The sequence below is a fragment of the Helianthus annuus genome, chromosome 13, assembly GCF_002127325.2.
Source record: "Helianthus annuus cultivar XRQ/B chromosome 13, HanXRQr2.0-SUNRISE, whole genome shotgun sequence".
NCBI lineage: Eukaryota > Viridiplantae > Streptophyta > Magnoliopsida > Asterales > Asteraceae > Helianthus > Helianthus annuus.
In genome coordinates, this window is record NC_035445.2 from 133,521,398 (window position 1) to 133,593,486 (window position 72,089).

General features: G+C 36.1%; 2 protein-coding genes and 1 long non-coding RNA gene across 12 annotated transcripts; all 3 read left to right on the forward strand.

Annotated features, from left to right (window-relative positions):
* Window positions 1-24,353: 24,353 nt before the first annotated feature.
* Window positions 24,354-32,042, forward strand: LOC110903249. Of its 10 annotated transcripts, none has more exons than XR_004877772.1 (12): window positions 24,354-24,577; window positions 24,647-24,752; window positions 24,877-24,982; window positions 25,306-25,435; window positions 25,547-25,591; window positions 26,085-26,214; window positions 26,303-26,552; window positions 26,627-26,844; window positions 27,484-27,885; window positions 28,904-29,080; window positions 29,477-29,580; window positions 31,393-32,042. It is a non-coding gene; the product is annotated as an uncharacterized LOC110903249 (long non-coding RNA). The 10 variants fall into 10 exon arrangements; XR_004877775.1 differs by lacking the exon at window positions 31,393-32,042 and having other exon boundaries at window positions 24,355-24,577; window positions 27,484-27,555; window positions 27,752-27,885; window positions 29,477-29,717; XR_004877777.1 differs by lacking the exon at window positions 31,393-32,042 and having other exon boundaries at window positions 24,355-24,577; window positions 27,513-27,555; window positions 27,752-27,885; window positions 29,477-29,717.
* A 1,571-nt stretch (window positions 32,043-33,613) lies between these two features.
* On the forward strand, window positions 33,614-34,669 carry LOC110901732 (putative F-box protein At3g24700). The gene has a single exon (XM_022148525.1). It carries the CDS (start codon window positions 33,614-33,616, stop codon window positions 34,667-34,669), a length of 1,056 nt encoding a protein of 351 aa, XP_022004217.1.
* A 184-nt stretch (window positions 34,670-34,853) lies between these two features.
* LOC110901731 lies at window positions 34,854-39,767 on the forward strand. Its single transcript, XM_022148524.2, has 4 exons — window positions 34,854-35,262; window positions 35,346-36,037; window positions 36,120-36,357; window positions 36,460-39,767. The coding sequence occupies exons 1-4, from the start codon at window positions 34,854-34,856 to the stop codon at window positions 39,765-39,767; spliced, it is 4,647 nt and encodes a 1,548-aa protein (XP_022004216.2).
* Window positions 39,768-72,089: the final 32,322 nt, after the last annotated feature.

Below are 72,089 nucleotides of genomic sequence, written 5' to 3' on the forward strand. Positions count from 1 at the left end.
AAGAGGTCCACAACTAGAAGAGTTGTGGGAAGTTTTCAAACAAGTAAAAATTAATTTACCTCTTTTGGATGCAATCAAGCAAGTACCGTCTTATGCTAAGTACTTGAAAGAATTGCGTACCCAAAATTGAACTCACAAATTTCCTAAAAAACTAGATTTAACCAAAAATGTGAGTTCGATTCTTTCGGGCGTACTTCCACCAAGGCTCCAAGATCCGGGTGCACCTATCATTTCAATTCAAGTAGGTGATTTTAAAATCAACCGGAAACTTTTAGATCTTGGTGCTAGTGTGCGCATTCTACAGGGTAGTTTATATGACCAATACAAGTTTGGTCCACTTCGATCATCAAACACTACTGTGGTGTTAGCCGCTTTGATACCTAAACTACCCCGTGGAATTATCTCGGAAGTGATAGTAAAAATCGAGGATTTTTACTATCCGGTGGACTTGTTAGAACTCGATTATGTGGCTAAGGACCCAACCAAGCAACCTGCGATGATTTTGGGTCGACCGTTCCTAGCAACGGCAAATTCTCAAATTGATTGCAAAACGGGAACGGTAGACATGACATTTGGAAACCGAAGGTTGAGGTTGCATGTTTTTTCGGGATTGATGACTCCTTCAGTCGACGATGAATGCTATATGGCAGACATTGTTGACACGTGTACACCTCTTTGCGACACAGTCATGGATGCGGAAAATACAATGGAGGATTGCTCTATGTTTGACAGGTCACAGGTGGAGATGAATCGAAGCATAGACGAGGAGGTGAAGAGCATGGAGGTGCTTGCGGTTAAAGAGGGAAAACCGATATGGACGCACCAAGTGGAGAGTTTACCGGAGAACATTGACACCAAATTGAAACCGTCATTGGTCGAGCCTCCGGAGGTCGAATTGAAGGTGTTGCCTAAGCATCTTAAGTATGCTTACGTTGGTAAAGGCAACACACTCTCGGTTATCATTGCATCAAACTTAACCGAGGAGCAAGAGGAGAAGTTGATGTGTGTTTTGGTCACCAATCGGGCGGCGATTGGATGGACCATTGCTGAGTTGAAGGGAATTAGTCCCTCAGTGGTGATGCATAAAATCATCACGGAAGAAGGTGCGACTCCCGTTCGAGATGCACAACGGAGATTGAATCCGAATATGCAGGAGGTGGTAAAGAAAGAAGTATTGAAATGGCTTGACGCGGGCATCATTTATCCGATCTCTGATAGCCAATGGGTGAGCCCGACGCAGACGGTTCCGAAAAAAGCGGGTATAAAAGTCGTCAAAGATGACGCAGGTGAAGAGGTAGCCACTAGACCGGTAACCGGGTGGCGAATTTGTATTAATTATAGGAAGTTGAATACCGCAACTTCCAAAGATCATTTTCCTTTACCGTTTATCAATAAAATTGTTGAGAAATTATCTGGGCAACAATTCTATTGCTTTTTAGATGGCAATTCTGGTTATAATCAAATTGCCATCCATCCGGAAGATCAAGCAAAGACAACGTTTACTTGTCCCTACGGCACATTCGCATTCAGGCGAATGCCGTTTGGACTATGTAACGCCCCCGCTACCTTCCAAAGGTGCATGATGAGTATCTTCTCAGATATGGTGGGGAAGTCTTTGGAAATCTTCATGGATAATTTCTCAATTTTCGGGTCGTCGCTTGAGACTTGTTTGGACCAATTAGAAAAAGTACTAAAAATATGCGTAGAAACTAGTTTGGTCTTAAGCTGGGAAAAGAGCCATTTTATGGTTCAAGAGGGAATCGTGTTGGGCCACGTGGTGTCGAGTCGTGGGATAGAGGTCAATCGTGCAAAGGTACAAGTTATATCCACTTTGCCGTATCCCTCGAGCGTTAAAGGTGTTTGGTCATTTTTAGGTCATGTGGGCTTCTATCGACGGTTTATTAAGGGTTTTAGTGACATAACCAAACCTTTATGTAACTTGCTGTTAAAAGATCAACCGTTTGATTTCAATGAAAACTGTCAAAACGCGTTTAACAATTTAAAAAAAAATTAGTCGAGGCCCTAATCTTGCAATCGCCAAATTGGTCTTTACCATTTGAAATTATGTGCGATGCAAGTGATTATGCGGTGGGGGCCGTGTTGGGACAACGGGTTGACAAGAAACCTGTTGCCATATACTACGCGAGTAAGACTCTTTCGGATGCACAGTTGAATTACCCCACCACCGAAAAAGAGCTACTCGCGGTCTTATATGCATTGGATAAGTTTCGGTCATATATATGGGGTAGTAAAGTGATTATTTATTCTAATCACACTGTTGTTAGGTACCTCATGTCACACCCCAAAAACGTCGCAGCGGAATATAAAACGTAGTGGTGATGGAAGTTGGTGCCCATTTATATCTTGTCGAGCGATGCATTTTATTTTTGGAGATATTGATTTATTTTAAACTTAAGTAATTAAAAATTACGTTTTAAGACATGACACAACTACATAGTTAAGTTGTCTTTGATCCTCGCGGATCTTAATTACAAAATGTCCCAGAAAGTTTAAAAGTTGTCCAACATTTTCAAAATACACAACATGCATCATCAAACACAAGATACGTCATGATTTCCCGAAGCCGAACTCAAGTACCTTTAGAATACGTTAAAATCAAGTGTCAACACAAAGGAAGGTGAGTTCACATATTCATTTACACACAATTTTAATCCAAGGAAAACTTTCTGATTAGGTGTTTATTTGAAAACATCCATATAAATTTTAAAAAGTCTATTTCACCGACAACTGTAATAAATATATTGCCCAGGTTTTGTATATTAAATTATTGCGTCAACTTTCAGACTCGTATGTTAGCTAGACGATACGAACTATATATTAACCATGCAGGGATAATCAAAGCTAGCCAATAAACATAAATTAAATTCGTCGTTTGACTTGACACGGGGCGACCGGTCATGACGGGGTTGTCAACCCGATAGATCTACCAACAATTCATCGCGTGCAATACTTAAATGATTAAACGACATCATGGGCGCAGGGTCCTCTTGAAGGACAATATGATGTCTGCCTCACATACAATATATATCGTACTAATATGACAATTTAATACACGACGTTGTACGAATTCCCCTGACACTCCATTATTTGAGACCCAGTCCAGAATTCGTCCCCAACTGTACGGTCATGTTTCACTTAAGAAATACCGTACTTTCAATATTCATTCATCAAAAACGTTTTACTTTGAAACGTCTGACTTATCAAATCTCATATATTTTCAACAAAAATATATATTTTATATTAAAAGGTATGTTTTATTTCGAAAACATTATTAAACCCTTTTATTGACGTGTTCTACCCCCAAAATATATACAAAGCAGTAAAAAGAGGGGTTTAGTGACACTCACTTTGGGTGCGTATTTTAATAGCGCAATCCCAAAGATTGATTTTTATACACGTCCTAATATAGGAACAATTCTAAATCAATATACATAACACAAAAATCCTAAGTTTCTCCGCTTCTTAGAATTATCACATAACTTTGAGATTTTCTCGAAAAGTTGTCATTTTTTATTATGTTGGCACGTTAATATAATATGAGTCCATATATATATATATGTATATATATATTTTTATGATTTTGTGACTTGAACGATTTTATTGGTGACCATTATTGTGTAAATCCGTTAACTCTCCCGTTTATACGCAATATATCTACGATTTGCGCGTCGTAATATATATACATAAACGTTCACATAATTTAACACCATAACACGCGAATTCTTGTTAACTTATCTATTTTCTTATTTTTAAAGCAAATATACATAAAACATCTCATCATGCTCGACAAACAAGTTACACATTTAACGCAATTCTTACCGTTTCTACCACACAAAACGCACAAGTATACAAGCATAGTCTAAATTTCCCACATTCAAGTTAACACTTAACATATTATCACATTTATATGTTTAAATCACTTAACACATTTTATCACATAAGGTTCATTCATAATTTACCCATACTAGTGTTCATCGAAAAATGCGTATTTTAGCGATTTGGTAACGTTTTCGGGCGTTGGAAGTTACGTATGACCAACCAAACACCAAGTAAACTTAAAATTTGTTAAAATACTTATTTTTAAACAAAAAACATCAATTTATTTACTGATCTAAATCAGTTTTACAATAATCACCCGAAAAGCCGATTTTTGACCGTTTTAACGCATAGTTTTGCGTTAAACGTTACTATAACCATCCCAACTCGAAATGATTTGATATTTTAACATAATACATGTTATTTACTGATTAAAGTAGTGGTTATAATCAGATTAGTGCAGTTTTTGTGTAAGTCACATAAATCATGCGATTTCACGTATTTTACAACTTTTAATGCACCAAGTACAACAAGCAAGGCTAGTAAAAATTATGACAAGGTTATATATCATTAAACACTTCAAAATACTCTTATTTTAGTGTTTATATTCTGATCAAAATTGATTTTTATCAAATCATGCTCAAATGATCATTTCATGCTTTCATATTATCATGCAAGTTCACATATGTGCATCTAATGCACTCATACAACATCATCAACATCATTTCTAATCATACTCAAGAACACATTAGTATCATGTTCTTACAAAACATTTCATGTAATCATCATGATCAGTCAATCATTCATTCATAAATGCAGGTATCCTATATATTTATGAATATATGACAAACTTTTACATGCATGCATACATATATACATACATATATACGAAATACATATACACATATGAACTTCCAAAAGTTCACTTTTCATCAAGTCACTTTCAAATCTTGAATCATCTTTAGAACATTCTTTTATGACACATATTGATTCTTTCATGCATCCTACTTTTCAAGAAATCATGTAACTCAAGAATCCTTTAATAAAAATCAAAAACACAATCATCTACACCCACACACACACACACACTCACGGCCACACATACATATATGTATACATCCATTTTTTATTTCATTCAAAAACCCATTTGTTTTAAGTTTCAAGTTTGTGATTAAACTCAAGAACAAGAGAAACTTCCATCATTATCAAGATCATCAAGAATAAAAAAAAGGTTTATAAAATAAATTTTATACCTTCAAGATTTTAGATGGGTTTTTGAGAATAGATGATGATATGAAGGTTGTTCTTGCTTGAAATCACTTCCAATCACCCTTTTTAGCTTGAAATCACCTTGGAAAGCCCTTGAATCTTCATGGAAAGGTTGGAAATTTTGAATGTGTATGTTTGAAGGGGTGTTCGGCCGTAAGTATGAGGGAGGAAGAGAGAGAGTGATTTTTGAAAGGTTATTCTTGATTCTTGTGAGATTATGGAGTGAAGGTTAAGGCGTAATCATTTGCACAAGTATCTAGTTCTCATAAGTGGCACATTGGAAGTATCAAGAAGGTGTGGGCTGCCCTAGTTGCCGCCACCTATCACATACGTGCACACTACTCACAATTTTTATATATACATACATATATGTATTAGAGTATAAACTGGTATTTTACTGGATACCGGGTATTTTATCTAGCGTTTTAATCCCGTTTTGGTGTGTTTTAAATAATTACCAGTTGCCTTGACTGGCTGCGTTGACAGTATTTTATGTAATTCGCGCAGTACGCGCTCAAACTCGAAAAATAGAGTTTCTTAGCGTTTTAAATTATTTTTCCACACGGATATGATTAAAATTATTATTCTAATCATAATAGATTATTTTTAGGATTTTAACACTGATCGGGTGGTCACCAATGTTCGCATTTTAATCGTTACGCGATAGGCGTTTATCTTACCGTTGCCAACATAATTTTTATCAAAGTTTATTTTTACCAACACATTAAATTTCACATATAAACATCATAACCAGTCAAATATAGCCATGTTACCTATTCACAACATGTGTTACAATTGTACGATACGGCCTGAAAAGTCGGGTGTCACACCTCATGGAGAAAAAAGATGCCAAACCGAGATTGATCCGATGGGTGTTATTGCTCCAAGAGTTTAATTTGGAGATCCGGGACAAAAAGGGTACCGAGAATGTGGTAGCGGACCATTTGTCCTGGTTGATAGTTGAGGAAGATCCTAAATATGTAGAGAATAATGAGTCTTTTCCCGATGAGCACATTATGAAATTAGATAAGTTACCGTGGTATGCTAATATTGTGAATTATCTTGTTACAGGTGACTTACCACCACATTGGGATAAACGGAGGAGACAACACTTTTTGTCTCAGATTAAGTATTACCGGTTGGAGGAACCGCATTTGTGGAAAGAGTGTGCGGACTAAATGATTCGAAGATGCATTGACGATGAGGAGATTCCAAGCGTGTTGAAGCACCTACATTCGTTTGCGTGTGGTGGCCATTTTAGTGGTCACAAAACGGGTCACAAAGTGTTAAACAGTGGTCTTTATTGGCCAACTATTTTTAAAGACACATTTGAGTTTTCTAAGAATTGTCTAGAATGCCAGAAGTTAGGGGGTATTTCAAAAAGGGATGAGATGCCCATGCCACCAATCCTCGTCGTTGACATTTTCGATGTGTGGGGTATTGATTTCATGGGCCTATTCCCCAATTTTTTTGGTAATTTATATATCTTGGTGGCTGTTGATTACGTGTCAAAGTGGGTTGAAGCAATAGCCATCAAGACAAACGACCATTCCGTAGTTTGTAATTTCGTCCAAACCCATATTTTTTCAAGGTTTGGGATTCCTCGTGTCATCATAAGTGACGGAGGATCTCATTTTAAAAATTTTCGGTTTGGAAAACTCTTAAAACGGTATGGTGTTGACCATAGAATTGCTACCCCCTATCACCCGCAAACAAGCGGGCAAGTAGAAGTGTCAAACCGGCAAATCAAAGAAATTTTTCAAAAGACTGTATGGGCGGACCGTAAGGATTGGTCAATCAAGTTGAACGATGCTTTATGGGCCTACCGTACGGCACATAAGACACCCATTGGTACTACACCTTACCGGTTGGTTTATGGTAAAAATTGTCATTTACCGGTTGAACTTGTGCATCGATCATTATGGGCTATTAAAGAGGTCAATGTTAAATATGATGACGCAGGTAAGGAACGGAAGCTTAATCTATGAGATTTGGAGGAGCTAAGGGAAATGGCATATGAATGCGCATCCAAGTACAAGGATGGGATGAAGAGGGCGCATGATGCCAAGTTGAGGAAGAAAGAGTTCGAGATTGGGCAAAAGGTATGGCTCTACAACTCGAAGCTCAAGTTTTTCCCCAGAAAGCTCTGAAGCAAATGGATGGGACACTATGTGATCACCCGGGTCGGACAATTGGGTGATGTTACCATCGAGGACCCGAATGATGGGTCACGGCAAACGGTCAATGGCCATCGGCTAAAACCGTTTCTCGATGGTAATGAAAGAGTGGACGAAAACAAGGAATCGGTGAGTTTGTGGTAAGCATCCTGGTTTATGAGGTCGACTGAAAGGACCGGTAATAATTTGTGTAGAGTTTTGTATAACTTATTTAATTGTTTGAGTATTTTTGGTATAATCGTTTCCATTTCGTACTAACCCCTTTGATTGTGTGAAGTCCGGATATTCTGAACGGGTCATGAAGACGTAAGGTATGTTTTTAGACTTTGTTATGTGCATTGAGGACAATACACGACTTTTCGGGGGGTGGTAGGACCATTAAACGGTTTTGTGTTTCTAAATTTTAACTTATAAAAATTTACAAAAACAATTTTAATAATTTTTAGGATTTTTGTTTGTATATAGTTCATTTACAAAAAAGTTCCTATTTTCTCCTATTTTTTTCAAAAATAAAAATAAAAAATAAAAAAGTGGAAAAACAAGAACCCGTCGGCGACGGGGTATTGCTCGTCCGGGACGGGCTACAGAAACACGCGTCGGGTGAAAAACCCCGTATCCAGTCAATTAGGGCGTCGCCAAAAATCCAAGTTTTTAACTACTCATCGGCGACGGGGTGAGAGCCGTCGGCGACGGGGTGAGAGCCGTCGGCGACGGGCTATAGTTTGCTCGCTGACGCTGGTTCGTTGTTTACACCATATAATCGAACCAAACATCTTATTTGCCCAACTAATCTCAAATCTACACCAATTTTCACCTAATCGGTTCATATCACCAACCATCTGATCTTTTCTCATTCACATCCACAAAATCCCTGCCGTATCTCCTCTCTCACTTCATCTTCTCCATTACTCCACCAAGAACCCTAACCCTTCAATCTTCCATAACTTCATCAATTCTTAACCAAATCGAGCGATTCTTGAGTCCATTGTGTGTAGAATTTCGAGAGTAACAAAACCCCTAACACGGTTTTCACCAATTCGTGCTCGTTTGCAAGATTGTTGAACTTTAAATTTCAGGTTTCTAGGAAGGGTGTTCTTCAAAGTGTTGATTTGCATCTTTTAGCTAGTTTTTGACATTCTACATCAAAAAGGTATGAACTTTACTTAATTTTTAGCTTTATTCTCCTATGGTATGTTGAAATCTTCCGAAATTTTTGAACTTTTGTTTGAAGAATATGTTGTTTAGCATAATGTAGGATGTTATGGTTGAAAATTGTATGTAAACTCTTGATTTGGTTAGATTGAGCATGTAACAACCATAGTGAAGTAATTACACTTGTTATTTGCATGATTGAATATGAATATGATGTTGGAACCTTGTTAAAATCATATGAATTGTGAATAAACATGAAAGCTTGACTACTAGATGATAAAATATGCGACTTTGGAAGTTTAAAAAGACGATTTTGCATTAAGTTGTTAAGTGAAATTCAACGTCATATGTCATGTTCAAAGTTTGAGATTATTGTTGAAGATTGGGTTTATATTGATGGTTCTTTTGTTTTGTGATTGTAGTTATAGTCGGAGGTAGGAAGAAGGCGAAAACTACAGGGCAAGGATCATCATCCGGAGTTAGATCTTCTTTCGGATTGATACCGAAGAAGTGGGAGCAATTAAGCTCAATAGAAGAGGGTGATGCAAGGTTATATAGGTAGGATTGGGCATGGGCGAATTCAAAGATATTCGAAGCGCTAGGGTCTGGGATGAAGAAAAAAATAAAGCTCTCTCGACATTCCAAGATAAAAAGTTGGAAGCTAAATTGTGGAAGTGGAAAATGGTTAATAATGTGACTACTGCAGTGCCGGATAGGGTTGTGTGTTGAAGGGCGGTAAATGTGGAAGAGTTTAGAAAAATTGGGATTGTTCAAATGTTTGAGCGTCTTGGCTGGGAAAGAGTTCTGGATTGGTGCGAAGACAACACTTCACGGGTTTATTTAGCGGAGGTGTGCGAGTGGCTGGCATCGTTGAGGTTTAGAAACAAGGATGGTCCCCCGGACAAGTGGAGATTGGTTGATAATACAAGCCGAGGGAAGATGACAATGTCATTTGAAACAATCAACTACATGGCACGATTCGATTCCTTGGGGGTGCAAGCGTATGATTATCCAACCATCGAAAATGTTATGATTATCCAACCTTGAAGGGAAGATTCTTCAAGGAATTTCCCTAGAAAATGTTATGATTAGGTTTGGTGATCGGGGGGCAGTGAGAGCGTGTGATTGTAGAGTTCTTCATTCCTTGTTGTATGGGACACCGACGTTGTCATGGAGGCATATTATCATGATGAACACATGGTTCACTCGGGAGTCATTCCATAGGAGGATGATTCCGTACGTGCGCCTCATCAGTGCCATGATTCTCCAGTAGAACTGTCTTCCCCCAGAATTGCTTTGGGTATCTAAGCCTTTGGAAGAGTTCAACTTAGCAACGATAAAGAAAAATTGGAAGATTCATGTGAAACTTTCGGGAAGCAAATACTTTGTGACCGACGCATTAGGTCACAAGTATGAATTCGTTGACCCAGATGCACAACAAGGGGCTGAAGAAGATGTGGAGATGGATGATGAGGAGGAAGAAACTGAGCCTGCTGGTCCACGGGGACCAAAGCAGAGGTATATGCGGCCACACCGGGAATTGAATGCAGAGGTGGCGAGTTTTGTGAACTTTAGACGGGTACCCTCGTACAAGGATTTCAACCGGGGTTAACAGGCGGTGTTTGATAACATCTTTGCGGGTATAGGAGAGGGCAGAGAGTATGATAGGAGAAGGCAGAACTAGGAGGAAACACATGGAGCCCAGATGCAGGAACAGTGGGCCTTCCAAGCGGCCTATAGGGAGAGGATGGACAAGTTCATGGAAGAGTAGCAAATGTTCCAAGCTCTGCAAAGGTCGCAGATAGAACATTTGGTACAAATACAGGAGGAAGAGACGGCCCGAAGACGGGCATGGGAGGAAAGGGAAGAGAAACAGCGAAATGAGCGAAATACATTGCAAGATCGCCGCTGGAGTGCTTTATACGTCTCTAATGAAATGGCTATTAACAACGCCAAGGTCCTCCATGATCAGGAGCGACACCAGAGAGACTATGAAGCAGGCCTTCCCTATGTAGAACACGCGGGGTGGACTGACTACTCCGACCTCCGTGTTCCACGAGGCCCATCTGATCCATCACCTCATTGGCCCGAGGCAGTTGGGTCCAATTTCATCCTGATACCATACCAGCCGCCAGCACAAGGAGAGCCGGGTCCCCTCGATAACTACCGGGAGATGTTCGAGGCCCTCACTGGTTACCCATACCAACCGAACCTTCCAGTTGACCCGAACGAGAGATATCAGCGGTGACGGCGAGGTATGCATCTTGTTGTTGTATATTTTGGTTTTCTTTATTTTTATTTCGTTAGTATTTCTTTTTCTTAGATAAATGAACGTTATGGGTGTGTTCCCTATATAACCCTCACGAGACCTACTTGTCCTCCCAAGCTATTGGGGGGTTTAAAATGGCTTGTTGCATAAGCTAAATGCAACCGTGATTCCTACGAAAGTGAGTTAGGACTGTTGTTGTTGTAATTATCTTTTCCACATAAATCAAGGTAAATTAACGCATGGCTTGGTAACACTTTAATAAAAATAGTAGAACTAAGTAGCTAACAAATTTCAATGGTTGTGAGAAGCATGCTTCTACACAAGGATTAAGATTTGTAGGTACATCATGTTCGAGGGACGACCGTTTTTGCGAAGAGAAGAAGAATACATGAGCATTTAGCGATCAAAATCAGGTGCATGCGTTTCCTTCTACCTTGATTCTTAGTTAGCAAATAAGTGGATTGTAAATTGTATTTTATTTTTGGGGTGGAATTTTTGGGAAGTAGCCGTGTCACATCCCTTGTGTGTTTTAAAACTCTAGTTCTTACACATTGAGGACAATGTTTACCTCAAGTGTGGAGATGGGGGAGTAGTAAATGTTTTTCGATTTTGACCCGTTCATTTAAACACTACACATTGAGGACAATGTTTACCTCAAGTGTGGGGATGGGGGAAAATTTCAAAAAATTTTCAAAAATGTCGTGTTTCAAAAGCGATCTTAAAGCACAAGTAACTAAGTCAACGAGGGATGGCACAACCCATGTGGTCTTTTGTCATGGTCAAGTTCAAATTAATAGCATGACGGGTATTTAGCGGGTGGTTATTTGGGAATAATCCGCCTAAGAAACTAGCATATTATGCATGTCACATACCATACCCTTTATATATGTGAGGTTTTGATCCACTTTTACATCATAGAATTACATATGCATGTTTCTTTGTTTGAGTGGACCATTAGTCATGTATTGTAGAACTCGCAACTTTTGATATGTTTGAGACCATTGATCGAATACAAGCACGAGAATGATTATGGCATTAGGTAAACCTTTTCCTTTTTACACCATTTATATATCCTTACCAAAAAAAATTATCCCTTAGTAGCCAATTTTGATCCTAATCCTTTCGTTTAACCACCCTTTAGCCCATAACCTTAAACCTTTTTCTTTTAAACCCGTGTGATAGAAATCCGATTATAGGAGTCAAGTTTGTATAGTTGTGAATTATTTATTTGCATATAAAAAAATCAGAAAATGTTACGAAAAAGAAGAGAAAAATTGTTGAGAAAAATACAAATAATATGTGTTTTAGTTTGTTGAATAAAAGGCGAAAAGTGTTGCCTTCTAGTTTGATAATGGTAGTTAGTTATGCATAGAATAGTTGTTTTGTAATAAAATCGAATTTTCGTCACCTTAGCCACTTTAAAATATCTTATTTCCTACCCTTAGCCTAGCTCTGTTACAACCCTTACTGTTGGGATTGAACCCTACTAGAGGAACAAATAATAAAAGCCAAAACCGGATCACAACAGTGGATTCATAATAAGCAGCTGCTTACATTAAGCTTTCCCCTTGACTGTGACTCCAACATCTGATATGCCCCAAGTACTGCCTTATCAGCAACTGCTGATCCTCAATCTACTATTAAGCCAAAGCACTAATGAAGTTTAAAGGCTGAAGCTCAATCTACTGACGGAATCCAAGCACTGCTGAAGAATTAAAGCACTGCTCATTCAAGGTCTGATCATCCTTTGAAGAAAGCACTGTTGCTCAAACAACAGTGGTTGACTACATCAGTGGAATGAAGAATCAGTGTTTATACATCAGTGGTTAGAATGCAATCAGTGTCTGTATGGTCAGTTGTTATAGAACAGTAGATAGAGTTAGTTAGTTTGTTAGATGTCACTTTCATGGTGACGTCAGCTGAGATGCCTCAGTGGTTTGGTTTGCCTATAAATGGAGCAGTACTCTGTACTGTTACATTTGATTGACTGAGTGAGTTCTTCTCCTCATGTCTAATCCTTTCATCTTGTGTAATCAAACTTGGAGCATCAGGCTGAGGGGGAGTTTAGTTTTGTAAGCATGCTTTGTAAAGTTTAGTTTTATAAGCATGCTTTGTAATTTTTGCTTTAATTTGTAATCTTCCGACTAATGCAAATCATGTGTTTATCAAAACTACTTTCTTCATTGATTGTGTTTACAAAGTTGGTTTTCATTTCCGCTGCACTTAATCTTAATCTATATCCATTGATTTGTCATATTTATAACAACAAGCACAATCATGAGAGCCTCCGATCTTAACAATTGGTATCAGAGCCCGGACAGTCATATTCGATCTAACAATCAATTTGACATAACAGTTCAGCTCAAAAAAACATTGATACTAAGGTTGATTGTATTTAGTTGGAAAACAGAGTAACGAGAAATCATGTTTAAAATGATTATTCAGATACTCTGTAAAACAACCAAGATGTCATAATACACACAAACTTCACATAACAAGTGATATCATGCATAAAACACCTATAGTGCTCAGATCTGAAAATATGTCTGATAACTATGGTATAATCATTTCCTTTACAAAATTGATTTGAACTGTTAATATGAAGTTTGTGTTGTTTCCATCATGTTTAATACTAAGGTATGAACCTCCTGTCAACAAAAGACCTAGTTCATAAAAACAATAGTGTTTTTTGTTAACATAAAAGGAGGGAAATTAAAACTTTAGTTATTACATCTTATGTGTTGAAAAACAGGTTGAGAATCCTGTTAAAAAGGATCAAATCAATTCTGTTAAGAACACATTGAGAAAATCATATGAAAAACAGACTAAATCATACGTGATGTGAGATTTGACATAAGCTTATGCAAAAATGTCCAAGTCTCTCCAAACATTACTGTAAAATGATTCTGGTCTGGATATCTCCTCAATAAAACCTCCCAGTAAGTATTTTTGTACTTATGAATGGGAAGGGCAAAAAGGGAAGAAGAAAATTAACAAAACTCAAAAATGTGTTTATCTCAAAACTTTTGAAGTCAAAAGAAAGGAGTATAAATATAAAACACTTTAGAGTCCAAAGTTGGGTAAACAGTGGTCATCAAGCAATTTTGTGCATTCATTGATTCAAGGAAGTTCAGGTAACAATGGTATCACCAATGATGAAACTGATAAGAGGACTAGGCAAATCTCCTCACATGTTTCCTCTTCTTGCAATCAATTAACAAGGAAATGGTCACACAAAATAGTCATTTCAAATATTGACCATTTTCTTAAAACTTGAGACTGATATGACTATGAGTTTTAATTGGAAAATATACCAGAACTCCTTTTGATGATTGTTTTCAGAATAACCTTTAATTATTTTTTGAAAAGGTTTTTCTCAATAAAACGGGATATATTATTCTTTTTTTTTTTGGGAATAATATATTTTGTATTTTTACTTGTTTTTTATTGTAAAAATATCAATTTCGTGTCAGGATATATAACCTCTATTTTTGTTGGTTATATTATCCTTAAAAACTGATCAAAAGAAAAAGGTTCTAGTGGCAAGGTCATATCAACCTTAAGTTTGTTTTATCACTCATCAAAAATTGGTTGCTACCAGACTTTAAACTATTGAGATACTCATGTTCTAATTCAAATAATTAGACACAAAATGAGTAGTCTTAGTAAAAAAAAAATTTCATCATCTGGGATACTAAACCACTATCAGGAATTTATAAAAGTTTCAAATCTTGTAGAAAACATGTGGAAAAACCGAGAACATAAATTCCTGAAAAACTGCTGACAAATTAAACTTGATAAGTTGCATCTAAAATGTAATTTGTTTAGTATAGCATTTCTGCAGATTGATAGGTGTTGGACATGATATTGTGTTTACACAAGACAAAATCAATTACCACATCTAAACAAGCAGATGCTCAAATTTTAATTGTCAAAAGTTCAAACACTGTTGCACTAACAGTTGCTGAGCTAATGGTCTTTCATTTTCTTACCACTGTCTTTCCCTTAACTACTGTTGTGCCTCAAACATCTGCTTTCTAAAGTCTGTCCACTACTGAAAGTCAACCCCTGCTCTCTCATATTCTTGATAAGCATTGTTGTTCAAAATCAGTGTTCTATTCACTGATGTGCTATCTACTGATAGTAAAAATCATCCACTGTTTCATTTGTTACCATTGTAACTACTGATGGTTGATCCATCAGTGGCTCTCAAAACAACTGTCCTCCATTTTTTAATCTTTCATCAAGGGTTGGCACGTGTTCAGTTTTTAGCCATCAGATCGTTGTAACCGCTGCCACATCAGCATTCACTTTTTCCCTAAATAAAACCCTGATCAAAACCCCAAACAAGGTTTCACTGTCGAATTGAATTCCAAAAATTCTCTTCACAAAGCAGTTTCCCACTCATCATTCCAAAAATCATTCTTCGATCTTCTTCATCAAAAATCATTCCAAAATCAAAACCATCTTCTTCCTCTGCTTCCACAGACGCCACTCAAATGGTCGCTGAATCCATTGAAATCCCATACAAATCCCCTCACAACTACTTGGGTCTACTCACAAAACCCACTTCCACCAACACCTTCGACTCCATCATCGACACCTTATCTGCATCAAAGTACAAAACTTTGCTAACAGCAGATGCTCACATTTACCAACAAACCCAAAGAGAGTTCTGGAAAAATGCTATTCTTGAAAAACAAGATAACATCATCATAGCCATTAACTCCTCTATATAGGGTAAAATGATTCAAATCACTCCACAATCCATTTCAGAAGTCTTTAAACTCGATGATCAGAAAGGTAAAACTTCTTTTTCTAAAAACGAGTTGAAAAATGATTTCTTAAATAGGAGGTATGCAGAACAACCAAAAAGGGATACCTTACAAAAAGGCTATTTCCCTTCTGCACCTAGGTTTTTCTTTCACACTCTTTTGATGTGTGTTTCAAATAAGACAACTGCTTTTAACGAAATACCATTAAAGATCCAATGTCTGGGATATGCTATTCTAAATAATGAAAATTATAATTATTCCCAGGGGATCTTTAATGACTTGGTAAAAAATGTTGATAACAAATCATTTTTGCTTTTTCCAAAGTTTTTAAGCTACTATCTTGAACAAAAATTTGGAAAAGAAAATGAAAATTTGCTCAAACAAGGTACCTATTTTCAAATAAATGGTTTAACACCTGAGACATTCTCAAGAATGTTAACACCTTCAAAAAAAAAGCAGAGGTACCTAAGCAGAATTTAGCAGATGACACTGCTCCTCAGGTATCGGCTGCTGAGCCCACTGCTCCAGGTGATCATAGCAGCACAACCACTGCTTTGAAACCCACACCTGTTGTTACCAAAAAGACCAAAAAGAAAACATCTAGAAAGCCCCCCAAACCCAAAACAAATGCACCTTTGGAAGATGAGATCCCAGAGTCACTGCCAGTGACAACACAAACGTCACCAATAACCACTGTTGCTACTTCCTCACAGCAGATGGAAGAAAGATCTCCACCCTTGCCTCAAACTCCTCCTGCATCCTCACAAAAGGATCAGGTTGTAAACATAGGGACCCCACATTATGAAGCTCTGGACCCACTCGGATCCATCTTCCTCAGTCCTGATCCCAAGGACATGTCTCTTTCAACACCCATATCTTCACCCCTTTCATTACCACAAACAATACTACCATTGTTGCATGCAGTTGATGTAGTTCAGACACAAACCAGTTCCTCTCAATCACCTATCACTGAGAGTACACTCCCACAAGTGACTGGGTCTGACACTTACACCTCTGCTATCCCAGCAACAACTGAGGAGGTTACACTGCAGGAGTTACAAGTAACTCCTGTCAGTAGTTCAAGTGGAGCAGCCACTACAAATGTTGAACCCACTGATTTACATTTGGACAGTGGTTACATTCATAAGACTCCCTTAAAGGCAATTTCTTCAATAGCACCACTGAGAACCACCAGTGAGTTTGTGATGCCCACTGGTAACCTCAAAAGGTTATCAAGTGCTGAAGAAAGAAGTCCCCAGTACCAAGAACAAGGGGCATCAATGAATGACTTTTGGGATTCAGTTCCTAAGTCACACATTGGTACAACCACTGCTGGTGGGGAATCAGATGATCCCATTAACTTGGGTGATGATCCAAAATATCAAGAATTGACGGGCAGAGTTGAAAATCTTGAAACTTCAGTTGCTGAAATAAAGGATATGGTGCAACAGCTGTTAAAAGCTCAAAAAGCACAATCCACTGCTGTTCCAGCTCAAGCACCTGCACAACCTGCACCTGCTGCAAATGAGCTATGGAATGTATTCCAACCACTGCTTGAAAAACAAAAACAAATGGCTGATCAGCAGCATGCAATACATGTACAAATGCTGACAAACATGGTGGAGTCAAGGTTTAAAGATACTCAGTCAGATATCAAAGCTATCAAGGCTCACATCCAAAGTACCACTGGAAAAGTTCCTCCCACTGTCCTTTTCATGAATGAACCCTTTCCAGATAATGCCAAAAAGGGGGAGAAGATCAAGTGGAAGAAAAAGGGAATTGAAGATGGTATCTATATTGAACCTGAAAAAGATAGCCAAACTAAAGCTGCTGTATCAACACACACCACCTCACCACACACAACCACTGCTCTACCACCATCATCATCTATGATCACATCACCACCACCAAAACCAAACTCACCACCAAAAACAGCCACTCCATCATCTCATCCTGCCAAAAAGCAGAAGACAACAGATGTTACAACATCTGTTGTAATGACAACAGTGGTTGAAACACCAGTTGTTTCAACTGCTGTTAGTCAGACACTTTCCACCACTCAAACCACTGCCATTTCAACACCTGCTCAAAAGCAGAAGACACCTACTGACACATCAGTAGTTGTAATGACAACAGAGGTTGAAACACTAGTTGTTCCAACAGCTGTCAGTCAACCATCCACCACTGCTCTCAATATTTCCACATCAAAACCAAAATTCCCTTCTCCAAAAAGGCTTTACACCAGAAAAAGAAAAACTACTCAGGCAAATGAGGACAAATATGATCCTATTGCTGCAAAATATCCACTGGAACTAGAAGTTGTAAGAAATGAGATGAGACAATTCTACACCGAGGACGATCCTTCAAATAGAAGATTTCCTTCTCTCATAGGCTTCATAGTCCCAGATAATATGGATGAATATCTAAAGCTCAAAGCAAGGCAGGCTAAGATAAGAGCCAAGATTGAATGTGAAGGTCAAAGTGACGAAGCCATTTCTGAAAAATTGGAATTCTTGCTCACAAAAGTCAAGCAGATGGAAGATTATGCACAAGATCTAAGCAAAGAAAAAGCAAATCTACGAAAAGAAATGAGAAAAGAATATCTTGCATACATCATGAAAGAGAAATTCTATCCAACTGAAGAAAAATAATTTGAAGAATGGCCAATAGTTGCTTTAAAGCATGAGGCAAACAGAATTGAAAAGATTAAAAATGATCCAAGAAAGAAGAAGAATGCTCCAAATTGGAACAAATACAAAAAGCTCATTGTTAACCTAATGACTGAGTACAAAAGAAAGAAGCAGGAGCTGGTGGATGCTAAGGTGGATACTGCTGAAGCCATAGCAAAATGGACAAAGCAGTATACCGATGAGGCTTATGAAAGGCTCAAGAAAAGGAGGATAACAGTCTCAGACACTCCAAAGAAGCCTGACTACAAAAAGCTAGAACAGCAGATTAATGCTCTTAAACCACTGATCACATCAGTAGGTAACCCTATCCTTGTGAATAAAACCAAGAAAAAGGAAAACTGTTGACCAGTGAAGAAGAGAAAGAAAAGGAAGCTGAGTACTTCACAAAAGCCATCAAGAAAATGGATCTAAAAGAAGACAGATCAGCAAAGCTTCAAGACCTTGCCAAAAAGATTTTGAACAAACCATCATCACCAAACAACTCAGCAGAAATATCAGACATTGATCCAGATCAACAAAAGAGACAAGAGCAGATTGAAAAAGAGACCGCAGAAGATATAGCTGTAGCAAATGATGTCATCGAAATGGCCTTCAAACAAATGTCTGCTGAAAGTTCACAACTTTTCTCAAGGCCAATATCTCCAATCTCATCTGTGAATAAATCTCTCCCAAGAAACCCATTGGATTCAAAAATACTAAAGTGGATATCTGATCAAAAGACCCATGTATTGACCTTGCTCAGATCCAATGGTGAAGTGGAGTACATATCAAGGAAACAAGCACTAAGCCTTGGTGTTGAAGATCTACAGGATCTTGAACTTACACTGTGCAGGGATGAGGATGACTCAAGTTCCAAGGACTTTGAAGAAGAATTTAAAAGACAAGTTAAGGAACTTCTGATGAGAAATAAAAATCCAGAATAATGAAGGGTTTTTACATTATCTGTTCCAGGGGGAGATTGTTGGGAATGAACCCTACCAGAGGAACAAATAATAAAAGCCAAAACCGGATCACAACAGTGGATTCATAATAAGCAGCTGCTTACATTAAGCTTTCCCCTTGACTGTGACTCCAACATCTGATATGCCCCAAGTACTGCCTTATCAGCAACTGCTGATCCTCAATCTACTATTAAGCCAAATCACTGATGAAGTTTAAAGGCTGAAGCTCAATCTACTGACGGAATCCAAGCACTGCTGAAGAATTAAAGCGATACACATTCAAGGTCTGATCATCCTTTGAAGAAAGCACTGTTGCTCAAACAACAGTGGTTGACTACATCAGTGGAATGAAGAATCAGTGTTTATACATCAGTGGTTAGAATGCAATCAGTGTCTGTATGGTCAGTTGTTATAGAACAGTAGATAGAGTTTGTTAGTTTGTTAGATGTCACTTTCATGGTGACGTCAGCTGAGATGCCTCAGTGGTTTGGTTTGCCTATAAATGGAGCCGTACTCTGTACTGTTACATTTGATTGACTGAGTGAGTTCTTCTCCTCATGTCTAATCCTTTCATCTTGTGCAATCAACCTTGGAGCATCAGGCTGAGGGGGAGTTTAGTTTGTAAGCATGCTTTGTAAAGTTTAGTTTTATAAGCATGCTTTGTAATTTTTGCTTTAATTTGTAATCTTCCGACTAATGCAAATCATGTGTTTATCAAAACTACTTTCTTCATTGATTGTGTTTACAAAGTTGGTTTTCATTTCCGTTGCACTTAATCTTAATCTATATCCATTGATTTGTCATATTTATAACAACAAGCACAATCATGAGAGCCTCCGATCTTAACACTTACAAAGACCTTATGACTTATGCTTAGTATTCGTGTTCAGTGGTGAAGAATGATTGAGTTGCAAGCCTATGCGGGTACATGTTCTAATCGGTTTGAGTGATTATTTCAAAAGTGCTAATGCATCAACTATTAGCCAATTTTAAACCGAGTGGAGAGAACATTGTGAGGGATATGCATGATTTGTCAGTTTCACGGGTGGGTTAGTCTTGGACAACCATTTTATATGTGATTATTCACTTTACCATTAAAATATGTGAAAATTGTAAAGAGTTTGAACTTGTGCATGACAATTGACCTTCACCTTCATCTCGGGAATGGGGAGTGTATTTCTTGTTCGACCAACGTAAAAGTGAAAGACAGATTTGCTTGAGGGCAAGCAAAGGACAAGTGTGGGGATGTAATACGTGGTCGAATAACGGTATTTGTAATTGCTAAACTTAATGTTTTTACATGGGTTTTAATTCCGAATAGCCTACTTTTAATTAAATTTGTGTTTTGCAGGTTTAATGGAGTTTAAGGATTTTTTTGGGGTTTTACGGGCCATCGGGATGAAAAACGGACCATCGGGATGCGAACCGGGTCAAACGGGAGCAAGAATTAAGAAAAACGAAGATTATGACATACAAAGCCCATCGCCGACGCCACCCTAGGCAGTCGGCGACGCCCCACAGAAAAGCCCGTCGTCAAAAAGGTCCGTATCCAGGAAAATAGCACGTCGGATGAAATCAGGAAAACCAGACCCCGTCGGCAACGGCTTCAGCTGGTGGGTTTCGCGAAATTGTTGTCTTGGTTGTTGGGGAACGAACTAAAAACGTTTTTTGACCAAGTTTTTGGGGGTTACACTTACCTTGAGTTTGAATAATCATCTTGGAGCCAATACACACCATCTCTTTAATTCCCAATCATCGATTATCACCTTCCATCATCCGAATCAACCCGAATCATCATCATTCATCTTCATCAACCATCCACAAACCCTAACCATTCATCCATCATTCTTTCCGCCATCATCTCACCGAAACCCTAACCATCAACCATTCCTCCATTCTCTAAGCTTCAAGATGATCCAAATCGAGTTCCAATCATCCGGTGATCAAGTTCCTTCAACCATGAGCGGCTAATCAACTTGGTTTCACCCCGGTGTAGGTAGTTGTATTATCTAGCATTTCGATTTGTGTTTAGTTTTGACTTGTGTGACAAATTGTGTTTTGATTTTGAACACCTTTGATAATTGTCGTGTATTTGAATTGGATTTGCAAATTGTCGAACGATGATAAAGTTATGACTTTGTGAAATGAATTTGTGCACTTATGCGTTATCTTGGTTAGGATTTACTTGTGTTGATTACAAAGTGCATTCTTGTCCGTTCTTAGGAATGATGATAGTTATTGGCACCTAAGTCACGGTACACTAAATCCGTTAATCATTTATCCGATTAGGTTAATTCTAAAACTTGTAGGAACCTAGGTTTGCAATTACCGAAACCGGGTGTGAACCCTTTCTCTCATTATTGTTTTCTTTATCTTGTTTACACGATCAAGTACATTTCTTGCATTTGCTAATTCCTAGTAGATAATCAATCCAATTTAGTTAATTTTGTTCAACATCTTTTCAACAAACAAAAACCATAGAAATATTATAGCAAGCTTCATAAATTGTGACATTTTTTTAATCCAATCAAGTCTCACAAACCACATACTCTTCGTGGTTCGACCCATTTACTACCACTAGCTATTTGTTAAGGGTAATTAGGGCTTATAAATCTTATCTTTGACCGGAGCGCGACATTCCGATCAAATCCAAAATAAAAAAAAAACTAAATTTTGAAATAAAATTCTTAAACACATTATTTAAAATGAATAATGTTATGTTTTCTTTAATTTTGTATGTATAGTTCATATTACGGTTATATGTATTCATATCAATATTTATATTTATATTTATTATGTGTGGTCCAAGAAACAATATGAAATATAAAAAATAATTCAAAATTTATTACAATTCTGAATTCTAATGAAGAATTCCACTAAATGGCATGTGCCAATATCTCCTCCACCCTCAATAATATATATATATATATATATATATATATATATATATATATATATATATATATATATATAATAAATGATTGGATTATATATATAGGGTTGAGTTCATTTCAGAACTTTAAATAACTACAGAACTTTCAGAACTCATAATAAACAATCATTTTATATATAAGTTTTTGTATTTAGGATCTTTTTATCATCTATTATATGTATTTCTTTGATTACATACATGTTAAAAGTAGTTTAAATATGTTTAATTGCCAAAAGTATATATATGCGTCATAACTAATTACATATATGTAAAAAGAGTATATAGAGTAGGAGTTGGGTAGAAAGCCTTATTTTCCTAGAAAGTCTAGGAAGCAATCAGAACGTGACATGTGGCATTGAAGGATCTTAACTAAAAGGGCAATTGTGTAATTTGACATTTGATTTTAATTTTGGAATTTATATCTCATTAACTAACTATGCACGATTTTATGGTAACTGATTCTCCATGATTTGCGAATTACTACCAGATGTAAATATCAATCAAATTCTCATTCCTTCCTTTCACAATCTTTATCAACTTTATTCGTAAATCATTTTTTACGTGAGAGATAGTTATGGCTTCAAACACAATTCTTGATTGCGGATATGGCAAATACACTTCTTATTCTTTTTACTATTATCTAGTATGTATCGATTTTTAATTATGTCTGGAAACCACCAGAATGTTCTTGACGTTGTGTTTTAACAGCAAGCAGATTCATACAGTTGTGTTTTAGCATTCAGATTCATACAGTTGTGCTTTAATAACAAGCAGATTCAGACAGTTGTGTTTTAGCATTCAGATTCATACAGTTGTGTTTTAGCATTCAGATTCATATAGTTGTGTTTTAACAACAAGCAGATTCATACAGTTGTGTTTTAACAGCAAGCAGATTCATACAGTTGTGTTTTAGCATTCTGATTCATACAGTTGTGTTTTAACAGCAAGCAGATTCATACAGTTGTGTTTTAGCATTCAGATTCATACAGTTGTGCTTTAACAGCAAGCAGATTCATACGCTGTGTTTTACCATCCATGCTGGTAATGCTGGAGGATTTCTTGACGCTGTGTTTTAACAGCAAGTAGATTAGCAAGCAGATTAATACGATGTGTTTTCTTGATGTGTTTCTTCATGAAGGAGAGAGAGAGAGAGAGAGAGAAAAATCGCAAGAAATGTGGGGCGGTTATGGAATGACAATTATTTCCATATTTAAAACAAGCTAAATGACATATCTACCCCTAATTAATTAAATAATGTTATTTTTAAGAAACACATATTACCAAAATGCCACCAAGATGATCTCAACCATTAAACACACCCATTGGATGGCCCAGATCGCTTCCTAGAATTTCTAGGAAAAACACACTTTCTGTAGGATCCCCACTCTATATAAAAAAAACTAGTTTACATATGTGTAATTATAAAATTACATATAATAAATGATAAAATTACTCTTAACATGTATGTAATCGTAAAAATACACATAATAAATGATAAAATTATCCTAAACATAAAAATATATAAATAAAAAGATTGTTTATTAGGAGTTCTGCGAGTTCTGTAAATATTTATGGTTCTGAAATGATCCTGGCCATATATATATATATATATATATATATATATATATATATATATATATATATATATATATATATATATATATATATATATATATATATATATATATATATATATATATATATATATAGGGGAAGGATGTATAGAAAACCCACTTTAATTTAGAAAACCCGGGAAACTCAAAGCTCCCGATGTTTTTTTTTCTTGAAAAAATTTACACATGTTATATACATGTTTTTAAGGGTTTTGGGCAAAAAAATCAAAAAAGCGCCGAGTAGATATTTTTAAAAAAAAATAAACAAGTTTTGGTGTAACACATGTTACATTCATCTGACATATTTGGAACATGTGTTACACCAAAACTTGTTTATTTTTTTTTTAAATATCTACTCGGCGCTTTTTTGATTTTTTTTGCCCAAAACTCTTAAAAACATGTATATAACATGTGTAAATTTTTTCAACAAAAAAAAACATCAGGAGCTTTGAGTTTCCCGGGTTTTCTAAATTAAAGTGGGTTTTCTATAGATACTTACATATATATATATATATATATCTATACTACTTTATAAAACATATCCAAAGGACTTCTTAATGTCCAGAAAAATTCCATTAAAACACCCTTAAAGCATCATGTACAACCCTCTAAAGCACAATCTAATTTACACTTCCAATTATACCCTTCACTCAAAAAAAAACACACGGTAATACACAAATCGATTTTAGGGTTTCTCTTTCTAATACCATTTTATCCGCCCCCATCCCGAGCTGCTTTCTCTCTCCCAAGGCGATTTCCAGATCTAGGGTTTCAATGACATCGAATCGTTGATTTTCTCTCTATCCCACAGAAGATCCACTGGGGTTGACCTCTAGGTACCGTTTTAAACCATCTTCTCTGAGATCGGCTGCTGCTTATGTTAATCCTCATGGTCTTCTGTTCAGATCTGGTTTTAATACAGGTAATCGTTTAATATAGCTTTAGTTTACTTTGTATATGTTGTTGAATCTGTTGTTTTTGGTTGATCCAGAGAACTAAAGGCTAGGGTTCGACTAACTGGCAGTTAACTTCTCCGAGATCCGTTGCTGCTCGTGTTAATCCTCATCTTCTTCTGTTCAGATCTGGCTTTAATAATGGTAATCGTCTAACTGTATATAGTTTGAGCTAATGATTTTGTGTTTGAACTTTGAATATGTGAATTTGAGTGTTATTCATGTGGATTGTATCTGTTGCTGAATCTGTTGTTTTTGGTTGATCCAGAGAACTAAAGGCTAGGGTTCGACTAACTGGCAGTTAACTTCTCCGAGATCCGTTGCTGCTCGTGTTAATCCTCATCTTCTTCTGTTCAGATCTGGCTTTAATAATGGTAATCGTTTAACTGTATATAGTTTGAGCTAATGATTTTGTGTTTGAACTTTGAATATGTGATTTTGTGTTGCAACTGTACTACAAACTGTTTCGGATATGTTTTTCGTGGATTTGGTGAGTGTTTTAAGTTATTGTGTTTGAATTTGTGAAATTTGACTGTTATGTAAGTGGATTTGTTGTTAATTAATGGTAAAGCAAGTTGAAACTGTACTGAAAACGTTGAGTGTTATGTAAGTGGATTTGTTAATTAACGGTTATGCAAGTTGATTTGGTGAGTATTTTTGGTTAATTTGAGTTTGAATTTTGTGAATTTTGGCTCAGGTGGCTGAACAACAAGTGAGTAGCTTGTGTTTGGAGGCTCATGAGTTCATGATTGCTGGTAGATGGTTGGATTTGGCTTTGTTGATGATTACTTCTGCTGATTTGGTGTTTTCCAAAGCGTCAAATAAAGGTTAAATCTTTAAACTCAATCTGGTGATTTCCGGTTGAATTTCCGGTTGAATTTTGTCGTTGTGTAACCGTTTTTGTTCGTTCATTTCGTTTTCGTGTGGTTTTGGTGAAGTGAGAGAAGACGAAGGCTTCCGGCGAGAAAGTTAGGAATGATATGGTATGATTACGTCATCATTTTTTCGTTTATGTAATTTTGTTATATTGCATTTTGTAGTCGTTATTGTTCAATTTGTTGTGTATGGAGGACAATTGCAGAATATATGTGTTACTGTTCGTTCATATTCTAACAGTTAATCGGAATTTTTGAAACGATGATTCTTCTTTTGTTGGGTTCAATTTGTAACCACGAATACGTTGTGTCTCGGTTTTATTGGAGTTTTGACTCTATTTGTGTACTGTTTACACTTTATTGACTTAATTTCTGACAGTTGTTATTTGTCAAAGGAACTAATGTTGATTACTGTATTGCTGAAAGAGTTACCTTGGTAATATGTTTAGAGCCTACTTAGATAGTTATTTCTTAACTTGTAATAAATTTTAGAAAGTTTTACATGAAAGTTTGGGCATAAAATCATATTCTTTTAAATTAGTAACTCATAAGATTAACAGAGTTACTGGATAATACATTTTGACCCGTTTCTATTGTGCAGATTCACGTCAAAGTTTAAGCGTTATTTAACGAAGGACCTGCCAGATATTGTGATGCAGGTATCTGTGATGAAAAGGCTTCGACATCCAAATATTGTGCTCTTCATGGGTGCAGTAATTTCACCTAACCACGTATGCATTGTTACTGAGTTCCTTTGCCGGTAAGTCAACCTGAAAACATGCTCATCTAGCTATCTTTATATCTTATATGTTGTGTTAGATGGTGACGTTTTTTTGCGTCGTACGATCCATGTCGGCCCGGTGTCCGAGTTGCTGTCCAACTGTGCGTAAAGGCCCGTGTTAAGGTAAGAATGGTGACGGGTGACAATCTTCAAACCGCCAAGGCAATTGCGTTAGAATGCGGTATACTTGGGTCAGATGCGGACGCTACCAAGCCAAACCTAATTGAAAGGAAGTCCTTCCGTGCAATGTCGGATGCACAAAGACTCGAAGTAGCTGAGAGGATATCGGTATGTGATTTTACAACAATACCCTCTTGATTCATGCATGTGAGAGATGACATATCCGTGGTGGATAATGACAGGTGATGGGGAAGTCGTCTCCTAACAATAACTGTTACTCGTGCAAGCTCTGAGGAAAAGAGGACATGTCGTTGCGGTTACTGGAGATGGAACTGGCGATGCCCCTGCTTTACATGAGGCGGATATCGGTCTTGCTATGGGTACTCAAGGCACTGAAGTAGCAGAAGAGAGTAGTGACATCATCATATTGGACGATAACTTTGCTTCGGTTGTTAGGGAGGTAATTAACTCAGTCTGTTTCTTAGTTCCGTTTAGATGTGATAATATCTACCCATCCTTATTAATCAACATTTTGGTTTGTTTTTTCTACTAAATTCAGAAAGTTTCAAGACTGTCCTAAATAACCTTACTATAATATTGTTTTGATTAATTAGCATTAAAAATACTCTCCTAAATAAACTTCACTATTATTTTGGACAGAATAATAGGTTTTTTTAATTCATGAGACTTGTTACCCCACCAATACTTATTGAGTGTGTTTTTAGACTAATATGATAATTTGGTTTACTAAATAAATATTCATGGAAAAAGAAAGAACATACCTACATGTTGCTTTGCAGAAAAGCTACACTCTTGTACAAAAATAACACTGTTTCACAATAGTGACCACACATAATTAAAAATCAATTTTCTTTCATGATAATTTTATTAATATAGTTACTACAAAACTATATAGGTTAGAAATTCTTTTACACCAAATATTTTGTTACTCGAGTTCTAGAATTACGTTTTAAGTATTGATTAGATGATATTGAAGTTTATATAAGAGTTTTGTGTTTATTTTATTTGAAAATAGTACTATTTTTCTAATATATAATATGTTTTTAGTTTTTTATTTATGAGCTTCTTTTTTTCTCAGCCCTCGCTTTTTTTGCACTTTTCGTCTAGGCCTCAGGCGAGTCTTATGCGCCTTTGATGACTATAGTTGTAGGTACGTGGCATTTACATTTCTACTTTATTAAGAAATCGGTATGCCTTTCGTGAAGCACGGGTGAATCCACTAAAGGATTAATAATTGAGATTATGGTCACGATAGTCATGTTATTTGATTTGGCTGTGTTATCATGTTATTTGATTGCGTATGCTGATAAAACCTGTCATTATCCACCACGGATATGGAACTGGAGATGGAACTGGCGATGCCCCTGCTTTACATGAGGCGGATATCGGTCTTGCTATGGGTACTCAAGGCACTGAAGTAGCAGAAGAGAGTAGTGACATCATCATATTGGACGATAACTTTGCTTCGGTTGTTAGGGAGGTAATTAACTCAGTCTGTTTCTTAGTTCCGTTTAGATGTGATAATATCTACCCATCCTTATTAATCAACATTTTGGTTTGTTTTTTCTACTAAATTCAGAAAGTTTCAAGACTGTCCTAAATAACCTTACTATAATATTGTTTTGATTAATTAGCTTTAAAAATACTCTCCTAAATAAACTTCACTATTATTTTGGACAGAATAATAGGTTTTTTTAATTCATGAGACTTGTTACCCCACCAATACTTATTGAGTGTGTTTTTAGACTAATATGATAATTTGGTTTACTAAATAAATATTCATGGAAAAAGAAAGAACATACCTACATGTTGCTTTGCAGAAAAGCTACACTCTTGTACAAAAATAACACTGTTTCACAATAGTGACCACACATAATTAAAAATCAATTTTCTTTCATGATAATTTTATTAATATAGTTACTACAAAACTATATAGGTTAGAAATTCTTTTACACCAAATATTTTGTTACTCGAGTTCTAGAATTACGTTTTAAGTATTGATTAGATGATATTGAAGTTTATATAAGAGTTTTGTGTTTATTTTATTTGAAAATAGTACTATTTTTCTAATATATAATATCTTTTTAGTTTTTTATTTATGAGCTTCTTTTTTTCTCAGCCCTCGCTTTTTTTGCACTTTTCGTCTAGGCCTCAGGCGAGTCTTATGCGCCTTTGATGACTATAGTTGTAGGTACGTGGCATTTACATTTCTACTTTATTAAGAAATCGGTATGCCTTTCGTGAAGCACGGGTGAATCCACTAAAGGATTAATAATTGAGATTATGGTCACGATAGTCATGTTATTTGATTTGGCTGTGTTATCATGTTATTTGATTGCGTATGCTGATAAATCAGTTTAGTGACATATTTTTTTTCTTTTATACTGTTCGTTAAGAAGATATACTTCATCTTGTTGGTTTTAAACAAGAAACTAATATCTTGTTGGTTTTGTACTAATATTTGAACAAGCCCTAACTAAAAGATGTTATGTGCACAGGTTGAAAAGAGGTGAACAGCTGGGTTGAAAAGAGGGAATAGTGGTCAACAATGGTCAGAAGGGTGAAAAGAGGGAACAACTGTAGCTTGCTTGAAAAGAGGGAACAATGGTCAACAGTGGTCGGTATGCTGAAAAGAGGTGAACTGTGGTCAGAATTCAGCAGTCTGCTGAAAAGAGGTGAGTGGTTAGAATTCAGTCTGTACATCTACTTTTTTTTTTTTTCAACTTACAGCTTTTTTTTGGTCAACTTACAGCTGGGTTGGGTTAAAAAGTAGATGTTTACTTTTTTGACATTATATATTCAGGTTTAAAAAGTAGATCTCAAAAGTACAACTACTTTTGACATTATATATAGTAGATTTAAGCTTCATAAACTCCATCCAAATTTCTACGAACACTACACACCCACCTTCACCTTCACCTTCAGTTTGCTGCTACATAGAATGAACAACATTTATAAAATCAATTCAACCGTCTAATTGTAAGTTAGTGTCAGTTTAACTTAACGCTACTTTTAAAGCTCAGTTTTGTTATATTTGTATTCCTAACAAATTTTGTTTTATTTCATTTCAGAATACTATTTTCATCTGGGTCTTCCATTGTTTCTCACCTCTATTCCTAACACATTTGATTCTTGCATTATTTCTCTATTTTTAACATCTTGGTTCTGCGTTGTGGTAAGTATTTCTCACATTTCGACTGTTTATTTTGTATGTGTGTTGTACTCTTACATAGTGATAACAATGTTTGATACACCGATTGTAAAAATCTTACACTATTTTAGTTGTTAAGACTTATCGACTGTTTTATTTTATATGTGATAACAATCTTCACTTTTGGAAAGTTCTGTAAAAAAATATCAATGTGAACCTCAACCGGCAATGTTATGTTTATACACAAGCAAGTCTCTCTTTGAGTTAAATTAAGATAGTATTTACAACCAGTATTCTGTTTGTTTCTAAATTTTTTACACCCAGATTTTGCAATGGATTGGGTTTTGATTGAGTCTGCACGATGACAATATAGATTGTGATGCAAGACATACATGATTATAACATTATAATATTGCTTTTAGGGGTAACTTCGTAAAATAGTAACTAAGTTTTTTATATGTTTCAATTAAGTCACTCAAACTTTGTTTGTCTTATTAAAATAACTCAAGTTTTATATCTTGCTCCAGTCTTGTGTAATTAGTAGCTTATCAAGTTACCTTGATGATGTGTCAGGTAACAAATTCTTTTTATAATTTTTAATGCTTACGTGAATTAAAAAAATAGTGACATGGCTTTTTAATTTAAAAGCTTAAATTAGAAAATGCCATATTTTTTTAATTAAAACATTTAGAAAAAAAAATCTTCTTAGTTTCTTTATTCTTAAAAAAATAACATTTTTTCATTATACCTAAATCTTATATCAAACCTGCAACTTTCGTTTTCATATTCAAATAACATCTGCAACTTTTGTTTCTTTATTCTTAAAAAATAACGTTTCATTAAACCTAATTCTTTTTAACTCTTCAAACCTTCAACTTTCATTTCTATTCTTAAAGAATAATATTACCTACAATTACGGCAAAGCGTTCCCAATACCTACGACCCTCATCTCGGTCATTTCTTCGATTATCAATTTGCCGGTCACCGGAAAACATGTTAGCTCCGAGCAAACAGTCCAAAAATCTCGCCATGGTTGGAGAAACCAATACTTTCAGTTCGTGATTATGTGTTGTTTTCCGAGATGTGGCAGCTTCGTTTTCATATCCATCTGATTTTTATCATCCTCACCGTCTTCTTCTCCGGCACTTCCATTAAATACAACGGGAACAAATATTAGCGAACAGGGGGGAGGGTTGCATCGATCCAAACCAGCATCAATTCTAATCCTGATGAATGGGGCTGATTTGTCGCCGGAAGTTCAGTGGTGCAGACGAAGAAAGGATGTGGGATTGTGGGGTTTAATTTGTTGTTTGTATTGTTGAAGTTAGTGGATTCATTTAATTATTATATTTATTATTTTTTATTTTTTTATTGTTAAGCCATGTTATTTTCCCAAAAAAAGTGTTTAGAAATAAAAAAGAAAAGATTAATAACCTGACACATCCTCAAAGTAACCTGGTAACCTGATAAATACGCAAGACTGGAACACTAAATAAAAGTTGAGTGACTTTAGAAAGACAAAATGTTGGAGTGACTTTAGTGGAACAGAAGAGAAACTTGGTTACTATTCTGTAGAGTTTTCCCTTCTTGCTTTATTGAAAAAATTACATTTCTTTAAACCTAATTCTTTAACTCATCAAACCTACAAGGCTACAACCCATTACGTTCTTCAAATCATTTAGAAACCATTTTTTTAATTTATTGAACCCATTGTTTTGTTCATAATTAATTTTTTCAGAATATCATAACTTTGTATCCAATAAAATTGTATTTAAACTAATAATTTTATTTGCTTAAAAATTGATCTTTATGTCCAATCAAAATTATATTTTTCAGTTTACAATTCATTCCAAACACATATCAATTGAGAGGTATGGGTGGTGGTTATCCAATTCCAATTGAACCACAAGGGCCTTCAAGTCATGGACGATCAAACCCTTCTCCAGTGACAACCCCACCTTCCGTAACAAACCCACCCCCCGTCACAAACCCACCTCCCGTCACAAACTCAACTCCTGTCACAATTCCTCAAGATAATGATCCAAATACTTGGACGGATGAAGAGTTGATTTGGGCGTATGACTATACCTTTGCTCAACTACAATTTGGGGCACTACGTATTGGGGAGGGGCATTATCGTCCATTGGCAAACACTCCTACAGTGCCAAACCATCCACCATCTTCAAACCCCCCTCAAGTGGAAAACCCCCATCAAACACAAGGAGTACCGAATTGGGCTGAAGGGTACGAAACCGATCCTGGAGCGGAATACGAACCACCCTTGGATGAAGAAATGAATTGGGAACCTTAAAAAAACGTTATTGATGAATGCATCCACCGAAACGACGATGATAATGATTGATTCTCCTATGATTCGGTGTTTTGTGTTTTAGTAATATTTAATGTGATTTACTAAATGTTCTATTATGTGTTAGTTATTTTTATTTCAATGTATTTTTGTTTTGTGTTAGTTTGAATTTTATTTATGTAGATGTTTCGGTTTTAATTATGTATTAATATAACTTTTTTATTTTAAGGTTATTTAAATTTTAATCATGTATTACTTTAATTTTAGCTGGCTCCCTCTCTTATCTACTTGACCTTAAAAATCAAACAGATATAAATTTAAATATATGTAATTTTTATTTTTTCTTTGACTAACATTGAACAATGATAGGATATGTCTGGTCATTGTACGGTCGACGAATTTTCATCATTGAGAAATGATAGAGCATGGTATAATGTAACCTTTGTTATGGTCGAGCTTATTTGGCATGACGTCGAGGGAAAGAGATTAGTGATTATTTTTCTTGATCAAAACGTAAGAACATTATTTTTATTTGCTATATATGTTATACGTGTGAATGTTTTTTCACCACTAAATGTGTTCTTTTTTTAGAGACAAAAAATTGTTGCGATCGTTCCACAACATTTGATACACCTATATAATGACGCTACATTGATGGGTGGCTTTTTTTCGTTGAATCATTTCCAAATTGAGAATCTCCACTATCATGAGTACCCAAAGTACCATAATTACCTCTTAGTCTGTTCGGAGAAAAAAATCGTCATCAATGAATATACGAAGCTTTTATCACTGGAGCTTACGATTCCAAGAGGTGCTTGTATATATCCGTTGGTGCCTTCCATTAAAAAATTGAAGCATGACAGAAGACCTAAAAAATTTATTGTTGGTACATATAAAATCCCATTCTTTATTTTTTGATTAAAAATATAAAAGTTAATATATTTAGATATTAGATATGGTGTATACAATTTGGTTGATTTCATTGTAGATGTGGTTGGGAGGATAGTAGAAGGTAAACGGGATCGTTGTTGTTTCGAACTTTCTCTTCGAGATAAGACGTAAGTCATTATTAACATATTAGAGACATAATAATTACATCGTATGTAACAAAAAACTAATTTTAAAAGAACTTCCCCCAAAATTGTTGTGTACAGTGGTCATACAATACAAATGTTTTTGTCCTTCCTGAAGCCTTCCGATGTTATATGTACCATTCAAGCAGTGCAACGCAAGTCTATCATATACGTATCACGTGTCAAGTTGGTTCACCTACCGGATAGTACGTTATGCTTTAAACATCAACTTTCTAAAAAATTAGTTACATTTAATGGGTCATGTAATTTAATATAAGTTGTATTTTATTTGTTTTTTCAGTTAATATTTTGAAGTCTACAGAACTGAGTAGGATTACGTACGACCCAGATATGCTCGAGGCACGAGATATTTAAATTATGGATCTATACTTAAGTCCCTGTTCATGATAGAAAGATTGGGTGTTTTTATATCTTTAGTTGTTGAATATTAAAATCCATGATGGAGTTTTGTGATTTGCTTTTGGTTAACTGCCTTTATGTTTCTTTCCTACTTGTAGAAGTATACTTTAGTTTGTTTAATATTATATTATGTTATAACAAGTATGTTATATTACTTGATTAAAAAGTAATGGTTACACCTATTTTTCACCAAACTATAATCTAGATAGGTTGGACAACTAAAAAGTAATTATTTATCTTAAGCGAAGGTATCACCATGGCTGATCTTCCTATTGAAACAATATTTGAGATATTAACGAGGGTGCCAGCGAAGGTCGTAGGACGTTCTAGGAGTGTTTGTAAGGAATGGTATGCGTTGCTGTCAACTCGAGATTTCATAAGGGTACATTGTTCTCGCTCATTAGTTTCATCTAACCAGAGGGTTCTCTTAATTGACGACCTAACATGCTCTGTTCATCCGATCATCTTTCAATCCTATGATTATGGGCCAAGGTCAATAGTTACATTACCATTCGACCACCAAAATAATGATGTGTCAATACTTTCACATTTGAATGGATTGTTGTGTGTTTGCTTGAATCATACAAACGAGTTGCTTCTTTGGAATCCAACAACTACTGCTTTCAAGCGTTTGTCAACACCTGATTCTCTTGGAATCTATATAAATAATCTTGATGCCGTTGGTTTGTATGCTGATGATGCCGATGATTACAAGGTCTTGCATATCAAGCGTAGGAGACATGTATATGAAAGCTATGTTTATTCTAGGGAATTAAACTTTTGGAGAAATATTCCTTTCTTAACAAGACAAGAGTACCTTAGCCCCAATTTCGCGTGGTCACCAGGCACATTTTGTGGTGGTACTATGTATTTCACTCTTTGCGAATGTTGGGTTGGAGGTACAAATGTGGTGATTTGTTTTGATATTAATTCAGAGCAGTTCAAGGAGATAAGCTTTCCACCTGTTCCATCTACGGGATTTGTTCAAGGTGTTTTAGTGAATGTAAAAAATGAGCTTCACATGTTTGCTGCGACTGGCTGGTTTGAGATAACAATTGACCTGTGGACGCTAAAAGAGGATTACTGGATTAAGGTCTTATCGTGTCCTCCGATCCCCCCAATATCATTGTCATTGTGGGGCGATATAACACATTACGTGACGAATGGTAATTGGTTTGTGATGACTAAATTAGGGAAGCTTTTTACTATTGAAATGGATACGAAGCCCTTCGAAATTCTTTATCCAGTTACTTGGTTTCGTGGTTATAAGGGTGCGGTGTTTGTGGAGACCGTTGTTTCACCAAGTATTTAGTTTGGCTTTCACTTAATGTTATCATTATGTATTCGATGTTTTAAGAATTTTGGTTTTCTATTTCTGGTAATCATGTTATTTTGTTTAAGTGTCGTGTACTATTCTTGTAATAATTTCAGAATTTCGTCATCTATAACTATCTTTTATTTAATTTGCAAGGTATTTGACACTTTAACAATTTACAATGACTAATGGACAACCAAACCATCTTAATCAAGCTTCTAGCTCTCGTTCATCTACTAGAGCTGAAAAACGAAAAGGGTATAACAAAAGATATTATGATGCACGCAAAGAAAATAACAAAGTCCAAAAATTTGGGAGTAGTGAGGTCTCCCAAAGTGCTTCATCACTATCTTTAATGAGTAATAGATCAGCAGAAAGGACACCGTTAAGAAGTTTACAGAGTAATATTACTCAATTTACCCAAATGACAAACATGAACGCGTCAAGTATTTCTACCGTGAAACGTAAGGAGTACAATGGAATGCATATTTCAAACGGTAGTCAAATTACATCAACCCCGACTAATGATGTTACGCCGACAACCACATTCCCCAATGTAATTGATGAAGTCATTACCAGAACATCACGAGGTTTCTATTTGTTTAACATTGATTTCTTTATTGAATTTGATATCTTTAATAACCTTCATTACTTAAGACAACGATTTTTTTAGGTGTTCGAATTCAACCACGTACACTTTTACCTCAACTTTCTGAAGTAGTTGATCAACCTTCCTTCCAAAATGAGAATGTAGAAGATGATCCATATAACTTTGTTTACGATCGTTTACCTAGAGAACATCGTGTTTTAAAAGAACGTAGTGCATGTCCTGATTGTGGAGCAAAACGTTTTCAATTTGAATTTGATACCTTTTGTTGTATGAGTGGGAAAACTGTGTTAGCAAATTCAGAAATTCCAGAGGAATTGCACCGACTTTTCACATCGCAAGATGAAATTGGAAATATTTTTAGGCAAAACATTCGTGCTTATAACACCAATTTTTCTTTTGCCTCAATGGGAGTGACGTTGGATGATACATTGAACAATATGAGAGACGGTGTATATACTTTTCGTGCACATAGAGGAATATATCACAAAATCGACCAATTAGTTCCGAGGGATGGAACCCCTAGGTACCTGCAGTTGTATTTTTATGATCCTGATGCCGAGTTAGATCTCAGACTCCAATGGCCAAATCTTGATCGTCGTATTACTCAAATTTTGACACGCGTTCTTTCTACAAACCCATATGTCGATACATTTAGAAGACTTGCAGAATTAGGACCTCTGGACAACTATAGAGTCACTTTGAATGCTTCGGTTGAACTTGACCAAAGGGTGTACAACCGACCAACGACATCGGAGGTATATAAAATAGTTTATATTAATTACAATTATTTAATAGTATTGCTTATTTTACTTACTTATAGTTCACGAATATATATAGGTTGCTGGTATTTGGGTTGAAGGTAATGACAATATCACTTCGTATAAACGAAGTATTGTTGTGTATGGTAGGTCTGAATATAGCCAAACTATTCAGCCGTACTTCAGTTGTTACGATCCATTGTCGTATCCTCTATTTTTTCCTAATGGTGAGTCGGGTTGGCATGCAAACATACCACGTCACGGAGTATCAATAAATGAGGTTCGCAACAATGACAACATCGAAGGAGAAATGGAAGGTACCAACAATTTATTATCCTTTTTAAGTGAAGATCATAAAAATACCGTAATGCGTCTTATTTTTATTAATAGTTTGTTTTTAAAACATCTTCATCGTTCAGAGTCTAACACACGAAGTGGTAGAACAACCGTGGCTATGCGAGAGTACTACTGTTACAAGTTCCAGATTCGATCTACCGAAAACGTGCTTTTGTTCGGTGGTAGACTGCTACAACAATTTGTGGTAGATGTTTACATAAAAATGGAGACATCACGCTTACAATTTTGTGAGAGAAACCAGGCTAAGATACGTGCCGATTTGTACCAAGGTCTTGTGGATTGCGTCAATGTTGGTGAGGTTCATGCAAACAGAGTCGGGAAAAGAATTGTGTTGCCTGCATCTTTCATCGGAGGTCCTCGCGACATGCGACGTCGGTTTCTAGATGCGATGACTTTAGTTCAAGACGACGGCAAGCCTGATATATTCCTTACAATGACGTGTAATCCTAAGTGGCCTGAGATATGTGATAATTTACATGTTGGTCAAACTGCACAAGATCGTCCAGACCTTGTTTCAAGAGTGTTCCGGGGTAAATTAGAAGATCTTAAGGAACAACTCTTCAAGAAACATATCCTTGGGGAAGTTAAGTCATACGTTTATGTCATTGAATTTCAAAAGCGTGGTTTGCCGCACGCACATTTTCTCCTTATCATGTACCCGCAACACAAGATCAATAACGCCGACCATTATGATAAGGTTGTGTGTGCTGAAATTCCTAACAAACAAAGACATCCCAAATTGCATGAGATGGTTGTCAAGCACATGATTCACGGTCCTTGCGGCAATTTACGATTAAGCAGTCCTTGTATGCAGGGTGATCCTAAAATTTGTCGTTTTCATTATCCTAGACAATTTAATGAACAGACAACACAAGGAGAAGATGCGTATCCGTTGTATCGAAGGAGAGACACCGGGATTGAAGTGGATGTACGAGGAAAAACACTTGATAATAGATGGGTGGTCCCATATAACCCAAGGCTTTTGATGATGTTTAACTGCCACATCAATGTTGAAGTTTGCTCAAGTATAAAATCTGTGAAATATCTTTTTAAATATGTTTATAAAGGACATGACAAACAGGTTATTCAAGTTGATCAAAGTGAGCCAGGGGTTGTTGTTAATGAGATAAAGAGCTTTCAAGATGCACGCTACATATCTCCCCCAGAGGCTATGTGGCGCATTTTTTCCTTCTCTCTTTCTCAAATCTCTCCTTCTGTTTTAGCCTTACAGCTTCATCTCCCAAATAATCAGATGGTTAGATTTAGAGATGATGACTTAATGTCTAATATTATTGATAGGGAAAGAGATAAGAGAACCATGCTAACAGCATTTTTTGAGAGAAATAGAATCGATGAAACAGCAAGGGTATATTTGTATAAAGATTTTCCAAAACACTTTACGTGGAATGGAAGCACACGCCGTTGGAATCCTCGTGGCGGTAAAAAACAAAGAGGTCGTATCGTTTCCGCTAATCCAGCCGAAGGAGAAAGGTACTACTTACGCCTACTTTTGTCAAATGTCAGAGGGCCTACTTCTTTTGAACATCTTTGCACAGTTAATGGTCAACGGTGTGAGACATTTCGAAAAGCAGCTCTTGAGTTAGGCTTAATAGAAGACGATGAATATCTATCACAATGTCTCGAAGAAGCCTCTACGTTTCAGTTTCCCAATGCTCTTCGAAGGTTATTTGCGACCATAATGATTTTTTGCCAACCTGGAGATATTCGAAAGTTATGGAATGACCATTTTGAATCACTGTCTGAAGATCATCGGTTACACTGTCAAAGTATAGAACGAGTTCAAAATTTGGTTCTTACTGAAATTAGTGTCTTCCTACAATCCATGGGTAAAAATATCAATGAATTCGACCTTCCTAAGATAACAGACGATGTTAACTTACAAGATGCAGGTTGTCGTGAGTTACAAGAAGAGTATGGAATTGTTTTGGAACCTGAACACTTGAGTGCCAAAGATTCACTTAATCCGGACCAAAAAAACGTGTTTGATGAGATCATGATGCATGTTGATAATGATCTTCCAGGCGTGTTCTTTATTGATGGCCCAGGTGGAACTGGAAAAACATTTTTGTACATTGCCTTGCTTGCTGAAATTCGGTCACGTGGTCTTATTGCTCTCGCAACAGCTTCATCAGGTGCAGCGGCTAATAATATGCCAGGAGGTAGAACGGCTCACTCAAGATTCCAGATTCCTCTTAATCTTGAAAATAATTCAATGTGCAATATCAAAAAACAGAGTGGGGCCGCTAAACTGATTCGGTCTGCCAAAGTAATCATATGGGATGAAGCGTCGATGGCTAAACGACAGGCGATAGAGGCAGTCGATCGTACATTACAAGACATTATAGGCGTTAGTCTCCCATTTGGTGGGAAGATAATGGTTATGGGAGGTGACTTCAGACAGGTGTTGCCGGTTATTAAACGTGGCACTCGAGCACAAATTGTAGACTCCAGTGTACGAATGTCACCTCTTTGGTCTTTGACTAAGAAGATGCGGTTGACCATAAATATGAGAGCGCTGAAAGATCCATGGTTTTCTAAATTTCTTTTAAGAGTCGGCGATGGAACTGAAGAACCAATCGAAGGAAACTATATTCGCATACCTGATGACATGACAATTCAGTGCAACGACAGAGAAAACGCTATAAAAGAATTGATCCATGCCATCTTTCCATCAATTGAAGATAATGTATATTCTTCAGATTATATAATCTCTAGAGCAATATTGTCCACTAAAAATGAGAGTGTTGACGAGATTAATAATCAAATGATTGAAATTTTTCAAGGGGAGGAAAAAGTTTACTACAGTTTTGATGAAGCTGAAGACGATCAGCGTAACTTCTATCCGGTCGAGTTCTTAAACTCACTAAATATTAGTGGTTTGGCGCCTCATAAGCTTCGTTTAAAAATTGGATGCCCAATAATATTGTTACGTAATATCGATCCATCACATGGCCTGTGTAATGGCACGCGGTTGATATGTAAGGGTTTCATGCGAAATGTTATTGATGCGGAAATTGCAGTTGGTCAACATGCCGGAAAAAGAGTTTTTTTGCCAAGAATCCCTCTAACCCTTTCTGAAGATGACATGTTCCCATTCAAGCTGAAAAGAAAACAATTTCCAGTTCGACTTAGCTTTTCCATGACGATTAATAAAGCTCAAGGTCAAACAATTCCGAACGTTGGTATTTATCTACCGGATTCTGTATTTTCACATGGACAACTTTATGTCGCGTTATCAAGAGGGATTTCAAGACAAAGTACGAAGGTGTTGGTACATCTCGCCAAAGAATTCAAACAACGCGGAGTTTACACATCAAATGTTGTCTACCAGGAAGTGTTACGTGATTAATTAATCGCATCCTTATCAAAAAGAAGGTAAGTTAGTAGATGTTGTGCCTTATTTGCTTCCAGAAATTACCTTTTAATTACTATTTTAAATCACTGTAAGTGTCTAACATTTTTTTTATGTGTTGAAATCTGGTACAGTAGAGGAGAAGATGCAAGAAAGTCATAAGCGAACGGATGTATTGGTAAAACAGGAAGAGATACAAGAGACTCCCCACATTTTGTTTTTATTGTTTTGTCCAGCTACTTGACTATTTTGAACTCTTCTTGTTTTTAATTACATCTACTTCCTTGATTTTGTACTCTTCTTGTAGAAGATTACCAAAGAATCGATAAACTAACAGAAAAACCAGTGCCATCATATCACGAATAAGAAAACTAACTTAAGTACTATACAATATATCACGAGACGACGGATAAACTAACGGTAAACAATTATACTATTGTAAATTGCCACTCCCGCCGCATCGCGCGGGTACGTGACTAGTATATATATATATATATATATATATATAGTGGAGGGTTCAAATGAGAAGAATTTTTTTGTAAGAAGAAAAAAGAAGAAGTTTCAACCAATAAGAATGCTCCATTTTACTTCATTTAATATTTGCATTTAATTTTAATATAAGGGTATATTGGTAAACTTACATAAATCATTAATTTGTATTCTTCCCATTTAATAACTAATTAAATTAAATTTGTAACTCCTTTTCAAAATATATATATTTTTTTCCAAATTAAAAAAAATTAATTTAAAGTGTAGAATAAATTACTAGTTGTGTAGGATAAATTACAGGTTGTGTAGGATAAATTACGAGTTGTGTAGGATAAATTTCGACTGTGTAGGATAAAATTCTATAAGGTGTAGGGTATATGTAAGGAAAATTTTGATATGGGTAGGTTTTGTATATTATATGTAGGATAATTAATTACCATTTGACTAATTAATTAAAGAGAGAAAAATTAATGATATGAGTTATAAATGAAATAGTATTTTACTAATATGCCCTTTCTTCTTTTTCTTCTCACATTAAATTTCTTCTCAAATGAACCTTCCCCTATATATATATGTATATATATATATATGATCAAGATCATTTCAGAACCAAAAAAATTACAGAACCTGCAGAACTCTTTACATCCACTCATTTTATTTCATGTTATTTTTTCATTATTTTATTTATGAGGGGCATTAAAGTAAATTGGGAAAATTCAAAAAGTCATTTCCTAATCTATATATCTAATAAAGCAAACCATTGGGGGACACATGTTACCCAATGGTGCAAGCCAACTAAGCAGACATGTCAGCATCCATGTGGCACACCTCATAGTTGAGGATTGAAGAAGTGTTTCTCATTTACGCTAAACACTCTATCTCTCCTCTCAAAACCCTAAATCGAACTCTCTCTCTCTTTTCTTCTCTGGCGAACACGGCGATTCATCTTCTGAGCAACCCTAATCGGCGATGTCTGGTGCGAGTATGTCTGGTGCGAGTATTGGTTTTAGCGTATAAGGGAAGTTTCGTTGTCTCTCTCTCTCAATACACAACCTTACACGGTACTCCTCATTCTAACCCTAATATTCCCCCTCTCTCTCTCTCTCTCTCTGGCGAACACGGAGACGAAGATGAACGTGCCCTCAGTTCTTATTTTTGATAAAGATTCAATTTTTTTGGTGTTTTTTTTCATAAAGATTTATCGATGTTCGTTATTTTTTGTTAATCTGTCATAACATTTCATTCAATTTGGTGGTTTTCCGTTAAAGATTCATTTAATTTCGTTGATTGATTGATAATCTTGTGTTTAATTTCAGGAATTGTTGTTAGAAGGATCCTATGTTTGTTTGATTGAATTGATAATCCCTAAATCTATGTCACAAATTTTAATCTGAGGTATATCGGTTTAATAATGTTTATTATCTTGATCCACATTTGAACTAAATGAAACGTGAATATTGTTTGTAATTCTGGTTTAATTTGGGGTTTACAAAATGCAATCTGATATGGGCAAGTTGTTGTAACACAACGTAAAAACGTGTCCATTTATACATAGACACGTATCCTTAACTCCAGTTATGCGAAAGAATGTGTTTAAGGGACTAGAGTTGACGACAAGTGAAAATGTGCAAACGAAAGGACTAAAAGTGTCAACATGCCAAACTTGGGCCTCTGAATGACCACACATGAAGAAAATATTCTTAAATGGGTGATTGATTGGGTATACGAACCCGTTTGTGAAAATAATCGGAAGATTATAAATTACAAAGGTTAAAAGTGTCAATATGTCAATTCTGACCTCTGAGTGGCCTTTTAACGAAAGCGAGGCTTCGTAATATTCAAATATACTCCCGAGAATATGTGGTAAAAATTTCACGTGATTCCGAGATCGTTAAGCATGTTTTCTAAACTTTGGGTTAAAAGCGTCAACTTGATGAAACTTGCATTTATGTAGGAATTTAACAAACCCGAGCCTAACGAAGTTTGTTTATACCTCCTTGGGCCTCAAGAAATTAACTACAAGGGCCTTGATTGCCAAAAATGAAGTTGAAAAGGGGTTTAAACGAGCAGGGACTGAAACTGCCAGTTTGGAAACTTGTTTTGCCAGTTAAGCCGGTCCAGGCGGCCCGCATAAGCCTTCTCTATGGCTTACGCGGCCCGCCTCAGCATGCCCAGATCAGAAAAATGTTGCCAGGTGCGGGTTTGGCCTGTTACACCGCCTTAGCCTAGTTTTTAACGACCTAGGGAGTTGTAAGTCGGTTCAATTTAATAGCTAGGACACCTGGGGTGATCCCAGGGCCTCCTATAACACCTGGAAATGATCAAGATCAATGGAAATCACTATATAAGGAGAGCTAGTCTTGTGTTCTTGGCACATCAATTGCAACAAGCTTCATTAAGGACTTGCTCTGGAGTTCTCAGCAGTAACAAGAGGAATACAAGTGTAGAAAAGATTGCTAGGACCATTAGTAAGCTTCTAATTACTTATTTAGTTATTTAATTTTGCTTAATTACTTAAAAGTCAAACTTAGTGTTTAATCAATTTGACTTTCGTTTTAATTACATGTGGCTTAACCACTGATCAAATTGAAAGTGGTTATGAAACCACATTAGTATAGGTTATTAACCCCTGAAAGGGTGTCTCCTAATTATCTCGTTTGACTGATTAAATGTCTGGTCAAAGTAGTTTGACAAAAAGTCAAACTGGACAGAAATGACAAAAATGATTTTAATTAATAAACCAGAGGTTCTAAATTACATTTCAACATTTTAATAACTTGGTAATGACTATCTAAACATGTTTTATCAGTCCTAATCCGACAATTAATAGTCTAAGGGCAGATTATAACCGAAAGTCGCAAAAGCTTGACTTTTGCATTGACTTTCAGTTCTGACCCGTTCAAGCTTAATTCTTCAATGTTTTAAGCTTCCATTAGGACCATATTACATTGTAGTATAACCCTCTGAAGTTATATTGCATGGTGCCTAATCATTTGTAAGATATGCTCTTGATCGTAATTATTCTCATTAATGCCTAAAACGACCTTTTTACATAAAACCGAGATTTTTAGCAATATGAATGAACTAAAACCTTTGCTACTGATATTTAGACATGTCCCGAAAATTCGACATCTGTTTGAGGTCTAGAATGGGATTTATGCTCAATAGCGTAATTAAGGGACTTTTTAGTAATTAAAAGGCGTAATTAGCATGAAGCTTATCTAAACCCGATTTTTGACACCAAACTCTTTACCTACTGATGTTAAATGATATTTTGAGATTTTTAAAGATTTTTATTTATTTTTAGGCTGAGCATAACATAGGATTATAGCCTAATTTCGGTAACTACCGGTTTTACCCTTTTCATCCATAAAATGAGTTTTACCTAACATTTTAATGCCAAACTTTTTGCTACTGATTCCATATGATAAATATAATATTTTGAACTTTATAAACTGACCAAAATCTCAGATTTCCTATTTTTACCATAATAGCCCTTTAAATCGCATTTTAAGCATTTTTAGCACCTTGTATGGGTCAAAACTATATTTGTCATATAAAACTCATAACCTACTGATGTTTTAAGCTAATTTACATAATATTACAGTAAGCTAAAGTTTTAAACTCAGAAACCTATTTTAGCCTTTAAAAGCCTATGTAAAATTACCAAATTGCCCCTACGGTGCATAATTGGTTATAAAAGGTATATTTTTCGTATATTAAGTATCTTACTGATATAACTCATTAAAATACATGTTTTTATTAATCTAATCAGACCTGGAACTCAGTTTTATAAATAAACTCTTTTATGAGCATCAAAATTACCAAAATACCCTTATGGGACTTATTTTGGTTTAAATTGTTTTTGGGCATTATTGTTGATATACTACTGATATATTAACATATTTTGAGCATAATAATGATTAAGACCTGTATTTAATTTATTTGGTTACCCGTTACGCATTTACGCGTTCGGATCGGTTTACGTGACTAGTTATTTAAAATAGCCGAAACGGGCTTAACCTTGTCATTAAATCCTCATTTTCCCGAATGTGTTTAGTTTACCCATATTATACAAGTATCCAAGCTTGTCGGGTCTAAATCACATTCTATCTCGGTCTCCGCTTAATTTACCGTTTAGGTCCATAAGGTTTCCTTCTAGCTAGCCGGTCTAAGTCCTTGACTTAAATAACGACCCGTTAGCATCCTAATAGATAAATTAAACCTTCCATACAGATTAATAGCTTCCGGTAAAAAGTGCCTTTCATGAGCCTTAGGAATTACTGCTACCACCAGGTAAATACTTTTAACTTATTTTCCCTATACGGGCTTGGGATACGGCGTATTAATACTGCTTGGTCGGGTATGGGATTATTGTGTCGGATTGTGATTTAATAAATCCGCATACCCGTTTTAATCTGTATTATTTGATAACATAAACATTTGGGGATTAACGACCGTGTCCTGGATATCCTCGGCTCATTTAATTTATTAATGGCCACGACCTGTGCACGGGGTGCAAGCATGCACCTGACAGATGCAAATGCTAAATATTAAATTACCCACAAGTTAGGGATAACTCCTCTGTGAGTTCTATAAGTGGTGAGTCAGTTAATCATGTCCGGCTTCCAAACCGGCCCCACTTGTATGATAAATATGTAAAGCTGTATACAAGATCTTAATAAAGATTGTCCCAAGTTATAAAGGATTTGTGCCATGTGCATCTGAATCAATTTTCTTAAATGTTTTCAAAACGAGTCAATTAAATTGTATTTACCAGTGTATACTGACGTATTTTCCTAAAGATTGAATTGACAGGTACTTATCGAAATAGGCTGGAGCTATAGGGTGTTGTAGAGGATCTTGCAAATCCCATAGATACCCGGAGTCTGTAGTTTATGTTTCTTTGTACTATATGATCCGCCTGTGGATCTTATTACATTCCAGTCTGTATTATTCATGTACTCGAACATCGACAGACGGTATGGTTTGTAATAGTTTATTTACCAGCCTTCCGTTGTGCTATATTATTGTGTGTGTTGACAATGATGATATCAACTACGTCACGATACTCCCCGCCGGGCCCGCTGGTAACACGTGGAATATTAGGGTGTGACATGTTGGTATCAGAGCCAACATTGAGTGAATTAAACACTAACCTTTTGTGTTTAATCTCAATGACACAATAAGCACATTCCTTAGACTCTCGAGTCTAGGCACATGACCTAGGATGCATCTTTACTTTTCCTTTGCTGTTATTATGTTTTGTTTTATTTTTGTTTTCTTGTTTCAACAGGAAACTCATCATCATGCCTCCAAGAGTAAGAGGACGGGGCAAGGGTCCCATGCGTGGAGGACCGTCGTCAGCTGGACCATCACACAGACGCACTCCATCAGCGTCTCTATCCTCCTCCGACTCTCACGATATGTGGGGTCAACCTTACGAGCCGGCAAGACACTCAATCTCGCTAAGCTCTTTGCCTTCTTTTCATCCGTCTTTCGGACCATTTGCTCCAAACGAGCCCGAACACTCTCACTATTTTGAACAATCTCACCATTCGCATGAGTCTTACCATTCACACCACTCTTTTCAATCCCATTCATTTCACCACTCTGACTCCCCCTACTCTCCGGGACAGTTTAACCCAGCCGACTATGTTAACGATTTTCTTGGCTACAACCCATTGGGCCCTGAGGACCATTTCTCTCAGGAGATGGAAATGGATGATGACCCCGACCCGGAGATGCAAACAGGAACCCCGGGCCACCCGATCAGCATATCTAGTGGGTCTCCGTTTCAGGGATCCCCTTATCATGGGCCCGATTCCTTCCAGGAGAAAATGGCTACCTATGACTGGTTCTTTACCCCATCCTATCATACCTCACCAGCCCAACCACCTTTGGAAGATCCTAAACTTCAAGCTGTCTCACCACTACACTCCCGGTAGAGGAGCCACCGCAGCCACCTCCCGAGCCTCCGAGGCGAAGGAGGAACGCACGCATGTCCGTAAGAGGAGGACCCCGTTTCAGTTCTCCTCATGGTTCGAGTTCCTATCCCCCTATTCCAGAGGACCCCCAGATGGGTGGACCCTCAAACGCGGCACCGGAGGCTAATCCTCCGCAAGCTTCTTATGCACCACCTCAGCCGCCTGTGGGTTTTGATAACCCAATCCCGACGTACCCAGGTCCTTCCGGGTACAATCCTTATGAGAACCCATCGGGGTACCCCTCGGACTATGTATCTCAAGACCCGTACCTTACGGCTGCGCAGTATCACCACCTCTATCCTTCTACTTACCCTTCTATGCATCCAGCTGGATACCCGAGTCAGGGTTACCAGTACCCGCCGTACCAGCCGCCTCCTCCCCAGCAGCTTCAGCAACAGCAACAAACCCAGGAAATTCTGGGGAGGCTAGATAAGGTTGAAAACAAGGCTAGGAAGAATAAGGAAAGGCATACTAGCTTCATGAAAGGCCTTGCGAACCTTATCAAAGGGAAGAAGAAATAGAGGATTGTTTTGTTTTCTTGGTTGTTGTAATCGTGTCCCTGCGTGGACATTTGTTTAGTTTCTGTATCAAGTCCCTGCGTGGACTTATTTTCCTTTCTGTATGCCCCTGCGCGGGTAGTTTGTCTTTTTCTAAGTCCCGTTTAGGGCAGTTGTACTTGTTTTCAGTATAATGAAGTTTTAACTTTGGTTTTTAATTGTGTAATTTATTACACCTTGTTATCTCTTTTCAATTTATAATTGATCTGCCAAAGAAATTCTTAGAGGTATAACCTAGCCAAAGTATTAATTGGCTATGATGGTACAACCTTTTTAAGATAACAAATCCTTGTTAACATCTGAAAACATGTTAACATTCCTAGCTTTGCGGTACGAGAAACCACACAAGCTTCCAAAAGGTACTTGGATTTCTTCAAGTCACATAAAGCTAAAATGATCAATGCGAATCATGGCTAGTAAACATCAATATGATGTATACACCAAGACATCCATTTGAGATGCATGCTTTTAAAGCTAAGGTGTAAAAAAATGGCAATGAAAGTACAATTTATAAACTTCTTGTCAAAAAAAAGGCGATGAACTTTGTTCAACCCTTAAAAGATCACTGGTCTTAGAGATCGTTAGATAGATCTTAACTCGTCCTTGTGACAAACTTCCTAAGCTATTTAAATGTCCGTTGAGACGAGTTTAATAATGAATAAAATGTCTTTTACGACATTAGCAGTTGTGAAATTTCTATCATTCCCCTGCCCAATAATGTAAAGAATAATGCATTCTATTAACTTTTAGTTATGATTTGAAATGGTCTAAATGGTTTAATAATACCATGACCATTGGATCATCAATGTGATGAATCTGTATGTAATTTAAATTATTATTATTGTCTATATTATAGCATCCAGAAATGGCTGGCTCAGACGAAGCAAACAGTCATCCAGCAGAGGGCAACACCAGAATCAATATTACTGGTGCCGAACTGCAAGCTTTGATCACTACTGCAGTTTCTCAAGCGGTAGAGGCTAAGTTTAAAGAGCCGAGTGTTGTTCGATCTCAAACTCTTTTGAAAACCCATTCTCAACCACATACTCACAGGAAAAGTGAGTCCCTGCACTCGTCTAACCAGGGTAGTGTACCCAAGAAGCAGGTTGTTCCTAAGCATACCCTTAGGCACGCCAAGGGTTGTACCTACAAATATTTTGTTTCCTGTAAGCCAAGAGACTTTACAGGAGAAAAAGGGGCGATAGACTGTATGAAGTGGTTAGATGAGATGGAAACGGTGATAGATATTAGCGGTTGCGCTAAAGAAGATGTGTTATGTTTGTCTCCCAATCTTTTAAGGGCGGTGCCCTTACATGGTGGAAAGCGCTTGTACAATCCACTGGGAAAGTGCATTTGTATAATCGCTCATGGGAGAAGTTTGTAGATCTGGTTAAGGACACTTATTGTCCTCAGCATGAAGTAGAGCGCATAGAGACTGATTTTCTCACCCTCGTGATGAAGGATCTGGACTGTAGATCCTATGTGACTAGTTTCAATTCCATGTCGAGGCTTGTACCGTATCTAGTCCCACCTGAGCCCAAGCGCATTGCGCGTTTTATTGGTGGTTTGGCCCCTGAAGTTAAGGGGAATGTTAAGGCTTCAAAGCCAACCACCTATAGATCCGCTGTGGATCTATCTTTATCCCTCACTTTGGATATTGTGAGGAGTAGGGCGAAGAAGAATTCTGAAGAGGGGAAGAGGAAGAGAGAGGATGATCAGTCCTCCCAGTCGAATAAGAAAGGAAAAGTGAACTCTGGTTCCAAGAAAGGGCAAACTGCTGATAAGCCCAGATGTAAGACTTGCCACAAAAGGCATTTTGGCAAGTGCAACCAGGACCCACAGGCCAAACCATGTGGGATCTACAAGAAAAAGGGGCACAAGTCTGTCGAGTGCCGGAATATTAAGGATGCAACCTGTTACGGTTGCAATGAAAAGGGGCACATCAAGACCAATTGCCCCAAGAATGAGAAGAAGCCTGAGGAGGCTAAGAAGAACAATGCCAGGGTGTTCCAGATGCAGGCACGGGAAGCAGTGAATGATGATAACGTAATAACAGGTACCTTCCTCATCAATAATACTTATGCTAGAGTCTTATTTGATTCCGGTGCTGATAAGTCCTTTGTAGATCATAAGTTCTGTAAGTTGTTGAATTTGCCTATTAAGACTCTAGATATAATGTATGAGGTAGAACTCGCTGATGGTACCTTAGAATCAGCTTCAACTCTTCTTGATGGATGTTCCATATCCATTAAGAACCATTCTATTCCGTTGTCCCTCCGGCCAATGAAATTGGCTGGTTTTGATATAGTTTTAGGCATAGATTGGTTGTCACATAACCAAGCCCAAATTGCCTGTGATAAAAAGCTTATCATTATCAAAACCCCCTCCGGTGAATCAATCACTATCCAAGGAGACACACAGTACGGGTTGCCCAGCAATGTGTCTATTCTTAAAGTATCCTAGTGTTTGAAGGGCGGATGTGTCATTTACATGGCACAAGTGACTGTCAATGACCCGAAGCCGAAGATTGAAGATATTCCAATCATTTCAGAGTATCCAGATGTCTTTCCTGACGAATTACCTGGATTACCTCCTGAGAGGCAAGTAGAATTCAGGATAGACATCCTCCCTGGAGCTGCGCCTATTGCACGAGCTCCGTATCGTCTAGCGCCTACCGAAATGAAGGAGCTCAGAACTCAACTGGATGATTTGTTGGAAAAGGGGCCCAGCTCTTCGCCTTGGGGAGCTCCAATTCTGTTTGTGAAAAAGAAGGATGGATCAATGCGCTTATGCATTGATTACCGTGAACTGAATAAGGTAACGATCAAGAATCGTTATCCTTTACCCAGGATCGATGACTTGTTTGATCAACTCCAAGGAGCGAGTTATTTCTCAAAGATTGATTTGAGATCGGGGTATCATCAACTCAAGGTTCGAACTGAAGATGTTCCGAAGACAGCATTTAGAATGAGGTATGGACATTTCGAGTTCTTAGTGATGCCTTTTGGGCTTACTAATGCGCCTGCAGCATTCATGGATCTCATGAATAGAGTCTGCAAGCCGTATTTGGATAAGTTTGTCATTGTTTTTATAGACGACATACTTATCTACTCCCGTAGCCAAGTGGAACATGAAAAGCACCTTCGATGTATCTTAGGACTGCTTCGACAGGAGAAGTTGTATGCCAAATTCTCCAAGTGTGAATTTTGGCTTCGTAAGGTCCAGTTCCTTGGACACGTTGTCAGTAAACAAGGTATTCAAGTAGATCCTGCCAAAGTAGAGGTTGTTATGAATTGGGAAGCACCTAAGACACCTACAGAAATTCGCAGCTTTCTGGGTTTCGCAGGATATTATAGAAGGTTCATCGAGAACTTCTCAAGAATAGCTGCACCATTAACCTCCTTGACCCGCAAGAATGTAAAATTTGTCTGGGGTCCCAAGCAGCAGGAATCTTTCGAGACTCTAAAGCAAAGATTGAGCAATGCTCCGGTTTTATCCTTACCAGAGGGAATTGAAGAGTTTGTTGTATACTGCGATGCTTCACACACTGGCATGGGGTGTGTACTTATGCAGCGGGGCAATGTAATTGCCTATGCATCGCGACAGTTAAAGGTGCACGAAAAGAATTACACCACCCATGATTTGGAATTGGGTGTCGTTGTATTCGCACTAAAATTATGGAGACACTATTTGTATGGAACAAAATGTGTAATCTATTCAGATCACAAAAGTCTCCAACATTTGTTCAACCAGAAAGAGCTCAATATGAGACAACGCCGTTGGATGGAAACTTTAAATGATTATGATTGCGAGATTCACTACCATCCCGGTAAGGCGAATGTGGTCGCAGATGCTCTAAGCCGAAAGGAAAGAGTCAAACCGATTAGGATCAATGCAAAGAGCATTGAATTGAAGAATAGTCTGAATGAAAGACTATTAGCTGCACAAAAAGACGCTGTATTGGAAGTTAATCTTCCCAACGAAAAGTTAGGTGTAACTGTTGAACAGTTAACACCTGGAAAAGATGGAATTCTTAGAATGAACGGTTGAATTTGGGTTCCTATTCAAGGAGGACTTCGGGATGTGATCCTTCAGGAAGCCCACAACTCTAAGTATTCGGTTCACACGGGAGGTGACAAAATGTATCAAGACTTAAAGGCCAATTACTGGTGGATAGGTTTGAAGAAATCTATTGCCACCCATGTAGCTAAGTGCCTGACATGTGCTCAGATTAAGGCTGAACATCAAAAGCCATCAGGTCTTCTACAACAGCCGGAACTTCCCACATGGAAATGGGAAATGGTAACCATGGATTTTATAACCAAGTTACCTAAAACAAGGCACGGAAATGACGCTATATGGGTTATAGTTGATAGACTGACGAAGTCAGCACATTTCTTGCCCATCAAGGAGACTCATAGCTCCGATAAGTTAGCCCAGTTGTATGTTGATAAGATTGTAGCTCTTCATGGAGTACCGGTGGCTATTATCTCTGATAGAGATACTAGATACACCTCTCACTTTTGGAAAAGTTTCCAACAATCTTTGGGCACTCGTTTGAATTTTAGTACTGCTTACCATCCCCAGACTGATGGTCAGAGTGAGCGTACTATTCAAACTTTGGAAGACATGCTTCGTGCATGTGTTATTGATTTGGGTGGTAGTTGGGATGACCACCTGCCATTGATTGAATTCTCCTATAACAATAGTTATCATACCAGCATTCAGGCTGCGCCTTTTGAGGCATTATATGGTAGGAAATGCAGAACGCCTGTCTGTTGGGCAGAAATAGGAGAAGCCCAGATATCAGGACCTGATATAGTCCTTGAAACTACGGACAAGATTGTCCAGATTCGTGATCGCCTAAAAGCTGCCAGGGATAGGCAGAAAAGTTATGCTGATAAGAGGCGAAAGCCTCTCAAGTTTGAAGTAGGCGATAAAGTTTTATTGGAAGTGTCACCTTGAAAAGGTGTGATGCGTTTTGGTAAAAAAGGGCAAGTTGAGCCCTAGATATATAGGACCATTCGAGATCATCGAATGTGTTGGTAGTGTAGGTTATAAGCTAAACTTGCCAGAGGAGCTGAGTGGAATTCATGATGTGTTCCACGTTTGTAATCTCAAGAAATGTTTAGCCGATGAATTTCTAGCAATGTCTCATAAAGACGTGCAAGTTGATAAAAGCTTGAGGTTCATTGAGAAACCTATATCGATCGAGGATCGACAAGTCAAAAAGCTCCGAAGGAAGTATGTACCTATAGTAAAGGTCAAATGGGACGCTCGTAGAGGTCCCGAGTATACGAGGGAAGTTGAGTCCACTATGAGTTAGAAGTACCCTCACTTATTCCAGTAAATCTCGGGGTCGAGATTTCTTTTAAGGGGGTGAGGATGTAACACCACGTAAAAACGTGTCCAATTATACATAGACACGTGTCCTAAACTCCAGTTATGCGAAAGAATGAGTTTAAGGGACTAGAGTTGACGACAAGTGAAAATGTGCAAACGAAAGGACTAAAAGTGTCAACATGCCAAACTTGGGCCTCTGAATGACCACACGTGAAGAAAATATTCTTAAATGGGTGATTGATTGGGTATACGAACCCGTTTGTGAAAATAATCGGAAGATTATAAATTACAAAGGTTAAAAGTGTCAATATGTCAATTCTGACCTCTGAGTGGCCTTTTAACGAAACTGAGGCTTCGTAATATTCAAATATACTCCCGAGAGTATGTGGTAAAAATTTCACATGATTCCGAGATCGTTAAGCATGTTTTCTAAACTTTGGGTTAAAAGCGTCAACTTGATGAAACTTGCATTTATGAAGGAATTTAACAAACCCGAGCCTAACGAAGTTTGTTTATACCTCCTTGGGCCTCAAGAAATTAACTACAAGGGCCTTGATTGCCAAAAATGAAGTTGAAAAGGGGTTTAAACGAGCAGGGACTGAAACTGCAAGTTTGGAAACTTGTTTTGCCAGTTAAGCCGGTCCAGGCGGCCCGCATAAGCCTTCTCTATGGCTTACGCGGCCCGCCTCAGCATGCCCAGATCAGAAAAATGCTGCCAGGTGCGGGTTTGGCCTGTTACACCGCCTTAGCCTAGTTTTTAACGACCTAGGGAGCTGTAAGTCGGTTCAATTTAATAGCTAGGACACCTGGGGTGATCCCAAGGCCTCCTATAACACCTGGAAATGATCAAGATCAATGGAAATCACTATATAAGGAGAGCTAGTCTTGTGTTCCTGGCACATCAATTGCAACAAGCTTCATTAAGGACTTGCTCTGGAGTTCTCAGCAGTAACAAGAGGATTACAAGTGTAGAAAAGATTGCTAGGACCATTAGTAAGCTTCTAATTACTTATTTAGTTGTTTAATTTAGCTTAATTACTTAAAAGTCAAACTTAGTGTTTAATCAGTTTGACTTTCATTTTGATTACATGTGGCTTAACCACTGATCAAATTAAAAGTGGTTATGAAACCACATTAGTATAGGTGATTAACCCCTGAAAGGGTGTCTCCTAATTATCTCGTTTGACTGATTAAATGTCGGGTCAAAGTAGTTTGACAAAAAGTCAAACTGGACAGAAATGACAAAAATGATTTTAATTAATAAACCAGAGGTTCTAAATTACATTTCAACATTCTAATAACTTGGTAATGACTATCTAAACATGTTTTATCAGTCCTAATCCGACAATTAATAGTCTAAGGGCAGATTATAACCGAAAGTCGCAAAAGCTTGACTTTTGCTTTGACTTTCAGTTCTGACCCGTTCAAGCTTAATTCTTCAATGTTTTAAGCTTCCTTAGGACCATATTACATTGTAGTATAACCCTCTGAAGTTATATTGCATGGTGCCTAATCGTTTGTAAGATATGCTCTTGATCGTAATTATGCTCATTAATGCCTAAAACGACCTTTTTACATAAAACTGAGATTTTTAGCAATATGAATGAACTAAAACCTTTGCTACTGATATTTAGACATGTCCCGATAATTCGACATCGGTTTGAGGTCTAGAATGGGAGTTATGCTCAATAGCGTAATTAAGGGACTTTTTAGTAATTAAAAGGCGTAATTAGCATGAAGCTTATCTAAACCCGAATTTTGACACCAAACTCTTTACCTACTGATGTTAAACGATATTTTGGGATTTTTAAAGAATTTTTATTTATTTTTAGGGTGAGCATAACATAGGATTATAGCCTAATTTCGGTAACTACCGATTTTACCCTTTTCATCTATAAAATGAGTTTTACCTAACATTTTAATGCCAAACTTTTTGCTACCAATTCCATATGATAAATATAATATTTTGAACTTTATAAACTGACCAAAATCTCAGATTTCCTATTTTTACCATAATAGCCCTTTAAATCGCATTTTAAGCATTTTTAGCACCTAGTATGGGTCAAAACTATATTTGTCATATAAAACTCAAAACCTACTGATGTTTTAAGCTAATTTACATAATATTACAGTAAGCTAAAGTTTTAAACTCAGAAACCTATTTTAGCCTTTAAAAGCCTATGTAAAATTACCAAATTGCCCCTACGGTGCATAATTGGTTATAAAAGGTATATTTTTCGTATATTAAGTATCTTACTGATATAACTCATTAAAATACATGTTTTTATTAATCTAATCAGACCTGAAACTCAGTTTTATAAATAAACTCTTTTATGAGCATTAAAATTACCAAAATACCCTTATGGGACTTATTTTGGTTTAAATTGCTTTTTGGGCATAAATGTTGATATACTACTGATATATTAACATATTTTGAGCATAATAATGATTAAGACCTGTATTTAATTTATTTGGTTACCCGTTACGCATTTACGTGTTCGGATCGGTTTACGTGACTAGTTTACGTAAAATAGCCAAAACGGGCTTAACCTTGTCATTAAATCCTCATTTTCCCGAATGTGTTTAGTTTACCCATATTATACAAGTATCCAAGCTTGTCGGGTCTAAATCACATTCTATCTCGGTCTCCGCTTAATTTACCGTTTAGGTCCATAAGGTTTCCTTCTAGCTAGCCGGTCTAAGTCCTTGACTTAAATAACAACCTGTTAGCATCCTAATAGATAAATTAAACATTCCATACAGATTAATAGCTTCCCCGAAAAAGTGCCTTTCAAGAGCCTTAGGAATTTACTGCTACCACCAGGTAAATACTTTTAACTTATTTTCCCTATACGAGCTTGGGATACGGTGTATTAATACCGCTTGGTCGGGTATGGGATTATTGTGTCGGATTGTGATTTAATAAATCCGCATAACCCGTTTTAATCTGTATTATTTGATAACATAAACATTTGGGGGTTAACGACCGTATCCTGGATATCCTCGGCTCATTTAATTTATTAATGGCCACGACCTGTGCACGGGGTGCAGGCATGCACCTGACAGATGCAAATGCTAAATATTAAATTACCCACAAGTTGGGGATAACTCCTCTGTGGGTTCTATAAGTGGTGAGTCAGTTAATCATGTCCGGCTTCCAAACCGGCCCCACTTGTATGACAAATATGTAAAGCTGTATACAAGATCTTAATAAAGATTGTCCCAAGTTATAAAGGATTTGTGCCATGTGCATCTAAATCAATTTTCTTAAATATTTGCAAAACGAGTCAGTTAAATTGTATTTACCAGTGTATACTGACGTATTTTCCTAAAGATTGAATTGACAGGTACTTATCGAAATAGGCTGGAGCTATAGGGTGTTGTAGAGGATCTTGCAAATCCCATAGATGCCCGGATTCTGTAGTTTATGTTTCTTTGTACTTTATGATCCGCCTGTGGATCTTATTACATTCCAGTCTGTATTATTCATGTACTCGAACATCGACAGACAGTATGGTTTGTAATAGTTTATTTACCAGCCTTCCGCTGTGCTATATTATTGTGTGTGTTGACAATCATGATATCAACTACGTCACGATACTCCCCGCCGGGCCCACCGGTAACGCGTGGAATATTGGGGTGTGACAGTTGTTTATTTGTGGGATATCATGGGACACAAATGAAGTGCGTCTAAAAGAGTATTTCAGTAGCTATGGCCAGTTTTTGGAGGTTGTGATCATGAAGGATCACATCACTGGCTGGGCTCGCGTTAAACGCGGTTTTAAAAAAGAAAATGGGCATTACCAGTTATTATATTAGGTTTAACTTTTGCTCTGGTTCAGAATACGCAGATTTTAAGATTTGGGAGGATCTAAAAGGTTATTGAAGGCTTTAATCGGAAATTTGTGTTTGGCTGTGGTTGGTTTAAATGGACGGTTGTTACACGGAGGCTGTGATGAGTTATCAAAATAAAGCGAATTTGTCGCCATGGCGTAGCGGATATGGAGGATGGTAGGTTAGCACCTACAACCCCTATTGCAGCCTTGGTGGCTTCTGGCTTGGTCCTTTCGTTTTCTCTTAACCTGATTAATCTGTTGACTGTTGCCTTTGCTATTTTAGTTGGCGATGATGTTCTAGGTCAGATCATTGTTTGACGTGGCATCATAGAGGATGGCAGGTGCATTTTTATATGCTTGCAACCTATGGTGCAGCCATGATAGCTTGAGACCTTTGTCTGAGCCTTACCGTGCTGGTATTCATCGACGGTATTCATGCTTGATTCCGATAAACCCATCAGTTATATACTATTTCGTTTTCTTTGATTTGATTTTCAGTTTCAATGTTTTTGTTAGATTGTTCATTTCTTAGAGATGTGTATGTGGTTGATGTTGAACAAAATAAAGCCAATATGTCACCATGGCGTGGCAGATATGGAGGATGGCAGGTTAGCACCTACAACCCCTATTGCAGCCTTGGTGGCTTCTGGCTTGGTCCTTTTGTTTTCTCTTAACCTGATTAATCTGTTGACTGTTGCCTTTGCTATTTTAGTTGGTGATGATGTTCTAGGTCAGATCATTATTTGACGTTGCATCATAGAGGATGGCAGGTGCATTTTTATATGCTTGCAACCTATGGTGCAGCCATGATAGCTTGAGACCTTTGTCTGAGCCTTACCGTGCTGGTATTCATCGACGGTATTCATGCTTGATTCCGATAAACCCATCAGTTATATACTATTTTGTTTTCTTTGATTTGATTTTCAGTTTCAATGTTTTTGTTTGATTGTTCATTTCTTAGAGTTATGTATGTGGTTGATGTTGAACAATTTTTTTTATGTTTTTTCGTTTTAAATTCTTTGTCCATTTATTGTGAGTTGTTGATGTTACTGATTTTCATAGCCGATTAGGGTTTTAATTCATTTGTACAGTTTCTTTTTCATGGTCTCTAATTGTCCATTTTGATGTTTGGGTTTTTTTTTTTAGGGTTTTAAAATCTTTGTTCATGTATTGTTATTTGTTGATGTTACTGTTGTTTGTAGCCTATTAGGTGTTTAATTCCTTTGTACTTTTTTATTTCATAGGGTCTGTAATAGTCAATGGTTTTGTTGATGGAGTGTATGTAATGTTGTCGAGGTGTCAGTGATGTTGTCGAGGAGTGTCAGTAAATGCTAATTGATATCATTTCCTTACACTCCTCAGCAATGTCACCGACCCCTCTTAAAAATTCCATCAAAACTCTCTCACTGGTTGCTTCTACAACAGAAGGTTTGTTTTTGTTACCTGAACCTGTATCATCTCAACTGTGTTGACTGACCCTGTATGTGTTGTTACATCAAGATTCAATTAGGATTTTTTGTTTTTGAAAATTGATCGATTCAGTTTTGATCACCACAGATGTTTTTTTCATGTGATGATATGATGGCTAGAGCTGATGTGTTGTTGCAACATGACATAATCGTTGCTGGCTGCCGTTCGCGGCTGTTCTAAGTTATTGTTCTTTGTTGATCAGAGGTTTTTGTTGATTTTTGTTTCAAACAAAATAAAGTTTTTGATTTTTATTGATTTCTGTAGATCCGACCATATTTATCGCAGTTACTAATTTTTGTTGATTTTTTTTTCATGTGAATCCCTAACTCCGTCATAACGAGCGGAATCCCACCATTCGTCAAACAACAGAGGTTAGTTAAATCTTATACTTTTTATTATTTTTTTAAAGTTTATCATATATAATTTTATTTATGCTTTCTGTTTAGTTTTTTTTATTAATAATATATTCTGAATGTTTTTTGTGTTATGGTTTTTTTTAATTAATAATATATTTAATTGATTTTAATTGATATTGTTTGTTTTTTGATATATGTAGTCTACCTTATGCCTTATCTTATTCTTATTAAATTAACAGTGTTTTGAAAAATAGTATAATTTGATTTTTCAGTTATCATTTTTTCAATTTTGCTTTAAAAATATCTTTAATTTCTTTTTAAAAATGTCTTTCTTCTATAAACAGATTAATGTTTTTAACTTAATTTATGGAATTTAGTTTCTTTTTAAAAACGTTTTTTTTTTCTATAAACAGAGTAATTTTTTTATGCTTAATTTATCAATTTGATATTATAAGTATGTTTCTGTAATTAGACATTTTTTCTATAATTAGGTTGCCTTTATATTTTTTAAAAAATTTAGTTACTTCCTATGTAGTTATGGTTCCAAACAACTCTTCAACTTCACTCCAATCTTCTTCCAAGAATACTATCGGTGGATCTACATATATAGATGCTTTTACATTCTTCACCGTCTTCATCTACATCTACTTTTTCTTGAATCGATTTCTGAATTTCACATATCCCTCTACAAATCTGTAAGTTGTTTTTCTTAAATTTCTTCTTTAATCATTATTCATGTGTTTCTCCTTTTATTTAATGTGTTTAAACTATGTTTTTGTTTATTTAACCCTAAATCCCATTGGTATTTAAAAATATGTTCATTTTTGCGTTTTAAGATTATGGTTTTGTTAACGAATACGTTGTTTCTGCAAAACCCAAAACCGATTTTCATTCAGAATACTTTTTATTTATAATGTATATTTATTCTATAAAGTTTAGACGAAACCCTAGGTCCGATTGTTATGAATATCTTTCTTAAGTTCTATTTCAATTTATGTAAAATAACTTTTATTGGATTGGGATTGTTAATAAGTTTGTGAATGTCATTCAAAAGCATAAATCCCAATGGCATTTTAAAATATGTTGATTAAGGGGTTTTAAGATTATGGTTTTCTTATACAATATGATGTTTATGCAAAACCCTAAAACCGATTTTGATGCAGATTATGATGTATATAGGAAACCCTGATTCCGATTGTTATTGGATATATTTTTTTTATGAATTTTTTATTTTGATATGATTCCGTTTATATGTTTTTATAGTCTGATTTATTGATTAAGTTTATGTTATACAAACCCTGATTCTGATTGTCATGGAAATTCTTATGATTTTGTTTTTATATCACATGTTTATGTAATCTATCAACTGTTGAGGTCACTTTATCTATATTTGATTATAGGATAATAGTATTATATATTTTAAGGGGTTTTAAATTTTCTTAATTGCCAGTGTAAATTAGTTGGCTACACGATTTTTTATTATGATGTATCATAATGGTTATATCATCGGTTGCCTCCATTTATTATAGATTTTGGAATAAAAGATACTTTTGATGAGGTTTGTTATATATGGATTGTTATTATAACATGTCGTTCACATTGTTTTTTATGTTGTTATTTATAATTTTTTAATAATTCATCTGATGTGGTTTATTTATGTAACCTGTTTTTGTAGGTATTTCATATGGCAGAAAGTTCATCAAGGTATTTTTTGTTCATTTTGTTAGTTTATGTAACATTTCATATGTAGTATCTGTGTTTTTTTTTTCATGTTTTTGTTTTTTTTTTCTCACACTAATATTAACATCTTACACTTTATTAACATCGAAATTTTTAAATCAGTTTCAGAGGACCCTGGTTCTGTAGGCTAATGAATGTAGCATATAAAGTTATTCTGGTAAATGATAAATTATTACATAAGTTATTTTTGTTCTTTTATTTTCTTATTATTAAATACAGTTTATTATTATTGCATAGTTTATATATTTTCACTGTAATTATAATTAATTTTTCAATTGTTTGTTTTGTTAGTCCATTCCAGATGACGCTGCGGTCAAACTATGGGGTGTAGATAAAGGCCCTACAAATGTTATTATACACATTGAAGATGGCTGATTATTTAATGTTTCTTTAAGCGCTGCTAAAGGAAAGTTATTATTTTTTCATGGTTGGTCCAATGTTGTAGAACATTTGCGACTAACCAAAGGCTGTTTGGTAGTATTTAATCCTGTAGATTCTACTACGTTTAAATTAACATATTTCGTTGATGGGGTTAGTCGTGGCTCTTTCTTGACTTATCTGCTCCCTCCATCATCTCATTTTTATGTAAGATAAATTCTATTTTTTATTTATCTTAATGTGTTGATGTATTACTTTACTTATATTAAAACTAATTTGTTTTTTTCCCTTTTTTATCATTCTCACAGGTCATTCCTGAATGTATCCTGCCAAAAAATTATGATTCTTCATCAAATGATGTAATCTCTACTGTAATGTTAGATAACAAAACGTTTAACGTTGCCATTGAAACGTCTGACGGTAAAGTCGGTTTTACCGTTGGTATTGACGTAATTGTCAGTCAGTTACAGTTGAAGGCTGGTTGTTTTTTGTTATTTACAAAAGCTTTTGGTAATTTTTTCCATTTAAAATTTTTTGCAAAAAACGGTGTTGAAATGAATTTTCCTAATGTAGATGTTGATGAGGTAAGTTACATTTTGGTACTTAAATATATATTTTATATATGTTAATGTAATACATGTTATATATTTAATTTGCAGGCTGACGTTGCTCCTATCGATGCTGAAAATGAAGTTGATGAACAAATACCTGGTGGTGTTCGTCGTTTTGTTCGTATGGCTTGTGAACGTTATTTTGTAAGTTTTAATATCATTTTACAAACCGCTGAAAAACAAGTGTTACAATTTTTAGTTACTTAATAAACATTCTTCTTTTAGTTTCATATTTATTATTAATTTTATTTTTACAACAATACAGAGGATTCCTGATCCTGTATCACGGATGGCTAGAGTTGATGAAGGTTTAAAAGATATCCCCGTTAGGCTTATGCATCTAGATCCCCCACAGCAATTTACTAACGGTACCAGACGTGAAAGAAAAAGCGACGGAGGTTTTCGATACGCGTTAACCAGGTGGAAGAAGTTTATGAAAGCAGCTCGAATTAACCTCCGTGACAGGGTTCATTATTCTTTTGATGAAAATGACCAGGTGTTGAGTGTTGAACTGGTTGTAACTTACGTTAGGCGTAGTCATTAGTTATATGACATTCAGGTCATGTTTTTTGTCTTTCATATGGTAGATATTAACTTTTTATATGGTTTTGTTGGTTTTTGACATTCGTTATGGTTTTCAATTTCAATTTATTACATTTTTTGTATCTCTTAACTGTGCTTATAACCGCTCATTTGTCATGAGTTGAAAGTTTAATCTATCTGTTAACTATTCATTTCTTAAATTATATAAATCCTTAACTGATGCTAATGATATTACTAATTTCTTCAAAAAGTATAATAAACACATTTTTATGTTAATCAATTAAGCATTTAACATGATTTAAAACCATCCGGATCCCATTCTTTCTTTTATCTTTCTCTTTTAGTATAGTGTTGTTATTATTATAAGATAGTATTCTGAACCTTTGCAAGTTTTTAATCATAAAAATTTTGTTCTTACTTCACACCTAATGATAAAATCCACTTTGTTAATAATTTATGTAATGTCTGTTTATTTGCATTAGTTTTATTGATACACTTATGATTTATGTAATTTAAGTGTAGTTTACAAGGAAGTTATTCCCGGCATTTGAAAAGTTTTCTGTTTTTTTTCTTCCAATGTATGTATCTGCACACAATATTTCATTTCAAAGTAAATAATATGGTTTTGCATGAAGCCGCGCATCGCGCGGGCATTAACCTAATTTTTCTCCATATTTTGCTCTCCTCAACAATTAATTACCATTTATATAAAAAAAATGGATAATGGGGTTTATGAACTTACCTATTAATTCACTACGATCCAACTAAAACAAAGATTACTGAAGGTAACTAAATTCTTTCTCTATGGGTCCAAAATGCAAGTTTACGGATTAATTTTCATTTCATTTCCATTTTTCAAAAATGAATTGTAATGTTCGAAATTAAAAAACGGACATTTATTTAAACTAAATGTACAGAATGTTTGTTTTATTGATTTGGATCTGCATACGCTTGATTGACTTATTATTATTTACATATATATGTAGTTTACTATTTTACATGTATGTAAATTATGTTTTACACATATGTAACTTATGATATATAATTCAATTACTTATATGTAATTCCCTTCTCTTTTTAACATATATAGTTATAAACATATGTATAAGTCTCCTATTTAATTTATGTATATAACAGTTACACATATGCAATTATTTTTTTTACATACATACATGTATTTGTCTTATTTAGATATATGTTAATTCAAAATTTTATATACATTTAAACATTTACATATGTGTAGCTTATAATTTGTAGAGTTTCATATATGTAAATCCACAAAATGAAACTTACGTTACATATTTTAATTTGTGTTAATTTAATATTCATAAAAAGCAAATAATAGTGCTATATAAAGTTTGTGTATATGATTAAGGAGGAAAAGTAGTACGTAGATATACAAAGTTTGGATATAGTATTGAGAGGAAAAATCGAGATATATGTTGCTTTTACCAAATTCAAAGAATGTTCTGTTAGTATTATACCCTTGCATCGTTTAAAATTACCTCTTTTATTTCCTTTTAATTACAATTATACACTGATTTATTTTTAACCATTGATTAATAGATCAAGGGCTCTAGAGAGTTCTTAAGAGTTCTGTATGAAATATGAGTTCTGCATTGAACCCAACCCTATATATATATATATATATATATATAGGGGGCTGCTAGAATGAAAACCACCCCGAGTTGTAAGAACCGCGAGAACCACACCATCCGGGTCGCCTTTTACCATGATTTTTTTTTACAACTAGATGTATATATTATAAACACATCCGTAAAAAAAAAATTAAACGCCCCCCCCCCCCCCCGAGGGGGTAGTTTTTTACACCACAAGTTTGGTGTTTTTATTTTTTTTTTCTTTTTTTTTCACCAAACTTGTGGCGTAAAAAACTAACTACCCCCTCGGGGGGGGGGGGGGCGTTAAAATTTTTTTTTTACGGATGTGTTTATAATATACACATCTAGTTGTAAAAAAAATCATGGTAAACGGCGACCCGGATGGTGTGGTTCTCGCGGTTCTTACAACTCAGGGTGGTTTTCATTCTAGCGGCTCCTTATATATATATATATATATATATATATAGGGGATGGATCATAAGAAAACTATTTTAAATAAGAAAATCAAAAAACTATTTAAAAAAGCCAAAAAAACATACCAATTTTTTTTACATTTTTTTATAAAAAAATCGCTATTTTTATATATGAAAAAAAAATAAAAAAAATAAAATTTGTACTGCACATGTGCACTAATACGAAAAGCCTAAACCACTTAACCCACCCCCCATCAACACCCCCCAAAAACCAAAACCCCTCCACCCCCACCCCCCAAAAACTAAATTCACCCTCTCACCAAAAGCCTAAACTCTCCACCACCAAAAACCTAACCCCCCCCCCCTCCCGAAAACCTAAAACTAAACCCTAAACATAAACCTGAAAAGAAAACCTAACCCCCTAAAGCTCTAAAAAATCTAACCCTAAAAGCTAAACTAGACTCAAAAAGCCAATTTTAAGCATGTAATGCACATGTGTAGTATACATATAATGCACATGTGTAGTACAAGTTTTTTTTTTTTTTTGAAATTTTTAAAATGTAAAAAATAGCGATTTTTTTATATAAAATTGTAAAAAAAATATTGTATGTTTTTTAGCTTTTTTTAGGTTTTTTTAGTTGGTTTTCTAGTTTTCTCATTTATATGTAGTTTTCTCATGATCCTCTCCCTATATATATATATATATATTAAAATAATCTTATATTCATGATTATATCAATTCGATATTATTAATAATTAATATTAGTTATCTACTTAGGCTAGGGAGTGTGGCTTCGCGCGCCCCCGCCACCTCATGAAGTTTAGCGCCCTTTGGCGCCCTAAACCACTCCGCCTCCGTTAAAGGGGGCGCTATCCTTGGCTTCCCCCAAAGGAATAGCGCGCATGAGAGGAAGATATCAAGGGGCCCAACCTTCATCAACCAAACAGATTTTTTTATTTATCTTTTTTAATATAGTTAAAAGGGGCTTTATAAGGGGCGTTATTCTAAACCGTGTAAGTTACCGATAAAGCCCCCTGTTTATGTATCGCCTACATACCGCTTACGTGGCTTAATAAAGCCCATAAGGCTTTAAAATCACACCCTCTAATCTTACCTTTACTTTAATAAAAAACAAATTTATCAAAAGAAGATAGAAGATAGGATAACAAAATAATTTATATACTACTTATAGTGTAAAAATATATATAAAGAGTTATATATATTTAAAATATATATATGTTCTTAAATCAAGAACAAATTCTATTCCATCTACTTTGAAAAACACTTTCCAAAATAAGAAAATATTAATTTTGAAATAAAATCCTTAAACGCATTATTTAAAATGAATAATGTCATATTTTCTTTAGTTTTGTATGTATAGTTCCTATAAGGGTTATATGTATTTATATCAAAATTTATATTTATTATTTGTGATACAAGAAACAATATGAAATATAAAAAAAATTCGAAATTTATGACAATTTTGTTCCTCGAACACAACCAACCTCAACAATAACATATTTATTTTAAAAATATCATTCAAGTTTATAAAGATGGAAAGCACATTTTTTCCGAAGAACTCGATCAATTCCATGATCATTTAAAGGTCTTTCATTTTCTATCGTCAAACCCATTTAATACATGGGTTTAAAACCTACTAATTTAAAATAAGAATCAAGGACTAATGGACTATTTCTTCGTATAAATTGTTTGATTGTAGATATTATTATCACAACCCTCGACCCCACCCTAGGAGCGAAAGCCGTGAACAAGTCAAGTGGTAGCGGTGTTTATTAAATACGCAACGGAAAATTTTTTCATCAGGATCGTAGTTAGAAAATAATTTAAGAGTTTGTAAAATACCAAACTTTTAATATTAAACAAATGGGCTCAAACCCGTATTTCATTCAAATGCTTTTATAGGGATAAACCCTAATAAATAAAATATAAATTTCTTCTTTTATTCAGGCAGTTATAGCCACTCTATTTAAGCCTTCAGTGCTCCATAGCATGCTTCTATTATCTTACAGCAAGTTACCTGAAACGTGTGACAACCCTCATAATTCCATGTATCCGTACAATTTATTAATGATAAATAGAGTGCTTGATGACTGTGCTGAATCACTTAACTGCTTTCTGATTTCTGTGTTATACTTACATGTGCTTGTTAACATACCAGTAGTGTACATAAAAGTTACTAAATAGTCCGGTATGCTTTCCTGAGTGTTGAGAATTAAAAGTGTTACAAAAAATATATATATATAGGACACTTTACGGATTGATTAAGCACTTTAATGAACCGGTATCAAACCAAACAACCGGACTTTACCGGAACACAAAAATATTATCAAACACATTGTTTTTATTTTTCTAAGCTAGTTAAGGTCCCCGAACACCCTAACACACTATATATTTAATAACACACCATAATGCACTAACTAAACACTTGATTTCTAACTAGATTAGTAACTAAACAATTGAAACCCAACTAGACCAACCCCCCCCCCCAACCGGTTATGGACATGTGGGGCCACCCCATGATTTTATCTAATTGTTTAAGGGATTGTGTTGGCTCATTTGAAACATATTACACAAGGGATAATGAAGGATTAGGAGTTTATAAGTTTAACTTGAAGTCATAAGCTCATTCATCACTCCACACTCAAATTCCTCTCTCCTATCTTCCTTGTTTCGGCTGTAAGCCACCACCACCCTCACCATCACCTTCAAGTCTTCATCATTCAGTCTTTAGTGATCCATAGGTGTCATAGTGCATACAACCAAGCTCGGTGTGTTCGGAAGTTGAAGGACCACTCTCATCCTCTTTTATCCACCACATTTCTTCACTTGAACTTCCGTAGTCTTGAACTAATGGTAAGAACTTAGATCCTTGCATATTACATGTGGTTTAAGTGGTTAAAGTAGGTTACTTGATGATAAACTTAAATAACACTAAGAAACTTGAACTTGAAACATGAACATAGGCTAAAGTTATGAAGAAATCATGTTGTTTAGTGTTGATATGCTTGTTGATCATTGTTTGTTAGTAGAAATGATGTGAGTCACCATGTAGTCTTGCTAGATCATGATAAAAAAACATGATCTAGCAAGATGAGAAAGTAAAAATGTTGTAGGATGATGGAATCATCCACACATAAACTATGAACTTGAATGAATGAATATTTTCTTGAAAAATAAAGATCAAAGTAGATTATAATTATGTAGATCTAAAGATCTATGAGTGGTTTTTCGAAAGAACCAAGTGAAAAATATAAGTTTCATTAAAACTTGGATCTTACATAAACTAATCACATTTTTGGTGGATAAACAAGTGTAGAAACACTTGTATGACAAGAAAATTTCATGAAGAAATATTTTTAGAAAATAAGATTGGAAGTTGTAAACACACAAACTCTTTAAAAATAAAGTTTTTAAAGAACTAATCACATTTTAAAAGGTAACAAGACTTACTAAGGACACTAGTAAGTTACTACATATTTTATAAATTTTCAACTTCATGAGTTTATAGTTTATGCTTGTTTTTGACAAGTTTGGTAAGTAGAGGCTGTATATTGTTGAATGAGAATTTGTTTGAATGAATTTTTGAAAAGAAAATGATATGCTAGTAAGCATGGACACCTTCATTTACAAATGAAACTCTGGCGAAATTTTTCTAAAATTTCAACACTTAGAAAATATTATTCTAGCAAGTGTTTACAAACGTATTTTTAACATTGTTTTCAAAATAAACACCGCCATGATTTTTATTACAAAATACTAAGTGTCGGAGGTTGATTTTCGTAAATAAAAATTTGATATATATATATTTAGAATATATATATATACATATATATATATATATATATATCTTATATTAGAACACTTGTGTGGATACTTGTTTATTTGTGAGATAGTTATATTATTTTAGGGTAAAATAATGTGACATAGCGATATAACTTGACAGTTGAATTGTGTGGTATGTGGTAGAAAGTAATGAGTAAATAAATAGTGCGTAGGACACGTGTTATGTATGAAAAACTGATTGTTATGTGTACCTTATTAGGACGTGCTTGATTTTCTGATTTACTTGAGTAATTAATCTAACCGAGCAAACCGAGGTGAGTTCACACACTTTCTAAGGCATGGGATTCCCGGTGGTTGGGAATCGGTTAAAGAATTTAAAACGGAATCTACATATCCTCCTTGGGTAGGATATGTACGGCCATCCTCCATAAGTAGGATGCCAATATTAATCCTGCGCATTCTCCTTGGGTAGAATACGTACGTTCGTCCTCCTTGGGTAGGACAACAACCTTAAAACATACTAGACAAAACTCTATCATGAAGTCCCTCAATTTATATCGACTTAATCGCCGAGGCCAATGGCGAGCGGGTCATTAGTTAATAGCGCTATTAGGTTTAACAAACCTCACACCGTGCCAGTCGGACGGACGTGTACTAATGGTGTAACATCCCGAAAATACAAAACTCTTAAATTCCAATCATATTACTAATAAATTAGTAAAATAAAATAACTAGAGATGGGACTAGCCTAGTTAGTTAATTACTTATGAGTAGTAAGAGTTAAAACAAGTGAAAAACTAAAGTTGAAGGGCCAACTGTGTTTAAATGTAAACTAATAATAGTAAAACAAGAAAATTTAACTCACAACACAATTGTTTTGTGTTGCTGAGATCGACCAGGAGACAGGGGCGAACCCAAGCTCCCCTTCAAACCCTAGACTCTCTTAAATCCTATAAATTGAAGGTCAAGATCTGTCCCAAATCGAAATTAGAGCAAAGATTAGTGATCCTCACTGCAAGAGGGTTATAAGGTATGTAAAATTTGGTGAAGTTTCTCTACTCGAAATTCTCACGAATTTGGGAAATCTGAAATTTGATATTGTATGTTTGTTATTTGGATAGATTAGGAACACTATAGTGTCTAGGGACAAACCCTAGACAAACACAAGTTGAAATCATGTGTAATTTAGCAAAATCCATGAACACCCTTGTAGGTGATTAGTGGGTTATTTATAATTTGATAAAAACACTAGGAAATTGGATGTTGATCTAGTGTAATTCGACAATTGTGAAGTGACTTCAGAATTTTAGATGCTAATAATTTTATAAAATGGGTTGATTGATGTGAAATTCGGGCTAAATGATAAGCTAGGGACTTGCTATGTAATCATGTAAAAGATTGCCCATAAAGTGTTTGTGAAAATGCCTCAAAGAAGGCTTAAAACTGAAATTTGAAGTTTAAACGCATAATTAAGATGTTTCGGTGTATTATGCGATAGATGGTTTAAAAAGAGTTCTAAACATATTATGATTGAACTCTATAGGAAAGGACGTCGGAGCGTCAAGTGGGCAAACAAAAACAAGTGGCGATTTGCGTTTGAAGGGCTTACTTTGAAGGTATGTAACTTGATCCGTTACATTAAACGAATTATTGTCAAATTATGCATAGTTGCGTTGTAGACTAGAAGTTATGTTGATTTTAGTAATCATAATCGTTATTGGAATTAATAGAGTTAGAATGGATAAAGAACCGCTTGGTAGTCATCACATTGGAGTTTCCACAAGATGAGCCAACAGGTCAAACAATGGTGTAAATTGTAGAATTTGTGTTCTAATTAGTTAGCAATGGCGATATCGATCACAAGAGCGTTAAACCATGAAATTGGTAATGAAGTGCAAGTGATGCTAAGCCTGGATGATGGGTATAAGGCGCCATAGACTTACTAGTGAAATATAGTAAAATAGATAAAGTTAGAATGGGTCAAATGATAGTATAGTGGCTTTTGGCCGTAGTAATCGGCGAGTCAAATTTTGGTATGATAGTCGTAAGGGATATGTCCGTAATGAACTTACAAACATACAAGAAAAAGAATCGCCTAAAACGACATATGGATTAGGGCGAAATCAACAAAATAGTCAAATGGCAAAGTTACAGAGTCCACCGTAAATTACGGTCTCCACCGTAATTTACGGTAGACAACAAAACGTTACGGTGGTTCACTACTGTCTTACGGCAGACCAGAATCATTCAGAGTCTACCATAACTTATGGTAGATACCGTAAGTTACGGTAGAGCCCAGAAAACCTTGAATTTATTTCTTTTTCACATTTAAATGTCAGAACTTGTTTTTATGTACTATATTAAGTTTAAAACTAATGTTTTTAGTGGTTATGACCCTAGGTGGCGATGAGGATCTTACGGATGGCGGTCAAGCTAGATGTTGAAGAACGAACACTCACTTTTGAGCTTCCGCGTTTTATTAACTTTGATAAACAATGTTTTGGAATGTAAACTCTTGTTAAACAACTTATGAATTTCTGAATTAGTCGGTGGTTGACTAATGTGTGGATTACTTTTGAACTATGTTTTGGAATTTAAGTTTTAATTAGACACCCTTTAGTTTAAATCGCTCAAATTTTTAATGAATTCAAGTAGTAATTAGACGGGTGTTACAAGTTGGTAATCAGAGCTTAAGGTTGTCAACAAAGTGTTTGGTTCAAGCTTGATCGATCGTTCGGTAAGGAATTAACTTATTATGTTAAGTAGATTATACCCTGTGTAAGAAATGAGATGTGAATTGATGTGCATGGGAAGAGTATGTAAATTCACTCAAACCCGGAAAGTGCACTAAAAGTGAACGGTTAAAGCAAGTAAGGAACTTGGCTAAACCGAAACAAATAAAGTTATGTTATAAATGAAATGTTTAACGTTTAATGTAAACATTTCAGTTTCAAGATGTCGGAAAGAAATGATGATGATCCGGTGCAGACAAGCACCGAACAAATGAAAGAGATTATTGCCGAAGAAGTGGGGAAGGCAATTGAAGGTAGTCTATCCAGGTTTATAGAAAAAATACAAAACACGGTGTTATCATTAGTTGAAGAACGGGTCAAAAGGTTGGAAGATAGTGTCAACCTTATAAAAGAAAAATCGGGAGAACGCAAAGGGTGTTCGTACAAAGAATTCATGGCGTGTAAACCGCCAATCTATAACGGAGAGGTTGACCCCATAATTTGCCAAAGATGGTTGGGCGACATTGAAGGGATGTTTGAAAGGACCCATTGTGATGAAAGCGACTTTGTTGCTTACGGAACGGGTCAGTTGAGAGGTCAAGCCAAGGATTGGTGGGACAACAAAAAGAATGAAATAGGAGCCGAAGTGGTGAAAACCATGATATGGGAGGAGTTTAAGACACGGTTTCTTAAACATCATAGCCCCAAGGCGGTCATTAATAGAATCAAGGAAGAGTTCATGCAACTGAGGCACAAGGGCGAGACCATAGACAAGATTACGGCGATGTTTATGGATAAGATGAAGTTTAGTAGTGAGTTGGTAACGAATGAAGAACAGAAAATATACTACCACTATAACATGTTGAGCGCTGAATATAGGGAGTTTATGACGCCTTCAAAATACGAGACCCTTACCGAAATCATAAACGTTGCTCAGGAACGAGAAATCGAGTTGAAGAAACAAGTTGAAAGGGCTGAGCGAAGGGCGCAAGATGTGAACCCAAGCCCTACAAAGAAAGCCCGAACTGGAGAGTCGGGAAAGAAAGTGGATGCTAAAGGCGGGTCGCCAAGCTGCAAAGTATGTGGAAAAGGACACAAGGGAGAGTGTCGGTTCAAAGACAAGCTGTGCCCAATATGCAGTAAAACGGGGCACACGGCGTCTCTATGCCCGGGTAAAGTTTCAGTTTTTTACAAATGCTATCAGCCCGGTCACAAAAGTCTGAATGCCCGGAGTTGGTTGGGAAAAGAGACACAAAGGAGTCTCCAACGGAAGCTCCAAAGGCAAAGGCTAGATCCTTCCAACTTATTGCGGCTGAAGCAAAAACAGAACCCGATGTGGTCTCAGGTATATTCACGATTAACTCAATTCCTGCACGTGTATTATGTGATACGGGTGCGAATAAATCCTTCATTTCGTATGGATTTATTCGACATCCTTCATTTGTATTTACAAAGTTATCTGTGCCCTTAGAAGTTGAAATAGGGGACAACAGAAGCTTCATAGTTTGTGATATTTGTCGAAGTTGTAAATTAAACATTGATGATGAAGAATACTTAATAGAACTAATCCCGATGTCAATGGGGGAATTTCAAGTAGTTGTTGGGATGGATTGGCTGTCTCAGCACCACGCGAAGGTCGTGTGTTTCCGTAAAGAGATAAAGCTAACATCTCCTAGCAGAAAGCACGTTACAATTTATGGCGAAAAGGGAGGCAATCCTATAATATGCTCAATGATGAAAGCTCACAAGCTCATGAAGCATGGATGTAAAGCGTTTATGATATACGCAAATGAGCCCGAGAAAGAACTACCGAAGATTGGAGACGTACCCGTGGTATGTGATTTTGAAGACGTATTTCCAGGTGATTTACCAGGAATGCCGCCCGAGCGAGAGGTAGAGTTTGGAATCGAATTGATTCTGGGTGCGAAGCCCGTAGCTAAAGCGCCATACCAACTCGCGCCGTCGGAATTACAAGAGTTGATGTCACAAATTCAAGACCTGCTTGACAAAGGATTCATAAGGCCGAGTGTGTCTCCTTGGGGCGCACCGGTAGTGTTTGTGAAAAAGAAAGACGGAAGCATGCGCATGTGTATCGATTACCGGGAGTTAAACAAACTCACGGTAAAGAACCGATACCCGCTTCCGAGAATAGATGATCTATTCGACCAATTACAGGGTGCGAATTGGTTTTCAAAGATTGACCTTAGATCGGGGTATCACCAACTAAAGGTCAAAAAGGAAGATGTGCCGAAGACGACTTTCCGCACGCGATACGGACATTACGAGTTCCTCGTGATGTCATTTGGGCTGACAAATGCACCCGCGGCTTTCATGGACCTCATGAACCAGGTTTGCAAGCCAATGCTAGACAAATCGGTCATCGTGTTTATCGATGATGTTTTGGTGTATTCGAAAAGTGAAGCTGAGCATGCACACCACT

Coding starts and splice junctions, on each gene's coding strand:
- LOC110901732 (XM_022148525.1), top strand. CDS start 33,614: ATGGCTGATCTTCCTATTGAAACAATATTTGAGATATTAACGAGGGTG.
- LOC110901731 (XM_022148524.2), top strand. CDS start 34,854: ATGACTAATGGACAACCAAACCATCTTAATCAAGCTTCTAGCTCTCGT. Junction 35,263..35,345: donor CATTACCAGAACATCACGAG/GTTTCTATTTGT, acceptor CGATTTTTTTAG/GTGTTCGAATTCAACCACGT. Junction 36,358..36,459: donor CATCGAAGGAGAAATGGAAG/GTACCAACAATT, acceptor TTCATCGTTCAG/AGTCTAACACACGAAGTGGT.